The sequence below is a fragment of the Megalobrama amblycephala genome, linkage group LG3 (assembly GCF_018812025.1).
Source record: "Megalobrama amblycephala isolate DHTTF-2021 linkage group LG3, ASM1881202v1, whole genome shotgun sequence".
NCBI classification, from domain to species: domain Eukaryota; kingdom Metazoa; phylum Chordata; class Actinopteri; order Cypriniformes; family Xenocyprididae; genus Megalobrama; species Megalobrama amblycephala.
In genome coordinates, this window is record NC_063046.1 from 55,582,606 (window position 1) to 55,646,403 (window position 63,798).

At 38.7% G+C, this 63,798-nt stretch overlaps 2 long non-coding RNA genes across 2 annotated transcripts; one reads left to right on the forward strand and one right to left on the reverse strand.

Moving 5' to 3' along the window:
• Positions 1–1,321: 1,321 nt before the first annotated feature.
• Positions 1,322–3,275, reverse strand: LOC125265731. The gene is made up of 2 exons (XR_007184342.1): positions 1,918–3,275; positions 1,322–1,720 (listed from the first exon to the last, which is right to left on the reverse strand). It is a non-coding gene; the product is annotated as an uncharacterized LOC125265731 (long non-coding RNA).
• A 12,395-nt stretch (positions 3,276–15,670) lies between these two features.
• On the forward strand, positions 15,671–46,491 carry LOC125265732. The gene is made up of 3 exons (XR_007184343.1): positions 15,671–16,487; positions 38,064–38,466; positions 46,306–46,491. It is a non-coding gene; the product is annotated as an uncharacterized LOC125265732 (long non-coding RNA).
• Positions 46,492–63,798: the final 17,307 nt, after the last annotated feature.

Below are 63,798 nucleotides of genomic sequence, written 5' to 3' on the forward strand. Positions count from 1 at the left end.
ATGTAGAATACTGATAACTCTATAAAGAATTTTTTTTTTTTTTAATTTCCAATGAAACAGACAGCAGAAAAACTATAATTTACAATTACAAATATACTTTGTTTTAAAGAGCACAAACCCCTGTTTAAGTGTCAAACATTTACCTCTCATTGTTTAGATACTCCCCATTAAAAACAATGAAAAAGAAAACTATACTACCAAATTACTCACAAAAAACGTCCTAATAAAATGATATTCATGTTATTCACTTGCCATAAACAACCAAGTGTTCATACCAGAGTAATAGGGTACAAGAGCTACAAAACATAACTTTTTATAGCTGAAAAGTGAGATCTAGTAGACCATTATCACGACTAACAGCTATAAATAGACACCTATAGTCTCGTTGTGAAATAAACACATCGTCAGTAATATTACATTATAATAATAACCTGAATTTTTTTTTTTTTTTTGAAAAATCAAATTGCATCATTTCAGGTTTTTCTATGAGAAAGGCCGTTACTGCATAAGTGAACTCTGATAGCTACAAGGGCACTGCTAACTACAAAAAACAGTGCAAAATAACTTTTGCTGTGCTATTTGACATTAGCTGACTGAGTGACCAGTGCAGTAGGTGACAGTCTGACTTTATAATAACGACGACGATTATGTTGTCTTATAATATTCATTCATTTAAGCATCATCGTCGTCGTCGTCGCATCATGAGTCCCTCGCTGTTAATCATGTAACTACCCTGCTTACCGCTTCTATTATACTCTCCTGCTTACTCTGTCCCTCATTGGCTTCACTGTCAGACACCTGCTGCTCCTCTGCCTTACAGGTGTCTCCTCCATGTTCTTCTATGTTCACCTGTTTTTGCACGTCAGGTACTGTAGGTTTGGAAACTGAAGCTACAGTAACCGCACTAAACATGCCAGTAATTTTTGCACGTTGAGGCATCAACCTCTAAATTTTTTGATTTTTTTGCCCGCAACTTCTCCGCACCCCCCTTGCACTTGCGCTTTTGTTTCTCCATCCTCCTAATCCAAAGATGTTCTGGCGAAACAGAGGGGACGGACTGGAGTCTGTTAAGAGATGTGATTGGGCCAGCCCAGTGTCAGTATGGAAAATGAACCAATGGGCCGCTGTCCCTGCTTTATGGGCCGGTCGTTGGCCAATTTTTATGTTTATTAAAAAAAATCATATCATATAGCGGCCCCGCCCTCAAGTGCGTCGGCCCACCGGGCATTTGCCCGGTATGCCAGATTACCAGTCCAGGCCTGCCTGTAAGTACTCTGGGGGTATGCATGAGTTACTTTTAGTATGATATGTAGAAAGCATAATAGGTGATCCAGACAGTATTTTGATTAGAATTTTGATTAGCATTTGCATTGAAATTATAATACTTTGATGGATAATTCTTAGATCTCTACCCTCAACACATGGTCTACCACCCTGTCTATTTTTTCAGTTTATCTACTACAATATAAGACCCATATGTATTATTCCCTTTTTTTTACACATTTATACACATTTTTTTTTTAACTTTTTCCATTTCAGAATGCCAAGATGTCATCGGACCACCCCGTCTGGATGTACACAAAGACATGACTGCACATTTACCAGTAAAAACGAAGAGAGGATGCTGCAGACACTGCAATAATGGATACACAAATACACTGTATCAAGTGCATGTTCGCCTGTGCTTCTCAAATGAAAAGAACTGTCTTAGGGACTATCACTGCAAAACACAGACTTCATTCAAACCACATTCACATTCAAAGTGATAGAAGGAAAAGTTTTATACATTTTTTTTTTTTTCACTTTTTATTAATAAATGCTTTATTCATAAAAAATATGTTGTGTGATTATTACTCATGATATATACTGTTATGGGGTCCAAAAAAAATAAAATAAATAAAATTTAAATTTTCCTACCAGTTGATGATTTCAAAGCAGTTCAAAGTGGAACCAGGTCCATGGGTAGCTCACCATTGTGCACATTTAATTGCGTCTGATACACAGACAATTCTTCTCCAAAAGGATTAATTGTGCGTCCAAGTCCTCCTGGGAAGTTCGTATTTACGAGGTGGGAAGTCGTGTGTACGACTGTACGTTCAAGTCACTTTTGTCTGAGTATGATGGCGGTGTGCCTTCTCTAAATTAATTACACAAAATAACAACACTTCTGCTTCTAAAAAATGTAGAGCAAAGAATGTGCATTAGTTGTATGTTGCTTTTTTTTTTTTATTATTAATTTATGAAGCCATTGTAAACTTTATTGTTACATATTACATTTTTATATTGTGATGCATTCGTATTTTTTTTTTTACTGGTAATCAGCTTACTTCATTGCAAACAGAAAAGCCTGACAATGTCACTGCTAAATACCTGTAAGTATTGTGGTATTTCACTATGTTTCTGACTGACACGCCCCCAACTCGTACAGATCGGAGCTTAAAGAAAATTACGAGCTTCCCACTGGTATTTACGACATTGTGGTCTCGTTCATGTCGGTTCTGCTCGTAAATACGATCTTTCCGACATGACTTGAACGCACCATAAATATGGCACAAAACAGTAAACTCTCGCAGGAGATCACGTAGAAATAAACATAGGAAAAAAACCTAGCCTTGCATAAACAAAGCAAAACAATTAATATCAAATTCAAACATCAACAGCAAATATCTTGTATACACTTCAAATAATACATTAACTCATCATTTCAACACTTTTTGAACTTATTGACACTTAATCGTCACATTTCATGACATCTCATTAGCTCGTTAGCACTCGAGTAGCCCTTGTGCTATTACTACAGCGCATATAAATCGGCATATATATAAGTCACTTCTCATATCAATTTACTTATTGAGTTAGTGACTCTTTTCTCACATAATATGATATGACTTAGAATGAGACTCACCAAGGCAATAACTTCACATATATTCAAAGAAACAAGCTCATTTGCAACACTCCGATTCTCCGTTGGTGCCTCGTCGACTTCTCACCCCGATGACAGCTTCATGTGGCCACATCCGTTCAGAAATATGATCTATTTATTGCATTTAATCTCTTTTCTCTCTATATTAAAAGCTTTTACGGAGGGTCTCTACTTCGTCAGACTCGTTCTCTCTCTCTCTGCCTCTCACGCAGTGCAACAGCGCCGGCGCAGCCTGTGGGCGGGCCTTATGAGAGTGCTGCTAACATTGGCTCTTAGGACAGTCAGTCACTGAAATGAGAGCCGTGATTGGACAAAACAGTTTTCCTTCTGGAACTTTTCTCTCTTTTTTTTCTTTTCTTTAGCTTTCTTTATATCAACCTGATTACCCGGGTTACAAGTGTCATAGTTCAATTTCAAATGAGTGTGAAGTTATCATTTGCAGTGTGTTTTTATATTTTAATGAACCTAATTATCAAACTAATAATGTAATACTATGTTGTCAGTGGCCTACAAATAAAAGAGTTAAATAACTGATCAAGGGTGTAAAACACTCTCTCTCTCTCTCTCTCTCTCTCTCTCAAAATTCAAATTCAATTTGCTTTATTGGCATGACATATTTAGGTACATATTGCCAAAGCATTGCATAAAGCAAAACAAAAACAAATATACGAACAAGAACATATATAAAATGCATTCATATATATATGTATACACATATCAATAGTAATATAATATGGATGTGTTCACTCAGTACCTCTTAGTTTGTGGCAATTATAAATATATTGTGCTATTAAAGTGGAAGAAGGTCCTTCACCAAGTAATATTTTCAGTTTGTCAGTTTCATGGAGTGACTGGAACTCCGGGATGATATGCTGTATTTGACAGTACAGTGACTCTCTTAAGGTTGTGAATTTATCACAGTGGAGGAGGAAGTGTGCCTCCGTCTCAACTGCCCCTGATCTGCATTCATTACAGACTCGCTCTTCTTTGGGTAACCATGTCTTCTTGTGTCGCCCTCTTTCTATGGCCAGCTGGTGGTCACTAAGTCTGTACTTGGTTAACAAATTCCTGTGTGTTGTATTTCTGACAGAGGTGAGATATTCAGCCAGACTGTACTCTATGTTTAAACTGAGATAACACTGGAGATGACTTTGCTCTTTCGTTTGCTCTTTCCAGTGCTGCATGTATGCTCTTTTCTCTTTACTCATAATTTCTTTAATTCTTACAGGGCTTTCTGGGGCAGTGATTTTGAACGCTTTGTTTGTCAGTTCTGACACCATTGCAGAAAGATGACTTTTCTGAGCACTCAGTTCTTGTGTTTTTAGTGCTTTAAAATGAAGAGTGTCTTCAGGACTAGATTTTAAGTGTATCCAGAACTTTAAAGCTCTTTTTTTAATCATTAAATTGAGGGGAAGACGGCCTAGTTCTGCCCTACAGGCGTTATTAGGCGTGTTTCTGTGGACATGAAGGATGCTTCTACAGAACTCTACATGCAGACCTTCTAAAGGATGTTTGTCCCAAGCCTTATGGCTGTAGTTACTCGCTGGACCCCAGACCTCACTTCCATATGAGGCAAAGGGCAGTATCACACTATCAAATATCTTTGTCCAAATTCTGATTGGAATGTTTATTTTGAATAATTTAGTTCGTATGGCATGCATTGCTCTGCGGGCTTTTATAAGTAAAGTTTTAATAACCAAATTGAAATTTCCAGTGGGTGTTAAAACCAAACCAAGATAATTATATTGTAAAGAGTGCTGAAGAGTGGTGTTGTTTACAGTAAATGCATGTTTATATTCCAGATTTCTGGGTTTTTTCTGAAATATAATAATCTTAGTTTTCTGGATGTTGACTTCTAAGGCCCAGTCATGGCAGTATTTAGCTAAAATGTCTAGGTGGTTCTGGAGACCTTCCGCCGTTTTAGATAGAATTAGTAAGTCGTCTGCATACAGTAAATATTTGACTTCTGTGTCAAATAGTTGTAGTCCTGGACTTTCTGACTGGTCCAGTAGATCTGCCAATTCATTAATATAAATGTTAAATAAAGTTGGGCTGAGGCAGCAGCCTTGTCTGACCCCTCGCTCTTGGGAAAAATATTCTGTTCTCTGATGACCAATTTTTACTGCACATTTATTTTGGTTATACATGTTTTTAATTAAGTCATATATTTTGCCCCCAATACCACTTTGAATGATCTTATAAAACAATCCTTTATGCCAAATGGAGTCAAAAGCTTTCTTGAAATCTACGAAGCATGCAAATATTTTTCCATCTTTCTTTTGGTGTACGTGTTTGTTTATTAATGTGTGTAGTGTGTGAATATGATCAGTGGTTCGATGTTTGGGGAGGAAGCCATTTTGAGATTTGCTGATGACATTGTGCTGCTTTAAGAAAAATGAAATCCGAAAGTTAAAGGCAGGGTAGGCAAAAAAATGTATAAAAAACTTTTTTTCAAAATTTGTTTAAACTTTATTTATATATCAATACATAATTAAAATGTAAGTACTCTGAAAAAGAAAGTATAAAAATCGAGTGTCTGTAGACCTCTCACGACTGTTTTAAAGACAGCTCATTATTTCCATTCACTCCACCCCCTCCCTTCTGGGCTCCTTCCAAAGCCACGCCCCCAAAACGCATGAACGTGTGACTCCGACCACTGAGCTGGAAGACGCATTATTTACCTGAGACGAGCGGAGAGGAAGGAGCACAGTGCATGTAGTGACATCATGTCAGAATCACATGTAATAAAAATAACTTTATAATTATGAAGATAAACAAGATGTATTTTAGTACTCACTATCAAGCTAGCATATTGATATTGGTAAAGTTTAAAATATATATTTTTTGAATCGCTAACGAGCTAGTTATCTATAAGGCAAAGCTAAAAACAGGTTGCATGATACACGTTTTTCCATTACCATCATTTACACTGTGATGAAGATGAATTTCGTGTAAGATTCATAACATATACGTTGTTCTACAGATCAACAGAGTAACATACACTCAAATATCAACTCACAACTGCATTGCAGACACAAAATAATAACACACACATACAACAAAGTGTGTACGACACACACAGATACAAGATAAAGACATCAGTAAACATAGGTAGAGAATATAAAAACAAAACAAAGGCGAAAAAAACGTGCAGGTAAACTTACAGGTGAACATGGTAAAAGACTTAGACAGAGGGTAAAATTATGCACAATTCAACACTATAGCTATCATTATTTATCGTCTCTACTACGGCTCGCTAAGTAATGTTATGTTAGCTATATTACGCAGCTACGTGTGCTAATGACACATGCTTCATGAAAAAATAAACAAAAAAATATGTATGATCAAAATACAAAAAGAAAGATTTACCTGTCCAGCAGAAATAAAGCCATCAAGGAGTCACTTTTCAGCCCCTTGAGTTCCCTCAGTTCTCGCCATCGCTGGAAAGCCACGCCGATATTAACTCGCGTTTTATTTCTTTGTTTATCCAAAGACTTTTTGTTCATTGCCTTTTCTTGTACTGTTACTGTCTTCCTTTTTTTGCCTGGTTTGCCTTCACTAACTGCATAGGCCGGTACTGTGAATTTAGCTTGCTGTTTCTCTGCCATTGTTTTGGTATTCCTAGGATCCATGCCTCTTGGATTCCCCAAATCAAACGTGTGCGCGCAAGTGGGCAGGTCATGTGTGGCAAAAGGGTGGTTGCCATGGTTGCGAGAGAGTGACAGCCGCCTAAGCCAATCCTATGTTTCGTCCCGGATGGAAATAATGAGCTGTGTTTAATACAGATTAAACGGTCTAGAGTCACTCGATTTTTATACTCTTTTTATCAGAGTTCTTACATTTTAATTATGCATGTATATATATAGAAAGTTTAAACAAATTTGGAACAAAATTTCTTACCTACCCTGCCTTTAATTATAGAACAAAATACTTTTCCCAAATTACTGGTTACACAGATTCCTCTGTAGTTATTAGGGTCTGTTTTGTCTCCACTTTTAAAGATGGGAGAAATGAGCCCTGTATTCCAGACCTCTGGAAAAACACCTGAACTCAGAATCAAGTTAAAGAGTTTGAGCAATGCATTCTGAAGTTCAGGAGAGCTGTTTTTTAGCATCTCATTTTTTATTTTGTCAGGGCCACAGGATTTATTAGATTTGAGAGATTTCAGCTTTCCACTAAGTTCTTGTTGGGTTATTGGATAATCTAGTGGATTTTGGTTGTTTTTGATGCATGACTCAAGAGCGTGATTTGACGTGTTTTAATTGGTTGGGATTATTTAAAGGGTCAGTTTGATGGCTATAGAGGTTCTCGAAATAATCTTTCCAAATTTGACCATCTTGTATGGCTGGTTCTTGTGGCTTTGTGGTGTTCAAACTGTTCCACATGCTCCAGAACTGGCCCTGATCAATTGTGTTTTCAATCTTTTGAAGCGTGTTGTTATAATGATTCAGTTTCTTCTGTCTCAGTGTGTTTTTGTATTGTTTCAGAAGTTCTGAGTGTTTTAAGCGCAACTCGGTGTTAACTGGATCTTTGTGTTTTTGATTTGAAATGAATCGTAGCTCTTGTCTTATGGTTTTACAGTCATGGTCAAACCATTTTTCAGAAGGTTTTTGTTTAGTGCTTTTTTTGTGTTTATATGGTGTCATTTTATTTAAATTAGCTTTTTTTGCTATATTTTCAAAAATGTTATTAATATGTTTAATTGCCAAGTCAATTCCCTTCCGATTAATATCAAATGTTGAATTGTTAAACAATGTTATGGAATTGACTATTTCATTTGAGTTTATCACGTTGATATATGTTTCAGCAGTGCTTTGAGTCCATCTATATGATGTGTTAAGTTTATATAGATGAATTGGCTTTTTATGTATTTCTCTTGGTTTGATGTTTTCACCCTTAATGGAAACAATGATCTGGCTGTGATCAGACAAGGGTGACTGAGCTTTGATGGTAAACGCACTGAAATAGGAGGGGATTATATTTGATATGGCATAATCTACAACACTGTTCCCAAGATTTGAGCCATAGGTAAAGGTGAGCTATCTCCTTCCCATGTCTATTAACTCCAGTATCCTGGTTATTTCTTCTAGGTAGGGTATTAAAGAGGTCTTGGGGTATTTGTGTGAACAGATGTTTATTTCCTGAATTATCAATGTAATCTGGTTCTAAACCAGTTCAAGCATTTAAATCTCCACATAGTAAAATTTTCCCCTGAGTTTGATATTGATCAATTTCTCCCTGTAAAGTGTGAAATATTTCATCGTCGTAGTATGGAGATTCTGATGGAGGAATATAAATTCCACAGATAAAAAGGTCTTTATCCAGAATTCCAAAGTTTTTATCCAATTTTAACCATATGTGATTTTTGCCTTGCTGTACTGGTGATGTAAAAGGGGCAAGATAATTTTTTATCCATATGACTATACCTCCAGAATCTCTGCCACGATGTATTGAGTTGAGTTTCCATGAGGGCACTATGATTTCAGAGTAACCTGCAGGACACTGAGTGGACACATATGATCTACACCATGTTTCAATTAGAACTAATATGTCAACGTTTCTGATGCTATTCAAGAAATCTGTGTTTGTGCTTTTTAATCCAAATGTTTTAGAGCACAAACCCTGAATATTCCAAAAGCTAAGGGTTAACATTTTATATGATCAGAGATTAAAATACTGATGTTTATCTGAAGGCAAAACCAAGAACCTATAAAATAAAATAAAATAAAACAAAATAAAATAAGTGAGTAAAGTAAGTAAGTAATAGTAACAGTAGAGCAGGTATAACAGTAATAAAACTGATTCAGTTGAAAATAAATCTTAAATATGAATAAGGAATAAAATAGACAAATAATAATAAATCACTTTTTTTTTAACCATTATGTTGTGAGTGTTAATTAATGAGTAAAATTAAATATTCAAAAAGAAAATAAGTAATATTAAAGTATGTATAACAGTAGTAAAACCGGTTAAGTTGAAAATAAATCTTTGTGAATAATTATTTAAATATATAAACAAATAGAATAATGATAATAATCATTGTGTTGTGAATGTTAATTAAACAATTCATCAGCTGTGGTTTAAATAGATCTTGTGCGTTTCAGTTTAACATTTTGTTGCACAGGAGACTTAGCAGTCGTTTAATTTCCCCCACATCACTGGAGGAGAGGTCATGAGCGGAGGATGAGGGCGGCTGATGTCGTGACACTACCTGGGCGTAGGTCCGTGTCTGCTGGGGCGGCCCAGGTGGATGGCGCTGGGGTGGGGCTTCAGCATAGGGTCGTCTCTCTTGTTGTCTGTGAGACCATCTTGAAGTCGTGGGTTGTCTCTGGAGGTCTTGTGGTGGTCTTGAGTGAGGTGAAGGTCCAGATGGATCAAACGGCTGCATTCTCATCTGATTTCTTTTTGTTCCTCTATAGCCAGTTGGGAAGCGTCCAAGGGCAACATCCTTGATAGCTTTGGCAAAAATCCTGACTCCATCCTGATTCAGGTGGAGACCGTCATGCAGGTGCCATGGTCTTATAGAACTATGATGGACTAAGTGCACGTTGGGCAGGCAGGAACAGGTGTGACGGACCTCTTCATTGATCTGATCAATCACAGAGGGAGGGACGTCGAGCCGTGGGAGCAGAGTGGAGACCAGCACACGTGTAGCGGGGAATGTCTGTAAGGCTTTCTTTGCCATCTCATACATAGCATTGGCTGTGCCTTCATTTAGACTGTGGAGGTCATTCGTGCCTGAATGGATGCATTGCGGACTGCCGAGTTCCTCTTTAGTGAGCAGTTCATGAGCACGTTCTGTGTTTCTGCAGTGGAGCGCTAGAACTCGCTGTCTGGGGAACAGTTTCTCTGGTTCTAAGTTTTTCCCAATCGAGTCCATCAGAAGAACCACTGGTGTTCTGTGGGATAGTGGCTGTGTGTGAGTGAGGTCCTTCACATGGACATTCACTGTGTCTGGAGGTGAAGAGCCGTGTGACGTCACTTCTTGATGGGGTTGTGAATCACTTTCAGTGCTGACGTTGTTGTTGTTGGCATTTAAAACGGTTACACATTTACTGCAGTGGCTGATGCTTTTATGATAACAAACCACAAAAGCCACATCCATGATCATTTAAATTGAAATGCCTCTCTCTCTCTCTCTCACTCACTTACTCACTCACTCACTCACTCTCTCTCACACACACACACACACACACACACACAGAGGGAGTGGGTAGGGGGACTGAGACCCTACGTCTAAGAGAGCTTAAGTGTGTGCATAAGAATGTTTGAAAAATCCACATTTAAACCAAAATATCTGACTTCTGAACTCACTCTACCTGCAAACTTCGCATCAAGCTCATCTCCTTTTTTTTTTTTAAAAATGACTGGATTTGTCAAGATTCAAGTAAGTAAAATTCCTTATATTTTTTTTTGTGTGTTTATTACAATGTCTAGAACACAGGTATATTTAGTTATTTTGGAAAACATTTGATTTAGAGATTGTTATACCATGTCGTAATTCTACAACGTTGGGCTAGAGTGGTAGTCAAAATAGCCGGTGCTCCTACACATCACATAAGGACACTGCACTTCTCACATGGTCACAAATTGAAATTTAAACTCATAGATTCATTGTTACTAAGTTCTAAATGTGCTTTTCTGTTAAATTTGTACTTAGTTTAGTTTAGACAATAATTAAACACAGGAATAAATTGTATGTGGAATTTGAAACTCCATCATCCAGAGCAGTATCTGAAACTCCCTGTATCCTTGTAGTTTATTTGTTTTTTAACTTCTAAATGTTCCTGAGATTTTTTTATGAGTGTTGCCCAGGTAGCAGTTTATAGCATTAGGATATAAAAAACAGGCAGTGTTTTTATATTTTAATGAACCTAATTATCAAACTAATAATGTAATACTATGTTGTCAGTGGCCTACAAATAAAAGAGTTAAATAACTGATCAAGGGTGTAAAACACTCTCTCTCTCTCTCTCTCTCTCTCTCTCTCTCTCTCTCACTCACTCACTCACTCACTCACTCACTCTCTCTCTCACACACACACACACACACACACACACACACACACACACACACACACACACACACAGAGGGAGTGGGTAGGGGGACTGAGACCCTACGTCTAAGAGAGCTTAAGTGTGTGCGTAAGAATGTTTGAAAAATCCACATTTAAACCAAAATATCTGACTTCCTGTTGGTCAGAGCTAATGACTGTAAATGAGAAAGTTGTCCAGTTTAATGAGAACAATAAGTGTACAGAGTTTGGTGACTGTAGGTTAAACTAAACCCCCCACTTTTGTCAAAAGGTGGGGCTGCAGAGCCCCTGCTCCCCGCCCGTTTCTAAGGCTTTGTCCATATCTACTGTATGACAATAATGATATGTGTGTCGAGTTTCATCCAATTTGAAGCATGTTAACGGCTTCAAAAACACCCAAGAATATTATAAAAGTTTGACGTGTTGCCAAGGCAACTATGTTTGAGATATCACAATTCTTTTCAAAAGTCTACATCTGCCATGTTTTGACATTATTGTGGTGAAGTTTGAAGCAAATCGGATAAAAATAAGATGGTGATCTCAAAGCATTTTGAAAGTGACACACTTCCTGCTGCCAGTTGGTGGCAGTATAACTTTGACTCACAATAGTCACATCCATGTGATCAGACTCCTACAACGAACACACAGCTGAAGTTTCATAAACATCAATCAATGTATGCAGAAGTTATAGCACACTTCCTGTTTCCCTTTTCTCGCCATAAATTCGTTGCCTCGCCACGGCCAAACTGTTCGAGATATCAAAAATCTGCTGGCAATTTTTCATCATCAATGTCTTGACTTCATGCTGACCGAGTTTGGTGGTGATCGGATTAATCTCCTAGGAGGAGTATATCAAATTCCAGAGCATGCGTTTTTCAAACAACCCGTAATAGCTGACTTCCTGTTGAGATGACGTATAACTTAGAGTACGAAAGTTGTTTGGCCCGATGAGGTCTATATTGCCTCGTTTCCACTGAGCGGTACGGTACGGTACGGTTCGGTACGGTACGCATTTTTTTCCTTTTCCATTGTCAAAAGTTGTGAATGGTACCCTAATTCCGAACCGTACCGTACCACTTTTTTGGGACCCTTTCGTTGGGGTACCAAGCATAACAGTACCGTACCAAAAGGGTGGAGCTACACTCTGCAGAACGTTGATTGGTTGACAGAGAATCGTCACTTGCGCATGCTACAAGGGGAATGACAACACAAGAGGCGCCACACAAATGTTGTTCAGGCAACGCGTGCATTAATTATCTTCACTTCATGTAGGCTATATAACAAAACAAAATATAAAACACAACCCTGCCTCTTTTTGTTTTTATTTAAAAAAATATGAAACCTATTAATGTGTGGTTCAGGCAATATGTGCATATGTACTCTGATTATCTTCACTGTATGTAGCCTATAATAAAATGAAATAAGACAAAACAACCTTCTCTTTTTGTTAAACGTCAGTTTTAATTATCAATAATAACCATTATAAATAAAATATGAGAAGCTATACAATAAGAAATAAAGACAAGCAAACAATTCAGTCAAACGTACAGTGCACTACAACGGTAAAGTTAAATAAATATATAAAGTTATAAAACTTCACTTTCCCCTCAGCCAAAATGATTTGCCCGGGAACAAATTATAAATTCATGAGACCAAAGAATGCCCGTTATACACAAGATGAATGATATCTTGTTTTTAACCATTACAGAGACATCAGAGCCAGCGGCGAATGTCAGAAGGACTAGCCGAGGTACAGCTGCTCTCGGCTGGGTACATGAGCACCGAGCGCCCGGTGATCGCCTGGATCTCACAACTCCGACAACGTCAGATCAAATTTTCAAATAGGCGCTATCTTTATAAATTAACCACTGATTTGAGATTTAAACAACTATATTCTCGCCTGAAAAACTTTTAAAACATTTCATGACACAGTAAAATAGTTTTTAAATTACGCGGGTTTTCTCCTCCGCTTGCTGGTAGGTGCTGCTGCATGGACGTCTGAACTTTGCGATCTTGGTATTCTGAAACGCCGAATGCAAAGCTCGTCTTCTTTTTGTGACAGACAGCCTCAAGCCAAGAAGCAAGAACAAGATCTGCTGTAGTATGTCCTCCATTGTTGTTTACTATATCGTTTTCTTCTTCGCGCGAGAATGACGTCGATCACTATTTTCCGGCTACACCACATTCAAGGGGGCGCTGTCGAGCCCCCCTGCCACGCCCGGGTACCAGCTTCTGTCCGGCTGTAATGGCTGCTGATTCTGACATGTGTGCAAAATTTCAAGAGTTTTTGAGCATGTTAAGGGCCCCAAAAACCCCAAAAACTTAGAAAAAAATAATAATAAATATAGCTGCGAGCAGCGATGACGGGCCAAAGCCCGGTGGCACTGCCACCCCGGTGGCTTCAGGTCAACTGTGCACAGCGGGCAATGGGCATTTAAAACGGTTAAACATAAAAGTACTATGTCAATATCACACCACATTTACTGCAGCAGCTTTTATGTCAAACTTCAGCCATGTTTTTAGTGTTTTTGGTCCTAACAGCATTTTATTAACTTTTAACCATTTCAACTACCAGAAGACTGCTATTACACTACAATTGTCCACTATAGATCAAGTTTTAGAATAACAAATATTTTCTTACATATATTTCCCTGTCAGCTTGCCTCCTTTAAGATGACAAATACATGATTTTTTTTTTACTCCTACTGCTACTACCTTATTAAATTTATACACATATTTCTTTCAAACCATATTAAAGGTGCCCAAGAATGCTTTTTCACAAGATGTAATATAAATCTAAGGTGTCTCATGAATGTGTCTGTGAAGTTTCAGCTCAAAATACCCCATAGATTTTTTTAAATTAATTTTTTTAACTGCCTATTTTGGGGCATCATTAACTATGCACTGATTTACACTCGACGCCGCCCCTTTAAATGCTCACGCTCCCTGCCAAACGAGCTCTCGACTATATTACAGTGAATTTACAAAGTTCACACAGCTAATATAACCCTCAAATGGATCTTTACAAGATGTTCGTCATGCATGCTGTATGCATGCTTCGAATTATGTGAGTAAAGTATTTATTTGGATGTTAACGTTTTATTCTGAGTGAATTTGAGGCTATATGCTCTGTGGCTAACGGCTAATGCTACATTGTTGGAGAGATTTATAAAGAATGAAGTTGTGTTTATGCATTATACAGACTGCAAGTGTTTAAAAATGAAAATAGCGACGCTCTTGTCTCCGTGAATACAGTAATAAACGATGGTGACTTTAACCACATTTAACAGTACATTAGCAACATGCTAACGAAACATTTAGAAAGACAATTTACAAATATCACTAAAAATATCATGTTATCATGGATCATGTCAGTTATTATTGCTCCATCTGCCATTTTTCTCTATTGTTCTTGCTTGCTTACCTAGTCTGATGCTTCATCTGTGCACAGATCCAGACGTTACTGGCTTGTGTAATCCCTTAAACATGGGCTGGCACTATGCAAATATTGGGGCGTACACCCCGACTGTTACGTAACAGTCGGTGTTATGTTGAGATTCGCCTGTTTTTCGGAGGTCTTTTAAACAAATGAGATTTATATAAGAAGGAGGAAACAATGGAGTTTGAGACTCACTGTATGTCATTTCCATGTACTGAACTCTTGTTATTTAACTATGCCGAGGTAAATTCAATTTTTGAATCTAGGGCACCTTTAAGGCTGTGCGCTATAAGTAAATGTTGTGTTATACCAAACTATTATTTTAACATTGATTATATCATAATATTTACAAATAAATAACTACACACAAAATATTGCATTGTACCCTAAACAATGCAGTTTTATTTTCCAAGTTTTAAAGTTCATTAAAACTCATACAATGAAAACATAGAATCAATCCACTTTAATCAGTGCCTAACACAGCTATTTTGTCATTCGAACTTAAAAAAAAAAAAGGACTAACAGTTTTCTTATCTTTTTACTGATCTGAAGTATAGTACCTTCATTTTGAATTCATCCAGGTTCAATTACTAAACATACAATCGTAATTTAATTTAAATCAAACAATGAGTGCAAAATATCATCCTAATCTGCCATGTCTGTGTTTTTTCTCAGACAAACCCTAAAAAAAATTCTAGAGCAAATTACATACTGTTATTTGTGCAAATTCCACCGTGCTCTGAGAAATCTAATTTAGCCTTAATGCGAATGTCTGTGATTGCTGATGTTGTATCCACCTTATTCCAACGCCCCACGACGCTTTGCACGAATTATGGGAGTAATTTCCGTTAAACTGTAAACAGTCAGTGATAGACACTATGATCTTTTTAAACTTGGTACAATAAGATGACAGTATTCTACTCACCCTTCAACCAATGAACAATAAATGGATATTTAAAAGTGTGAAAGCATCAACAACGTAATTTCAACAAGCCATGTAAAGGTGTGATTTTTTCCACAGCAATAACGGATGGGTTGAACATATGCTATAGTGATATATATATGCATTATGTAATACATTGCCTTAATAAAAAAGGTCATGAACTTCAGCATTGTGTGATACTATTTCAAAGTGATTTCCATTTTAATAAATTGTATTTACCTGTGAAACAAACCTGGAAAGAGACGTGAGGCTTTGAGGAGATTCTTTGTGCATTCCAGTGAATTATTAATGGGATGTATTGTAAATTATATAGAGAGAACAGACCACAAATGTACAGTATATGCTGTCCTTTTTCATACTATTACAGCAGTATGCAAAGAGACAAAATAAAATATTCTGGAGGATAAAAAGCAGCTGCTGAAAAGAGCTCTTGCCATAGATATTTTTGTTATAACATATTACAATACCAAGCGTTATGTCATTCTCATGATGTCTGAAAATAAAACATGAAAGAAATTGACAGCTGATTCAGTCAAGCTGACAGATAAGCTTTAATTGTAGGGCAACCATATGATTTGAAACGATAAGTTTCAGTTTTTTTGAATGGAAGTTCACCAAACCGGAAGTGGAACCCGTAATTTGAAACGCAGTAGGCTAGTCAGGAATAAGGCTAGTCAATAATCCTCACACTTTATGTTTTTGACCTCCCTGAGCTGTTGTTTGTGCCCCAATCTTATGCAACAAAAGCATGCTTTTGCAGTGTGTTTTTATATTTGAATTAACCCTAATTATCAAACTAATAATGTAATAATATGTTGTCAGTGGCCTACAAATGAACTGGCCTGATTAGCTGCTTCAGATGTATTTGAGTAAGGGTTGGGAATAAACTCTTAAGCACAGTGAGTCTGCAATAAAAGGGTTAAATAACTGATCAAGGCTGTAAAACTCTCTCTGTCTCTCACTTTCACTCACACACACACACACACACACACACACACACACACACACACACACACACACACACACACACACACACACACACACACACACACACACACACACACACACACACACACACACACAGACACACACACACACACACACACACACACACACACACACACACACACACACACAGAGGGAGGGGGTAGGGGGACTGCCACAGCCAAACCGTTCGAGATATCAAAAATCCGCTGGCAATTTTTCATCATCAATGTCTTGACTTCATGCTGACCAAGTTTGTTGGTGATCGGATTAATCGCCTAGGAGGAGTATATCAAATTCCAGAGCATGTGTTTTTCAAACAACCCATAATAGCTTACTTCCTGTTTAGGTGACGTATAACTTAGAGTACGAAAGTTGTTTGGACCGAAGATGTCTATATGTGTACTGAGTTTTATACTTATATGTGCAAGCGTGTTTGATATATAGACCAAAATTTCAGACCCTGTTCAAGGGGGCGCTGTCGAGCCCTCCTGCCACGCCCAGGTACCAGCTTCAGCCCGGCCCTGGTGGCCGCGGGTTCCAATGTATGTGCAAAGTTTCATGAGTTTTCGAGCATGGTAAGGGCCCCAAAAATGCCCGAATAGTCGGAAAAAAAATAATAATAAATATAGCTGCGAGCAGCGATGACGGGCCAAAGCCCGGTGGCACCGCCACCCCTGTGGCTTCAGGGCAACTGTGCATGGTGGGCAATGGGCATTTAAAACAGTTAAGCATAAAAGGACTGTCAAATTCACTCCACATTTACTGCACTGCAAGGTAGCGCTATAGAGCCCCTCCTCCCTGCCCGTTTCTAAGGCTTTGCCCATGTCTACTGGCTAACAATCCTGATGTGTGTGTAGAGTTTCAAACAATTTGAAGCATGCTAAGAGTCTCAAAAGCATTCAAAACCAATATAAAAGTTTGATGCGTTGCCAAGGCAACTGTGTTTGCGATATCACAATTCTTTTCAAAGGTCTACATCTGACATGTTTTGACATTATTTAAATGAAGTTTGAAGCAAATAGGGTAAACATAAGATGGTGATCTCAAAGCATGCTGAAAGTAACACATTTCCTGCTGCCAGTTGGTGGCGCTATAACTTTGACTCACAATAGTCACATCTATGTGATCAGCCTTGTAGAACGAAGACACAGCCGAAGATTCATCAAAATCAATTAATGTATGCAGAAGTTATAACACTTTGTTTCCCTTTTCTTGCTATTAATTTGTTGCCTCGCCACGGCCAAACCATTTGAGATATCCAAAATCCGTTTGCAATTAAACAACTTCAATGTATTAGCACCAAGTAAAAAAAGTTTGGTGTAAATTGTATAAACCCTGTTGGAGTAGTAGTATTAAATTCAAAGCCTGTTTTTTCAAAAAATTAACATTCAAACCAAAATAGCTGACTTCCTGTTGGTTGGAGCTAATGAATGTAAATTAGAAAATTGTCCGGCTTGATGAGAACAATATGTGTACCGAGTTTGGTGACTGTAGGAAAAACTAACCCCCCCACTTTTGTCAAAAGGTGGCGCTACTGAGCCCCTCCACCACGCCCATTTCTATGGCTTTGTCCATGTATACTGGTTGACAATATTGATGTGTGTATCGAGTTTCATGCAATTTGAAGGATGTTAAGAGCCTCAAAAACACTAAAGAATATTATTAAAGTTTGATGTGTTGCCATGGCAACAATATTTAAAATATCAAGAATCCTGTCACATTTCTACATCTGCTGTGTATTGACATTACACTGATGAAGTTTGAAGCAAATCAGGTAAACATAACAGAGTGAACTCAATGCATTTTGAAAGTGACACACTTCTTGCTGCCAGTTGGTGGCGCTATAATTTTGACTCACAATAGTCACATCCATGTGATCAGATTCCTATAACGAACACACCGCTGAAGTTTCATAAACATCAGTCAATGTATGCAGAAGTTATAACACACTTCCTGTTTCCCTTTTCTCGCCATAAATTCGTTGCCTCGCCACGGCCAAACCATTCGAGATATCAAAAATCCGCTGGCAATTTTTCATCATCAATGTCTTGACTTCATGCTGACCGAGTTTGGTGGTGATCGGATTAATCGCCTAGGAGGAGTATATCAAATTCTAGAGCATGTGTTTTTCAAACAACCCGTAATAGCTTACTTCCTGTTGAGGTGACGTATAACTTAGAGTACGAAAGTTGTTTGGCCCGATGATGTCTATATGTGTACTGAGTTTTATACTTATATGTGCAAGCGTGTTTGATATATAGACCAAAATTTCGGAACCTGTTCAAGGGGGCGCTGTCGAGCCCTCCTGCCACGCCCGGGTACCAGCTTCTGCCCGGCCCTGATGGCCGCGGGTTCCAATGTATGTGCAAAGTTTCATGAGTTTTCGGGCATGGTAAGGGCCACAAAAATGGCTGAATAGTCGGGAAAAAAAAAAATAAATAAATATAGCTGCGAGCAGCGATGACGGGCCAAAGCCCGGTGGCACCGCCACCCCGGTGTCTTCAGGGCAACTGTGCACGGCGGGCAATGGGCATTTAAAACGGTTAAACATTAACGGACCATGTCAATTTTACACCACATTTACTGCAGCAGCTTTTACTTCAGCCAAGTTTTTAGTGTTTTTGGTCCAAACAGCATATTATTAACTTTGAACAATTTCAACTGCCAGAAGACTGCTATTACACTACAATTTTCCACTTTAGATCAAGTTTTAGAATAACAAATATTTTCTTACATATATTTCCCTGTCAGTTTGCCTCCTTTAAGATGAAAAATACATGATTTTTTATTTTTTTTACTCCTACTGCCAATACCTTATTAAATTCATACACATATTTCTTTCAAACCATATTAAGGCTGTGCACTATAAGTAAATGTGTTATACCAAACTATTATTTTGAAATTGATTATATCATAATATTTACAAATAAATAACTACACACAAAATATTGCATTGTACCCTAAACAATGCAATTTTATTTTCCAAGTTTTACAGTACATTAAAACTCATGCAATGAAAACATAGAATCAATCCGCTTTATTCAGTGCCTAACACAGCTATTTTGTCATTCAAACTTAGAAAAAGACAAAGACTGACAGTTTTTTTTATCTTTTTACTGATCTGAAATATAGTACCTTCATTTTGAATTAATTCAGGTTCAATTACTAAACATTCAATAGTAATTTAATTTAAATCAAACAATGAGTGCAAAATATCATCCTACTCTGCCATGTCTGTTTTTTCTCAGACAAACCCTAAAAAATTCTAGAGTAAATTACATACTATTATTTGTGCAAACTTCACCGTGCTCTGAGAAATCTAATTTAGCCTTAATGTGAATGTCTGTGATTGCTGATGTTGTATCCACCTTATTCCAACGCCCATGACGCTTTGCATGAATTATGGCAGTAATTTACGTTAAGCTGTAAACAGTCAGTGATAGACACTATGAACACAGTAATGCGTTTTATTTTTAAACTGGGTACAATGAGATGACATTATTCTACTCACCCTTCAACCAACAAACAATAAATGGACATTTAAAAGTGTGAAAGCATCAACAAGGTAATTTCAACAGGCCATGAAAAGGTGTGATTCTTTCCACAGCAATAATGGATGGGTTGAACATATGCTATAGTGATATATATGCATTATGTAATACGTTGCCTTAATAAAAATGTTCATGAACTTCAGCATTGTGTGATACTATTTCAAAGTGATTTCCATTTTAATAAATTGTATTTACCCACCTGGAAAGAGACGTGAGGCTTTGAGGAGATTCTTTGTGCATTCCAGTGAATTATTAATGGGATGTATTGTAAATTATATAGAGAGAACAGACCACAAATGTGCAGTATATGCTGTCCTTTTTCATACTATTACAGCAGTATGCAAAGAGACAAAATAAAATATTCTGGAGGATAGAACACAGCTGCTGAAAAGAGCTCTTGCCATAGATATTTTTGTTATAACATGTTATATTACAATACCAAGCGTTATGTAATTCTCATGATGTCTGAAAATAAAACATGAAAGAAAAAGTGACAGTTTATGTTTTTGACCTCCCTGAGCTGTTGTTTGTGCCCCAATCTTATGCACCAAAAGCATGCTTTTGCAGTGTGTTTTTATATTTGAATTAACCCTAATTATCAAACTAATAATGTAATAATATGTTGTCAGTGGCCTACAGATAAACTGGCCTGATTAGCTGCATCAGATGTGTTTGAGTAAGGGTTGAGAATAAACTCTTAAGCACAGTGAGGCTGTAAAACTCTCTCTCTCACTTTCACTCAAACACACACACACACACACACACACACACAGAGAGAGGGGGGTAGGGGGACTGAGACCCTACGTCTAAGAGAGCTTATGTGTGTGCGTAAGAATGTTTGAAAATCCACATTTAAACCAAAATATCTGACTTCCTGTTGGTCAGAGCTAATGACTGTAAATGAGAAAGTTGTCCAGTTTAATGAGAACAATAAGTGTAATGAGTTTGGTGACTGTAGGTTAAACAAAACCCCCCACTTTTGTCAAAAGGTGGCGCTGCAGAGCCCCTGCTCCCCGCCCATTTCTAAGGCTTTGTCCATATCTACTGTATGACAATAATGATATGTGTGTCGAGTTTCATCCAATTTGAAGCATGTTAACGGCTTCAAAAACACCCAAGAATATTATAAAAGTTTGACGTGTTGCCAAGGCAACTATGTTTGAGATATAACAATTCTTTTCAAAGGTCTACATCTGCCATGTTTTGACATTATTGTGGTGAAGTTTGAAGCACATGGGATAAAAATAAGATGGTGATCTCAAAGAATTTTGAAAGTGACATGCTTCCTGCTGCCAGTTGGTGGCAGTATAACTTTGACTCACAATAGTCACATCCATGTGATCGGAATATTACAACCAACACACTCGTGAAGTTTCATAAAGATCAATCAATGTATGCAGAAGTTATAACACATTTCCTGTTTCCCTTTTCTCGCCATAAATTCGTTGCCTCGCCACGGCCAAACCGTTCGAGATATCAAAAATCCGCTGGCAATTTTTCATCATCAATGTCTTTACTTCATGCTGACCAAGTTTGGTGGTGATCGGATTAATCGCCTAGGAGGAGTATATCAAATTCCAGAGCATGTGTTTTTCAAACAACCCGTAATAGCTGACTTCCTGTTGAGGTGACGTATAACTTAGAGTACGAAAGTTGTTTGGCCCGATGATGTCTATATGTGTACTGAGTTTTATACTTATATGTGCAAGCGTGTTTGATATATAGACCAAAATTTCGGAACCTGTTCAAGGGGGCGCTGTCGAGCCCTCCTGCCACGCCCGGGTACCAGCTTCTGCCCGGCCCTGATGGCCGCGGGTTCCAATGTATGTGCAAAGTTTCATGAGTTTTCGAGCATGGTAAGGGCCCCAAAAATGCCCGAATAGTCGGAAAAAAATAAATAAATAAATATAGCTGCGAGCAGCGATGACGGGCCAAAGCCCGGTGGCACCGCCACCCCGGTAGCTTCAGGTCAACTGTGCACAGCGGGCAATGGGCATTTAAAATGGTTAAACATAAAAGTACTATGTCAATATCACACCACATTTACTGCAGCAGCTTTTACTTCAAACTTCAGCCATGTTTTTAGTGCTTTTGGTCCAAACAGCATATTATTAACTTTTAACCATTTCAACTACCAGAAGACAGCTATTACACAACAATTGTCCACTATAGATCAAGTTTTAGAATAACAAATATTTTCGTACATATATTTCCCTGTCAGCTTGCCTCCTTTAAGATGACAAATACATGATTTTTTTTTTTTTTACTCCTACTGCTACTACCTTATTAAATTTATACACATATTTCTTTCAAACCATATTAAGGCTGTGCACTATAAGTAAATGTTGTGTTATACCAAACTATTATTTTAACATTGATTATATCATAATATTTACAAATAAATAACTACACACAAAATATTGCATTGTACCCTAAACAATGCAGTTTTATTTTCCAAGTTTTAAAGTTCATTAAAACTCATACAATGAAAACATAGAATCAATCCACTTTAATCAGTGCCTAACACAGCTATTTTGTCATTTGAACTTAAAAAAAAACAAAGACTAACAGTTTTCTTATCTTTTTACTGATCTGAAGTATAGTACCTTCATTTTGAATTCATCCAGGTTCAATTACTAAACATACAATCGTAATTTAATTTAAATCAAACAATGAGTGCAAAATATCATCCTAATCTGCCATGTCTGTGTTTTTTCTCAGACAAACCCTAAAAAAATTCTAGAGCAAATTACATACTGTTATTTGTGCAAACTTCACCGTGGTCTGAGAAATCTAATTTAGCCTTAATGCGAATGTCTGTGATTGCTGATGTTGTATCCACCTTATTCCAACGCCCCACTATGCTTTGCACGAATTATGGAAGTAATTTCCGTTAAACTGTAAACAGTCAGTGATAGACACTATGATCTTTTTAAACTGGGTACAATAAGATGACATTATTCTACTCACCCTTCAACCAATGAACAATAAATGGACATTTAAAAGTGTGAAAGCATCAACAACGTAATTTCAACAAGCCATGTAAAGGTGTGATTTTTTTCCACAGCAATAACGGATGGGTTGAACATATGCTATAGTGATATATATATGCATTATGTAATACATTGCCTTAATAAAAAAGGTCATGAACTTCAGCATTGTGTGATACCTGTGAAACAAACCTGGAAAGAGACGTGAGGCTTTGAGGAGATTCTTTGTGCATTCCAGTGAATTATTAATGGGATGTATTGTAAATTATATAGAGAGAACAGACCACAAATGTACAGTATATGCTGTCCTTTTTCATACTATTACAGCAGTATGCAAAGAGACAAAATAAAATATTCTGGAGGATAGAAAGCAGCTGCTGAAAAGAGCTCTTGCCATAGATATTTTTGTTATAACATATTACAATACCAAGCGTTATGTCATTCTCATGATGTCTGAAAATAAAACATGAAAGAAATTGACAGCTGATTCAGTCAAGCTGACAGATAAGCTTTAATTGTAGGGCAACCATATGATTTGAAACGATAAGTTTCAGTTTTTTTGAAAGGAAGTTCACCAAACCGGAAGTGGAACCCGTAATTTGAAACGCAGTAGGATAGTCAGGAATAAGGCTAGTCAATAATCCTCACACTTCATATTTTTGACCTCCCTGAGCTGTTGTTTGTGCCCAAATCTTATGCACCAAAAGCATGCTTTTGCAGTGTGTTTTTATATTTGAATTAACCCTAATTATCAAACTAATAATATAATAATATGTTGTCAGTGGCCTACAAATGAACTGGCCTGATTAGCTGCTTCAGATGTGTTTGAGTAAGGGTTGGAAATAAACTCTTAAGCACAGTGAGTCTGCAATAAAAGGCTGTAAAACTCTCTCTGTCTCTCTGTCTCTCACTTTCACTCACTCACACACACACACACACACACACACACACACACACACACACACACACACACACACACACACACACAGAGGGTGGGGGTAGGGGGACTGAGACCCTACGTCTAAGAGAGCTTAAGTATGTGCGTAAGAATGTTTGAAAAATCCACATTTAAACCAAAATATCTGACTTCCTGTTGGTCAGAGCTAATGACTGTAAATGAGAAAGCTGTCCAGTTTAATGAGAACAATAAGTGCACCGAGTTTGGTGACTGTAGGTTAAACTAAACCCCCCACTTTTGTCAAAAGGTGGCGCTGCAGAGCCCCTGCTCCCCGCCCGTTTCTAAGGCTTTGTCCATATCTACTGTATGACAATAATGATATGTGTGTCGAGTTTCATCCAATTTGAAGCATGTTAACGGCTTCAAAAACGCCAAAGAATATTATAAAAGTTTGACGTGTTGCCAAGGCAACTATGTTTGAGATATCACAATTCTTTTCAAAGGTCTACATCTGCCATGTTTTGACATTATTGTGGTGAAGTTTGAAGCAAATCGGATAAAAATAAAATGGTGATCTCAAAGCATTTTGAAAGTGACACGCTTCCTGCTGCCAGTTGGTGGCAGTATAACTTTGACTCACAATAGTCACATCCATGTGATCAGACTCCTATAACGAACACACCGCTGAAGTTTCATAAACATCAATCAATGTATGCAGAAGTTATAACACACTTCCTGTTTCCCTTTTCTCGCCATAAATTTGTTGCCTCGCCACGGCCAAACCGTTCGAGATATCAAAAATCAATGTCTTGACTTCATGCTGACCAAGTTTGGTAGTGATCGGAATAATCTCCTAGGAGGAGTATATCAAATTCCAGAGCATGCGTTTTTCAAGCAACCCGTAATAACTGACTTCCTGTTCAGGTGGCGTTTAACTTAGAGTACGAAAGTTGTTTGGCCCGATGAGGTCTATATGTGTACCGAGTTTTATACTTGTATGTGCAAGCGTGTTTGATATATAGACCATGTTTTCAGACCCCATTCAAGGGGGCGCTCTCGAGCCCCCCTGCCACGCCCGGGTACCAGCTTCTGCCCGGCCCTGTTGGCCGCGGATTCCAATGTGTGTGCAAATTTTCAAGAGTTTTCGAGCATGGTAAGGGCCCCAAAAATGCCCGAATAGTCGAAAAAAAAAAAAAAATAATAATAATAATAATAATCCTAAAGAAAACAAAAGGGCCTTCATCCCCTTACAGGGCTTTGGCCCTAATAATCCTAAAGAAAACAATAGGGCCTTCAGCCCCTTGGGCTTTGGCCCTAAATATAGCTGCGAGCAGCGATGACGGGCCAAAGCCCGGTGGCACCGCCACCCCGGTGGCTTCAGGTCAACTGTGTACGGCGGGCAATGTGCATTTAAAACGGTTAAACATAAAAGGACTATGTCAATTTCAAACCACATTTACTGCAGAGGCTGATGCTCCTATGATGACAAACCACAAAAGCCACATGCATGAGATCACTTTCATGTCACAGAATGTTATAAGTCTATTTCAAATTAGTGCAGAATATCATCATAATCTTAAATGTCTGGGTTTTTTCTCATTGCGAGTTCAGGCTGCATGATTTTAGCCCCGATTTTAGCTCGCAGACAGGTTTTGTGAAATTGCAGACAAATGCCCGAAATCACAGGCAAATCGGTGCTCTGTTACGCGAGTGATCTGTTACAGTCTCCCCAACCATTTCCTCCTCCATATTCTTCTTTTCTTTTTCTTGTTTTCGCTGAAAATCAGCACACAGGCCATTCATATTGCTAGCTTCTTGCGGGTTACCGTTTTTAATACTAAACCCAGTGTCACTTGAGAACTCCGGTCTTGCATGCGTGATATTGCGTTGTTTCCTTGTCACATCTCCCGTGGGTTTGGTTGTGAAACGTAGTTTAAGTGCCAGACAGTTGTCTGCGATTCTTCCTATTCTAAATTCATACAGTGTGAAACCTTCTGTCGCCGATCCATCATGCATTTTGAACACAACAGCGACTGAATGCTGGCCAAGATAGTCATGCAGTGTGAAAAGAACAGTGACCCGACTACTTTGAAAATCGTGCAGTCTGAACTCAGCTTCAGACAACCCCTATAAAAATTATAGACCAAATTATATACTGTTATTTGTGCAAACTCCACAGTGCTCTGAAATAACTAATCCAGCCAAAATGTGAATCTGTGATTGCTGATGTTGTATAATCCTCATACTTCTATTCATGTGTTTTTTTGACCTCCCTGAGCTGTTGCTTGTGCACCAATCTTATGCACCAAAAGCATGCATTCATTTAATTTTAATATGTGTGGTATAAGAAAAAAAAATAAAATGAATAAAAAAAAAAAAAATAAATAAAGCCAAATCACAGAACCTGCAAAGACAATTTTAATTTCAAGTCTCAGGTAATAATAAGGTTCATGTCTAGATTTTTCTGCTCACTTATGCAAGTTTATTTTAAACAGCCACTTATATAATCATGTGAAATTTTACTGAAACAGGGGTTTTTAATAAATTTGAATTATATCAATAAATAAATAATTCAAAAATTCTAATTGTAATTGTTAAAAATAATTAACTCAAACAATATTTCGAAAAAATTAAGATTGTAATGTACACATACGCATGCACAGAGAGAGAAAAAGATATACATAGACAGTGACACAGACATAGACCCACACACAGACACCCCCCCTCCCCCCAACCACACACACACCCGAATGAACCTGAGGTAGCATGGGGGAGGAGAGAGAGAGAGGGAGAGAGACTGAGACAGACTGAGAAGATCATTTTAAACAAACAAACAAACAAAAAAATCTTAATTGTGACAAAGTAGTCTTTGATAATTTTTTAAATATACCTGCACAAACAGTATATAAAAACAAAATCTATGTTCTATATATATATATAATCAACTTGATTATATGTGTTTGACTTATCCAACCCTGTTTAAAAATAGGTAGATGCTGCCCTCTAGTTGTTACTCTATGTATGACATTAATTATATTTGATTGAAAAAATTGATTAATCTGCCTACTGCCTAAGTTTTTTTAATTGGAAAAAAATAATAAATTGTGTTTATTTCAAACATCTGTATTATTCTATATATAAATTAATTGTGTATAATGTTTTTTTTATAGAAAATATGAGTCATTCCATTTCCCTTTTTTGATATTACTTCAAAATATTACCATGGCAAGACGGTTCAAGATCCATTATCCGTTCTCAATTTAACATCTTCAATGTCTTAGCAACATGGTAAAAAATGTTTGGTCTGGATTGAATAAACCCCCCTAGAAGTAGTAGTTTAAAATTCAGAGCCTGTTTAGTCAAAAAATCCACATTCAAACCAATATAGCAGATTTCCTGTTGGTCGGAGCTAATGACTGTAAATTAGAAAATTGTCCAGGTTAATGAGAAGAATAAGTGTACCGAGTTTGGTGACTGTAGGTTAACCTAATCCCCCCACTTTTGTCAAAAGGTGGCGCTATAGAGGCCCTTCTCCCCGCCCGTTTCTATGGTTTTGCCCATGTCTACTGGTTGATATTTCTGATGTGTGCATTGAGTTTCATGCAATTTGAAGCATGTTAAGAGTTTCAAAAGCTTCCAAAACAAATATTAAAGTTTGATGTGTTGCCATGGCAACAGTGTTTGTGACATCACTATTCTTTTCAAAGGTCTACATTCACCATGTCTTAACATTATTCTGGTGAAGTTTGAAGCAAATCGGATAAAAATAAGATGGTGATCTCAAAGCATTTTGAAAGTGACACACTTCCTGCTGCCAGTTGGTGGCGCTATGACTTTGACTCACAATAGACACATCCATGTGATCGGACTACTACAACCAACACACTTGTGAAGTTTCATAAAGATCAATCAATGTATGCAGAAGTTATAACACACTTCCTGTTTCCCTTTTCTCACCATAAATTTGTTGCCTCGCGACGGCCAAACCGTTCGAGATATCAAAAATCCGCTGGCAATTTTTCATCATCGATGTCTTGACTTCATGCTGACCGAGTTTGATGGCGATCGGATTAATCGTCTAGGAGGAGTATATCAAATTCCAGATCATGCGTTTTTCAAACAACCCATAATAGCTGACTTCCTGTTGAGGTGACGTATAACTTAGAGCACGAAAGTTGTTCGGCCCGATGAGGTCTATATGTGTACCGAGTTTTATACTTGTATGTGCAAGCGTGTTTGATATATGGACCATGTTTTCGGACCCCATTCAAGGGGGCGCTGTCGAGCCCCCCTGCCACGCCCAGGTACCAGCTTCTGTCCGGCTGTAATGGCCGCAGGTTCTGACCCGTGTGCAAAATTTCAAGAGTTTTTGAGCATGTTAAGGGCCCCAAAAAACCCCAAAACCTAAAAAAAAAAATAAAAAAAAAAAATAATAATAATAAATATAGCTGCGAGCAGCGATGGCGGGCCCAAGCCCGGTGGCACCGCCACCCCGGTGGCTTCAGGGCAACTGTGCACAGCGGGCAATAGGCACTTAAAACTGTTAAACATCAAAGGACTATGTCAAATTCACTCCACATTTACTGCACTACATTGTCCCACTATAGAGCCCCTCCTCCCTGCCCATTTTCAAAGGATTACATGTGCCTGTTACAACAGAGACACGGAGGCAGAGGTATAAAAGAATCCAGGTAAGTTTATTCACATAAAGCAGAGCACAGGGTGATGGTAAGCAGATAATGGATTCTTGAGAGATGAAGAGAATGTAATACTGTCCTGATTTTGTCTTGCAGATACGGATGAAGAGATGTGATGGAAGGAATCGGCGGAGACACTCACACACACAGGCAGGTAGGCACACAAGGGGAACTGGAGACGACGGAGATGGAGGAGACGACTGGAGCAGGTAAGTATGGTGTTTGGAGTCCTTAAGGTAAGCATACATATGTTGTAGTGCAAACGAGACCGGACAGTGAGTGTGTGTGAGTGTGGTGGCTTTGTAGTGGTGGTGATTGCAGTGCTGATGAGTCACAGGTGGCGGTGATCAGTATGCTGGTGATTGAGTGCGTGGGTAAGGGAGTGAGGTGGAACCTGACGTGTCTGTGACAGTGCCAAGTTTTAACATTATTCTGATGAATTTTGAAGCAAATCAGGTAAAAATAAGAGGGTGATCTCAATGTATGCTGAAAGTGACACATTTTCTGCTTCCAGTTGGTAGCGCTATGACTTTGAATCACAATAGTCACATCCATGTGATCAGCCTTGTACAACGAAGACTAAGCCGAAGTTTCATCAAAATCAATTAATGTATGCAGAAGTTATAACACTTTGTTCCCCTTTTCTTGCCATAAATTCGTTGCCTCGCCACGGCCAAACCGTTTGAGATATCCAAAATCCGTTTGCAATTAAACAACTTCAATGTGTTAGCAACAAGTTAAAAAAAGCTTGGTGTAAATTGGATAAACCCTGTAGGAGTAGTATTATAAAATTCATAGCCTGTTTTTTCAAAAAATTAACATTCAAACCAAAATAGCCGACTTCCTGTTGGTCGGAGCTAATGAATGTAAATTAGAAAATTGTCCGGCTTGATGAGAACAATATGTGTACCGAGTTTGGTGACTGTAGGAAAAACTAACCCCCCCACTTTTGTCAAAAGGTGGCGCTACTGAGCCCCTCCACCACGCCCATTTCTATGGCTTTGTCCATGTCTACTGGTTGACAATATTGATGTGTGTGTCGATTTTCATGCAATTTGAAGCATGTTAAGAGCCTCAAAAACACTCAAGAATATTATTAAAGTTTGATGTGTTGCCATGGCAACAATATTTCAAATATCAAAAATCCTGTCATAGGTCTACATCTGCTGTGTATTGACATTACACTGATGAAGTTTGAAGCAAATCAGGTAAAAATAAGAGGGTGATCTCAAAGCATTTCAAAAAGTGATACACTTCCTGCTGCCAGTTGGTGGCGCTATAACTTTGACTCACAATACTCACATCCATGTGATCAGACTACTACAACCAACACACTCGTGAAGTTTCATAAAGATCAATATATGTATGCAGACGTTATAACACATTTCCTGTTTCCTTTTTCTCGCCATAAATTCGTTGCCTCGCCACGGCCAAACCGTTCGAGATATCAAAAATCCGCTGGCAATTTTTAATCATCAGTGTCTTGACTTCATGCTGACCGAGTTTGGTGGCGATCGGATTAATCGCCTAGGAGGAGTATATCAAATTCCAGAGCATGCGTTTTTCAAACAACCCTTAATAGCTGACTTCCTGTTGGCGTGGCATTTAACTTAGAGCACGAAAGTTGTTCAGCCCGATGAGGTCTATATGTGTACCGAGTTTCATACTAATACGTGCAAGCGTGTTTAATATATGGACCAAATTTTCAGACTTTTTTCAAGGGGGCGCTGTCGAGCCCCCCTGCCACGCCCGGGTACCAGCCTCTGCGGCATCCTAATGGCCGCGGATTCCAATGTGTGTGCCAATTTTCAAGAGTTTTTGAGCATGTTAAGGCCCCCAAAAAGCCCCGGAAGACGGAAAAAAAAAAATAAATAAATAAATATAGCTGCGAGCAGCGATGGCGGGCCCAAGCCCGGTGGCACCGCCACCCCCGGTGGCTTCAGGGCAACTGTGCACAGCGGGCAATAGGCACTTAAAACGGTTAAACATCAAAGGACTATGTCAAATTCACTCCACATTTACTGCACTACAAGGTGCCACTATAGAGCCCCTCCTCCCTGCCCATTTTCAAAGGATTACATGTGCCAAGTTTTAACGTTATTCTGATGAATTTTGAAGCAAATCAGGTAAAAATAAGAGGGTGATCTCAATGTATGCTGAAAGTGACACATTTTCTGCTTCCAGTTGGTAGCGCTATGACTTTGAATCACAATAGTCACATCCATGTGATCAGCCTTGTACAACGAAGACTAAGCCGAAGTTTCATTAAAATCAATTAATGTATGCAGAAGTTATAACACTTTGTTTCCCTTTTCTTGCCATAAATTCGTTGCCTCACCACGGCCAAACCGTTTGAGATATCCAAAATCCGTTTGCAATTAAACAACTTCAATGTGTTAGCAACAAGTTAAAAAAAGCTTGGTGTAAATTGGATAAACCCTGTAGGAGTAGTAGTATAAAATTCATAGCCTGTTTTTTCAAAAAATTAACATTCAAACCAAAATAGCTGACTTCCTGTTGGTCGGAGCTAATGAATGTAAATTAGAAAATTGTCCGGCTTGATGAGAACAATATGTGTACCGAGTTTGGTGACTGTAGGAAAAACTAACCCCCCCACTTTTGTCAAAAGGTGGCGCTACTGAGCCCCTCCACCACGCCCATTTCTATGGCTTTGTCCATGTCTACTGGTTGACAATACTGATGTGTGTGTCGAGTTTCATGCAATTTGAAGCATGTTAAGAGCCTCAAAAACACTCAAGAATATTATTAAAGTTTGATGTGTTGCCATGGCAACAATATTTCAAATATCAAAAATCCTGTCATAGGTCTACATCTGCTGTGTATTGACATTACACTGATGAAGTTTGAAGCAAATCAGGTAAAAATAAGAGGGTGATCTCAAAGCATTTCAAAAAGTGATACACTTCCTGCTGCCAGTTGGTGGCGCTATAACTTTGACTCACAATACTCACATCCATGTGATCAGACTACTACAACCAACACACTCGTGAAGTTTCATAAAGATCAATATATGTATGCAGACGTTATAACACATTTCCTGTTTCCTTTTTCTCGCCATAAATTCGTTGCCTCGCCACGGCCAAACCGTTCGAGATATCAAAAATCCGCTGGCAATTTTTAATCATCAGTGTCTTGACTTCATGCTGACCGAGTTTGGTGGCGATCGGATTAATCGTCTAGGAGGAGTATATCAAATTCCAGAGCATGCGTTTTTCAAACAACCCTTAATAGCTGACTTCCTGTTGGCGTGGCATTTAACTTAGAGCACGAAAGTTGTTCAGCCCGATGAGGTCTATATGTGTACCGAGTTTCATACTAATACGTGCAAGCGTGTTTAATATATGGACCAAATTTTCAGACTTTTTTCAAGGGGGCGCTGTCGAGCCCCCCTGCCACGCCCGGGTACCAGCCTCTGCGGCGTCCTAATGGCCGCGGATTCCAATGTGTGTGCCAATTTTCAAGAGTTTTTGAGCATGTTAAGGCCCCCAAAAAGCCCCGGAAGACGGAAAAAAAAAAAAAAAAAATAATAAATATAGCTGCGAGCAGCGATGGCGGGCCCAAGCCCGGTGGCACCGCCACCCCGGTGGCTTCAGGGCAACTGTGCACAGCGGGCAATAGGCATTTAAAACGGTTAAACATCAAAGGACTATGTCAAATTCGCTCCACATTTACTGCACTACAAGGTGCTGCTATAGAGCCCCTCCTCCCTGCCCATTTTCAAAGTATTACATGTGCCAAGTTTTAACATTATTCTGATGAATTTTGAAGCAAATCAGGTAAAAATAAGAGGGTGATCTCAATGTATGCTAAAAGTGACACATTTTCTGCTTCCAGTTGGTGGCGCTATTACTTTGAATCACAATAGTCACATCCATGTGATCAGCCTTGTACAACGAAGACTAAGCCGAAGTTTCATCAAAATCAATTAATGTATGCAGAAGTTATAACACTTTGTTTCCCTTTTCTTGCCATAAATTCGTTGCCTCGCCACGGCCAAACCGTTTGAGATATCCAAAATCCGTTTGCAATTAAACAACTTCAATGTGTTAGCAACAAGTTAAAAAAAGTTTGGTGTAAATTGGATAAACCCTGTAGGAGCAGTAGTATAAAATTCATAGCCTGTTTTTTCAAAAAATTAACATTCAAACCAAAATAGCTGACTTCCTGTTGGTCGGAGCTAATGAATGTAAATTAGAAAATTGTCCGGCTTGATGAGAACAATATGTGTACCGAGTTTGGTGATTGTAGGAAAAACTAACCCCCCCACTTTTGTCAAAAGGTGGCGCTACTGAGCCCCTCCACCACGCCCATTTCTATGGCTTTGTCCATGTCTACTGGTTGACAATATTGATGTGTGTGTCGAGTTTCATGCAATTTGAAGCATGTTAAGAGCCTCAAAAACACTCAAGAATATTATTACAGTTTGACCTGTTGCCATGGCAACAATATTTCAAATATCAAAAATCCTGTCATAGGTCTACATCTGCTGTGTATTGACATTACACTGATGAAGTTTGAAGCAAATCAGGTAAAAATAAGAGGGTGATCTCAAAACATTTCAAAAAGTGATACACTTCCTGCTGCCAGTTGGTGGCGCTATAACTTTGACTCACAATAGTCACATCCATGTGATCAGACTCCTATAACGAACACACTCGTGAAGTTTCATAAAGATCAATATATGTATGCAGACGTTATAACACATTTCCTGTTTCCTTTTTCTCGCCATAAATTCGTTGCCTCGCCACGGCCAAACCGTTCGAGATATCAAAAATCCCCTGGCAATTTTTAATCATCAGTGTCTTGACTTCATGCTGACCGAGTTTGGTGGCGATCGGATTAATCGTCTAGGAGGAGTATATCAAATTCCAGAGCATGCGTTTTTCAAACAACCCTTAATAGCTGACTTCCTGTTGGCGTGGTGTTTAACTTAGAGCACGAAAGTTGTTCGGCCCGATGAGGTCTATATGTGTACTGAGTTTCATACTAATACGTGCAAGCGTGTTTAATATATGGACCAAATTTTCAGACTTTTTTCAAGGGGGCGCTGTCGAGCCCCCTGCCACGCCCGGGTACCAGCTCTCCGGCGTCCTAATGGCCGCGGATTCCAATGTGTGTGCCAATTTTCAAGAGTTTTTGAGCATGTTAAGGCCCCCAAAAAGCCCCGGAAGACGGAAAAAAAAAAAAAAAAAAAAAAATAAAAAAAAAAAATAATAAATATAGCTGCGAGCAGCGATGGCGGGCCCAAGCCCGGTGGCACCGCCACCCGGTGGCTTCAGGGCAACTGTGCACAGCGGGCAATAGGCATTTAAAACGGTTAAACATCAAAGGACTATGTCAAATTCGCTCCACATTTACTGCACTACAAGGTGCCACTATAGAGCCCCTCCTCCCTGCCCATTTTCAAAGTATTACATGTGCCAAGTTTTAACATTATTCTGATGAATTTTGAAGCAAATCAGGTAAAAATAAGAGGGTGATCTCAATGTATGCTAAAAGTGACACATTTTCTGCTTCCAGTTGGTGGCGCTATGACTTTGAATCACAATAGTCACATCCATGTGATCAGCCTTGTACAACGAAGACTAAGCCGAAGTTTCATCAAAATCAATTAATGTATGCAGAAGTTATAACACTTTGTTTCCCTTTTCTTGCCATAAATTCGTTGCCTCGCCACGGCCAAACCGTTTGAGATATCCAAAATCCGTTTGCAATTAAACAACTTCAATGTGTTAGCAACAAGTTAAAAAAAGCTTGGTGTAAATTGGATAAACCCTGTAGGAGTAGTAGTATAAAATTCATAGCCTGTTTTTTTCAAAAAATTAACATTCAAACCAAAATAGCTGACTTCCTGTTGGTCGGAGCTAATGAATGTAAATTAGAAAATTGTCCGGCTTGATGAGAACAATATGTGTACCAAGTTTGGTGACTGTAGGAAAAACAAACCCCCCCACTTTTGTCAAAAGGTGGCGCTACTGAGCCCCTCCACCACGCCCATTTCTATGGCTTTGTCCATGTCTACTGGTTGACAATATTGATGTGTGTGTCGAGTTTCATGCAATTTGAAGCATGTTAAGAGCCTCAAAAACACTCAAGAATATTATTACAGTTTGACCTGTTGCCATGGCAACAATATTTCAAATATCAAAAATCCTGTCATAGGTCTACATCTGCTGTGTATTGACATTACACTGATGAAGTTTGAAGCAAATCAGGTAAAAATAAGAGGGTGATCTCAAAACATTTCAAAAAGTGATACACTTCCTGCTGCCAGTTGGTGGCGCTATAACTTTGACTCACAATAGTCACATACATGTGATCAGACTCCTATAACGAACACACTTGTGAAGTTTCATAAAGATCAATATATGTATGCAGACGTTATAACACATTTCCTGTTTCCTTTTTCTCGCCATAAATTCGTTGCCTCGCCACGGACAAACCGTTCGAGATATCAAAAATCCCCTGGCAATTTTTAATCATCAGTGTCTTGACTTCATGCTGACCGAGTTTGGTGGCGATCGGATTAATCGTCTAGGAGGAGTATATCAAATTCCAGAGCATGCGTTTTTCAAACAACCCTTAATAGCTGACTTCCTGTTGGCGTGACGTTTAACTTAGAGCACGAAAGTTGTTCGGCCCGATGAGGTCTATATGTGTACCGAGTTTCAGACTAATACGTGCAAGCGTGTTTAATATATGGACCAAATTTTCAGACCTTTTTTCAAGGGGGCGCTGTTGAGCCCCCCTGCCACGCCCGGGTACCAGCTTCTGCCCGGCCCTGTTGGCCGCGGATTCCAATGTGTGTGCCAATTTTCAAGAGTTTTTGAGCATGTTAAGGCCCCCAAAAAGCCCCGGAAGACGGAAAAAAAAAAAAAAAAAAAAAAAAAAAAAAAAATAATAATCCTTAGAAAAACAAGAGGGCCCTGCGCGAATTTTCGCTTGGGCCCTAATAATCCTTAGAAGAACAAGAGGGCCCTGCGCGAATTTTCGCTTGGGCCCTAATAATCCTTAGAAGAACAAGAGGGCCCTGCGCGAATTTTCGCTTGGGCCCTAAAAATAAATAAAAAATAATAATCCTTAGAAGAACAAGAGGGCCCTGCGCGAATTTTCGCTTGGGCCCTAATAATAATAATCCTTAGAAGAACAAGAGGGCCCTGCGCGCTTAATTCGCTTGGGCCCTAATAATCCTTAGAAGAACAAGAGGGCCCTGCGCGCTTAATTCGCTTGGGCCCTAATAATAATAATAATCCTTAGAAGAACAAGAGGGCCCTGCACGCTAATTCGCTTGGGCCCTAATAATCCTAAAGAAAACAATAGGGCCTTCAGCCCCTTACAGGGCTTTGGCCCTAAGAATAATAATAATAATAATCCTAAAGAAAACAATAGGGCCTTCAGCCCCTTACAGGGCTTTGGCCCTAATAATCCTAAAGAAAACAATAGGGCCTTCAGCCCCTTGGGCTTTGGCCCTAAATATAGCTGCGAGCAGCGATGACGGGCCAAAGCCCGGTGGCACCGCCACCCCGGTGGCTTCAGGTCAACTGTGCACAGCGGGCAATGGGCATTTAAAACGGTTAAACATAAAAGTACTATGTCAATATCACACCACATTTACTGCAGCAGCTTTTACTTCAAACTTCAGCCATGTTTTTAGTGTTCTCCAAACAGCATATTATTAACTTTTAACCATTTCAACTACCAGAAGACTGCTATTACATTACAATTGTCCACTATAGATCAAGTTTTAGAATAACAAATATTTTCGTACATATATTTCCCTGTCAGCTTCCCTCTTTTAAGATGACAAATACATGATTTTTTTTTTTACTCCTACTGCTACTACCTTATTAAATTTATACACATATTTCTTTCAAACCATATTAAGGCTGTGCACTATAAGTAAATGTTGTGTTATACCAAACTATTATTTTAACATTGATTATATCATAATATTTACAAATAAATAACTACACACAAAATATTGCATTGTACCCTAAACAATGCAGTTTTATTTTCCAAGTTTTAAAGTTCATTAAAACTCATACAATGAAAACATAGAATCAATCCACTTTAATCAGTGCCTAACACAGCTATTTTGTCATTCGAACTTAAAAAAACCCCAAAGACTAACAGTTTTCTTATCTTTTTACTGATCTGAAGTATAGTACCTTCATTTTGAGTTCATCCAGGTTCAATTACTAAACATACAATCGTAATTTAATTTAAATCAAACAATGAGTGCAAAATATCATCCTAATCTGCCATGTCTGTGTTTTTTCTCAGACAAACCCTAAAAAAAATTCTAGAGCAAATTACATACTGTTATTTGTGCAAACTCCACCGTGCTCTGAGAAATCTAATTTAGCCTTAATGCGAATGTCTGTGATTGCTGATGTTGTATCCACCTTATTCCAACGCCCCACGACGCTTTGCACGAATTATGGGAGTAATTTCCGTTAAACTGTAAACAGTCAGTGATAGACACTATGATCTTTTTAAACTGGGTACAATAAGATGACATTATTCTACTCACCCTTCAACCAATGAACAATAAATGGACATTTAAAAGTGTGAAAGCATCAACAACGTAATTTCAACAAGCCATGTAAAGGTGTGATTTTTTCCACAGCAATAACGGATGGGTTGAACATATGATATAGTGATATATATATGCATTATGTAATACATTGCCTTAATAAAAAAGGTCATGAACTTCAGCATTGTGTGATACTATTTCAAAGTGATTTCCATTTTAATAAATTGTATTTACCTGTGAAACAAACCTGGAAAGAGACGTGAGGCTTTGAGGAGATTCTTTGTGCATTCCAGTGAATTATTAATGGGATGTATTGTAAATTATATAGAGAGAACAGACCACAAATGTACAGTATATGCTGTCCTTTTTCATACTATTACAGCAGTATGCAAAGAGACAAAATAAAATATTCTGGAGGATAAAAAGCAGCTGCTGAAAAGAGCTCTTGCCATAGATATTTTTGTTATAACATATTACGATACCAAGCGTTATGTCATTCTCATGATGTCTGAAAATAAAACATGAAAGAAATTGACAGCTGATTCAGTCAAGCTGACAGATAAGCTTTAATTGTAGGGCAACCATATGATTTGAAACGATAAGTTTCAGTTTTTTTGAATGGAAGTTCACCAAACCGGAAGTGGAACCCGTAATTTGAAACACAGTAGGCTAGTCAGGAATAAGGCTAGTCAATAATCCTCACACTTCATGTTTTTGACCTCCCTAAGCTGTTGTTTGTGCCCCAATCTTATGCACCAAAAGCATGCTTTTGCAGTGTGTTTTTATATTTGAATTAACCCTAATTATCAAACTAATAATGTAATAATATGTTGTCAGTGGCCTACAAATGAACTGGCCTGATTAGCTGCTTCAGATGTGTTTGAGTAAGGGTTGGGAATAAACTCTTAAGCACAGTGAGTCTGCAATAAAAGGGTTAAATAACTGATTAAGGCTGTAAAAGTCTCTCTGTCTCTCACTTTCACTCACTCACACACACACACACACACACACACACACACACACACACACACACACACACAGAGGGAGGGGGACTGAGACCCTACGTCTAAGAGAGCTTAAGTGTGTGCGTAAGAATGTTTGAAAAATCCACATTTAAACCAAAATATCTGACTTCCTGTTGGTCAGAGCTAATGACTGTAAATGAGAAAGTTGTCCAGTTTAATGAGAACAATAAGTGTACCGAGTTTGGTGACTGTAGGTTAAACAAAACCCCCCACTTTTGTCAAAAGGTGGCGCTGCAGAGCCCCTGCTCCCCGCCCGTTTCTAAGGCTTTGTCCATATCTACTGTATGACAATAATGATATGTGTATCGAGTTTCATCCAATTTGAAGCATGTTAACGGCTTCAAAAACGCCCAAGAATATTATAAAAGTTTGACGTGTTGCCAAGGCAACTATGTTTGAGATATCACAATTCTTTTCAAAAGTCTACATCTGCTGTGTATTGACATTACACTGATGAAGTTTGAAGCAAATCAGGTAAAAATAAGAGGGTGATCTCAAAGCATTTCAAAAAGTGATACACTTCCTGCTGCCAGTTGGTGGCGCTATAACTTTGACTCACAATAGTCACATCCATGTGATCAGACTACTACAACCAACACACTCGTGAAGTTTCATAAAGATCAATATATGTATGCAGACGTTATAACACATTTCCTGTTTCCTTTTTCTCGCCATAAATTCGTTGCCTCGCCACGGCCAAACCGTTCGAGATATCAAAAATCCGCTGGCAATTTTTCATCATCAATGTCTTGAGTTCATGCTGACCGAGTTTGGTGGTGATCAGATTAATCGTCTAGGAGGAGTATATCAAATTCCAGAGCATGCATTTTTCAAACAACCCATAATAGCTGACTTCCTGTTGAGGTGACGTATAACTTAGAGTACGAAAGTTGTTCGGCCCGATAAAGTCTATATGTGTACCGAGTTTTATACTTGTATGTGCAAGCGTGTTTGATATATAGACCATGTTTTCTGACCCAATTCAAGGGGGCGCTGTCGAGCCCCTCTGCCACGCCCGGGTACCAGCTTTTCTCCGGCTGTAATTGCCGTGGGTTCTGACCCGTGTGCAAAATTTCAAGAGTTTTTGAGTATGTTAAGGGCCCAAAAACCCCAAAAACTTAGAAAAAAATAATAATAAATATAGCTGCGAGCAGCGATGACGGGCCAAAGCCCGGTGGCACCGCCACCCCTGTGGCTTCAGGGCAACTGTGCATGGCGGGCAAATGGCATTTAAAACAGTTACGCATAAAAGGACTGTCAAATTCACTCCACATTTACTGCACTACAAGGTAGCGCTATAGAGCCCCTCCTCCCTACCCGTTTCTAAGGCTTTGCCCATGTCTACTGGCTAACAATCCTGATGTGTGTGTGGAGTTTTAAACAATTTGAAGCATGCTAAGAGTCTCAAAAGCATTCAAAACCAATATAAAAGTTTGATACGTTGCCAAGGCAACTGTGTTTGAGATATCACAATTCTTTTCAAAGGTCTACATCTGACATGTTTTGACATTATTTAAATGAAGTTTGAAGCAAATAGGGTAAACATAAGATGGTGATCTCAAAGCATGCTGAAAGTAACACATTTCCTGCTGCCAGTTGGTGGCACTATAACTTTGACTCACAATAGTCACATCTATGTGATCAGCCTTATAGAACGAAGAAGAGGGAGGGGGACTGAGACCCTACGTCTAAGAGAGCTTAAGTGTGTGCGTAAGAATGTTTGAAAAATCCACATTTAAACCAAAATATCTGACTTCCTGTTGGTCAGAGCTAATGACTGTAAATGAGAAAGTTGTCCAGTTTAATGAGAACAATAAGTGTACCGAGTTTGGTGACTGTAGGTTAAACAAAACCCCCCACTTTTGTCAAAAGGTGGCGCTGCAGAGCCCCTGCTCCCCGCCCGTTTCTAAGGCTTTGTCCATATCTACTGTATGACAATAATGATATGTGTATCGAGTTTCATCCAATTTGAAGCATGTTAACGGCTTCAAAAACGCCCAAGAATATTATAAAAGTTTGACGTGTTGCCAAGGCAACTATGTTTGAGATATCACAATTCTTTTCAAAAGTCTACATCTGCTGTGTATTGACATTACACTGATGAAGTTTGAAGCAAATCAGGTAAAAATAAGAGGGTGATCTCAAAGCATTTCAAAAAGTGATACACTTCCTGCTGCCAGTTGGTGGCGCTATAACTTTGACTCACAATAGTCACATCCATGTGATCAGACTACTACAACCAACACACTCGTGAAGTTTCATAAAGATCAATATATGTATGCAGACGTTATAACACATTTCCTGTTTCCTTTTTCTCGCCATAAATTCGTTGCCTCGCCACGGCCAAACCGTTCGAGATATCAAAAATCCGCTGGCAATTTTTCATCATCAATGTCTTGAGTTCATGCTGACCGAGTTTGGTGGTGATCAGATTAATCGTCTAGGAGGAGTATATCAAATTCCAGAGCATGCATTTTTCAAACAACCCATAATAGCTGACTTCCTGTTGAGGTGACGTATAACTTAGAGTACGAAAGTTGTTCGGCCCGATAAAGTCTATATGTGTACCGAGTTTTATACTTGTATGTGCAAGCGTGTTTGATATATAGACCATGTTTTCTGACCCAATTCAAGGGGGCGCTGTCGAGCCCCTCTGCCACGCCCGGGTACCAGCTTTTCTCCGGCTGTAATTGCCGTGGGTTCTGACCCGTGTGCAAAATTTCAAGAGTTTTTGAGTATGTTAAGGGCCCCAAAAACCCCAAAAACTTAGAAAAAAAATAATAATAAATATAGCTGCGAGCAGCGATGACGGGCCAAAGCCCGGTGGCACCGCCACCCCTGTGGCTTCAGGGCAACTGTGCATGGCGGGCAAATGGCATTTAAAACAGTTACGCATAAAAGGACTGTCAAATTCACTCCACATTTACTGCACTACAAGGTAGCGCTATAGAGCCCCTCCTCCCTACCCGTTTCTAAGGCTTTGCCCATGTCTACTGGCTAACAATCCTGATGTGTGTGTGGAGTTTTAAACAATTTGAAGCATGCTAAGAGTCTCAAAAGCATTCAAAACCAATATAAAAGTTTGATACGTTGCCAAGGCAACTGTGTTTGAGATATCACAATTCTTTTCAAAGGTCTACATCTGACATGTTTTGACATTATTTAAATGAAGTTTGAAGCAAATAGGGTAAACATAAGATGGTGATCTCAAAGCATGCTGAAAGTAACACATTTCCTGCTGCCAGTTGGTGGCACTATAACTTTGACTCACAATAGTCACATCTATGTGATCAGCCTTATAGAACGAAGACACAGTCGAAGATTCATCAAAATCATTTAATGTATGCAGAAGTTATAACACTTTGTTTCCCTTTTCTTGCTATTAATTTGTTGCCTCGCCACGGCCAAACCATTTGAGATATCCAAAATCCGTTTGCAATTAAACAACTTCAATGTATTAGCACCAAGTAAAAAAAGTTTGGTGTAAATTGTATAAACCCTGTTGGAGTAGTAGTATTAAATTCAAAGCCTGTTTTTTCAAAAAATTAACATTCAAACCAAAATAGCTGACTTCCTGTTGGTTGGAGCTAATGAATGTAAAATAGAAAATTGTCCGGCTTGAGGAGAAAAATATGTGTACCGAGTTTGGTGACTGTAGGAAAAACTAACCCCCCCACTTTTGTCAAAAGGTGGCGCTACTGAGCCCCTCCACCACGCCCATTTCTATGGCTTTGTCCATGTCTACTGGTTGACAATATTGATGTGTGTATCGAGTTTCATGCAATTTGAAGGATGTTAAGAGCCTCAAAAACACTCAAGAATATTATAAAAGTTTGACGTGTTGCCATGGCAACAATATTTCAAATATCAAGAATCCTGTCACAGGTCTACATCTGCTGTGTATTGACATTACACTGATGAAGTTTGAAGCAAATCAGGTAAACATAACAGAGTGAACTCAATGCATTTTGAAAGTGACACACTTCTTGCTGGTGGCGCTATAACTTGGACTCACAATAGTCACATCCATGTGATCAGACTCCTATAACGAACACACCGCTGAAGTTTCATAAACATCAATCAATGTGTGCAGAAGTTATAACACACTTCCTGTTTCCCTTTTCTTGCCATAAATTCGTTGCCTCGCCACGGCCAAACCGTTCGAGATATCAAAAATCCGCTGGCAATTTTTCATCATCAATGTCTTGACTTCATGCTGACCGAGTTTGGTGGTGATCGGATTAATCGCCTAGGAGGAGTATATCAAATTCCAGAGCATGTGTTTTTCAAACAACCCGTAATAGCTTACTTCCTGTTGAGGTGACGTATAACTTAGATTACGAAGGTTGTTTGGCCCGATGATGTCTATATGTGTACTGAGTTTTATACTTATATGTGCAAGCGTGTTTGATATATAGACCAAAATTTCGGACCCTGTTCAAGGGGGCGCTGTCGAGCCCTCCTGCCACGCCCGGGTACCAGCTTCTGCCCGGCCCTGATGGCCGCGGGCTCCAATGTATGTGCAAAGTTTCATGAGTTTTCGAGCATGGTAAGGGCCCCAAAAATGCCTGAATAGTCGGAAAAAAAATAATAATAAATATAGCTGCGAGCAGCGATGACGGGCCAAAGCCCGGTGGCACCGCCACCCCTGTGGCTTCAGGGCAACTGTGCATGGCGGGCAATGGGCATTTAAAACAGTTAAGCATAAAAGGACTGTCAAATTCACTCCACATTTACTGCACTACAAGGTAGCGCTATAGAGCCCCTCCTCCCTGCCCATTTCTAAGGCTTTGCCCATGTCTACTGGCTAACAATCCTGATGTGTGTGGAGTTTCAAACAATTTGAAGCATGCTAAGAGTCTCAAAAGCATTCAAAACCAATATAAAAGTTTGATGCGTTGCCAAGGCAACTGTGTTTGAGATATCACAATTCTTTTCAAAGGTCTACATCTGACATGTTTTGACATTATTTAAATGAAGTTTGAAGCAAAAAGGTTAAACGTAAGATGGTGATCTCAAACCATGATGAAAGTAACACATTTCCTGCTGCCAGTTGGTGGCGCTATAACTTTGACTCACAATAGTCACATCTAAGTGATCAGCCTTGTAGAACGAAGACACAGCCGAAGATTCATCAAAATCAATTAATGTATGCAGAAGTTATAACACTTTGTTTCCCTTTTCTTGCTATCAATTCGTTGCCTCGCCACGGCCAAACCATTTGAGATATCCAAAATCCGTTTGCAATTAAACAACTTCAATGTATTAGCACCAAGTAAAAAAAGTTTGGTGTAAATTGTATAAACCCTGTTGGAGTAGTAGTATTAAATTCAAAGCCTGTTTTTTCAAAAAAATTAACATTCAAACCAAAATAGCTGACTTCCTGTTGGTCGGAGCTAATGAATGTAAATTAGAAAATTGTCCGGCTTTATGAGAACAATATGTGTACCGAGTTTGGTGACTGTAGGAAAAACTAACCCCCCCACTTTTGTCAAAAGGTGGCGCTACTGAGCCATTTCACCACGCCCATTTCTATGGCTTTGTCCATGTCTACTGGTTGACAATATTGATGTGTGTGACAGGTTTCATCCAATTTCAAGCATGTTAAGGGCCTCAAAAACATGCAAGAATATTATTAAAGTTTGATGTGTTGCCATGGCAACAACAAAAAAAAAATCAAGAATCCCTTCACAGGTCTACATCTGCTGTGTATTGACATTACACTGATGAAGTTTGAAGCAAATCAGGTAAACATAACAGAGTGAACTCAAAGCATTTTTAAAAGTGATACACTTCCTGCTGCCAGTTGGTGGCGCTATAACTTTGACTCACAATAGTCACATCCATGTGATCGGACTCCTATAACGAACACACTCGTGAAGTTTCATAAACATCAATCAATGTATGCAGAAGTTATAGCACACTTCCTGTTTCCCTTTTCTCGCCATAAATTCGTTGCCTCGCCACGGCCAAACCATTCGAGATATCAAAACTCCGCTGGCAATTTTTCATCATCAATGTCTTGACTTCATGCTGACCGAGTTTGGTGGTGATCAGATTAATCGTCTAGGAGGAGTATATCAAATTCCAGAGCATGCATTTTTCAAACAACCCATAATAGCTGACTTTCTGTTGAGGTGACGTATAACCTGTCAACCTGTCCGGTTGTAATGGCCGCGGATTCTTACCCGTGTGCAAAATTTCAAGAGTTTTTGAGCATGTTAAGGGCCCCAAAAATCCCAAAAACATAGAAAAAAAAATATATATATAGCTGCGAGCAGCGATGACGGGCCAAAGCCCGGTGGCACCGCCACCCCGGTGGTTTCAGGGCAACTGTGCACGGCGGGCAATGGGCATTTAAAACGGTTAAACATAAAAGGACTATGTCAATTTCACACCACATTTACTGCAGCAGCTTTTACTTCAGCCAAGTTTTTAGTGTTTTTGGTCCAAACAGCATATTATTAACTTTGAACAATTTCAACTGCCAGAAGACTGCTATTACACTACAATTTTCCACTTTAGATCAAGTTTTAGAATAACAAATATTTTCTTACATATATTTCCCTGTCAGCTTGCCTCCTTTAAGATGAAAAATACATGATTTTTAATTTTTTTTACTCCTATTGCCAATACCTTATTAAATTCATACACATATTTCTTTCAAACCATATTAAGGCTGTGCACTATAAGTAAATGCTGTGTTATACCAAACTATTATTTTAAAATTGATTATATCATAATATTTACAAATAAATAACTATACACAAAATACTACATTGTACCCTAAATAATGCAATTTTATTTTCCAAGTTTTACAGTACATTAAAACTCATGCAATGAAAACATAGAATCAATCCGCTTTATTCATTGCCTAACACAGCTATTTTGTCATTCAAACTTAGAAAAAGACAAAGACTGACAGTTTTTTATTTTTATCTTTTTACTGATCTGAAATATAGTACCTTCATTTTGAATTAATTCAGGTTCAATTACTAAACATTCAATAGTAATTTAATTTAAATCAAACAATGAGTGCAAAATATCATCCTACTCTGCCATGTCTGTTTTTTCTCAGACAAACCCTAAAAAATTCTAGAATAAATTACATACTGTTATTTGTGCAAACTTCACCGTGCTCTGAGAAATCTAATTTAGCCTTAATGCGAATGTCTGTGATTGCTGATGTTGTATCCACCTTATTCCAACGCCCCATGACGCTTTGCACGAATTATGGGAGTAATTTACGTTAAGCTGTAAACAGTCAGTGATAGACACTATGAACGCAGTAATGCGTTTTATTTTTAAACTGGGTACAATGAGATGACATTATTCTACTCACCCTTCAACCAACGAACAATAAATGGACATTTAAAAGTGTGAAAGCATCAACAAGGTAATTTCAACAGGCCATGAAAAGGTGTGATTCTTTCCACAGCAATAACAGATGAGTTGAACATTTGCTATAGTGATATATATGCATTATGTAATACGTTGCCTTAATAAAAATGTTCATGAACTTCAGCATTGTGTGATACTATTTCAAAGTGATTTCCATTTTAATAAATTGTATTTACCTGTGAAACAAACCTGGAAAGAGACGTGAGGCTTTGAGAAGATTCTTTGTGCATTCCAGTGAATTATTAATGGGATGTATTGTAAATTATATAGAAAGAACAGACCACAAATGTGCAGTATATGCTGTCCTTTTTCATACTATTACAGCAGTATGCAAAGAGACAAAATAAAATATTCTGGAGGATAGAAAGCAGCTGCTGAAAAGAGCTCTTGCCATAGATATTTTGTTATAACATGTTATATTACAATACCAAGCGTTATGTAATTCTCATGATGTCTGAAAATAAAACATGAAAGAAAAATTGACAGTTTATGTTTTTGACCTCCCAGAGCTGTTGTTTGTGCCCCAATCTTATGCACCAAAAGCATGCTTTTGCAGTGTGTTTTTATATTTGAATTAACCCTAATTATCAAACTAATAATGTAATAATATGTTGTCAGTGGCCTACAGATGAACTGGCCTGATTAGCTGCTTCAGATGTGTTTGAGTAAGGGTTGAGAATAAACTCTTAAGCACAGTGAGGCTTTAAAACTCTCTCTCTCACTTTCACTCAAACACACACACACAGAGGGAGGGGGGTAGGGGGACTGAGACCCTACGTCTAAGAGAGCTTATGTGTGTGCGTAAGAATGTTTGAAAATACAAAATACAATGTTTGAGATATTACAATTCTTTTCAAAGGTCTACATCTGCCATGTTTTGACATTATTGTGGTGAAATTTGAAGCAAATCGGATAAAAATAAGATGGTGATCTCAAAGCATTTTGAAAGTGACACGCTTCCTGCTGCCAGTTGGTGGCAGTATAACTTTGACTCACAATAGTCACATCCATGTGATCGGACTATTACAACCAACACACTCGTGAAGTTTCATAAAGATCAATCAATGTATGCAGAAGTTATAACACATTTCCTGTTTCCCTTTTCTCGCCATAAATTCGTTGCCTCACCACGGCCAAACCGTTCGAGATATCAAAAATCCGCTGGCAATTTTTCATCATCAATGTCTTGACTTCATGCTGACCGAGTTTGGTGGTGATCGGATTAATTGCCTAGGAGGAGTATATCAAATTCCAGAGCATGCGTTTTTCAAACAACCCATAATAGCTGACTTCCTGTTGAGGTGACGTATAACTTTGAGTACGAAAGTTGTTCGGCCCGATGAGGTCTATATGTGTACCGAGTTTTAGACTTATATGTGCAAGCGTGTTTGATATATAGACCAAAATTTCGGACCCTGTTCAAGGGGGCGCTGTCGAGCCCTCCTGCCACGCCTGGGTACCAGCTTCTGCCCGGCCCTGATGGCCGCGGGTTCCAATGTATGTGCAAAGTTTCATGAGTTTTCGAGCATGGTAAGGGCCCCAAAAATGCCCGAATAGTCGGAAAAAAAAAATAATAAATATAGCTGCGAGCAGCGATGCGGGCCCAAGCCCGGTGGCACCGCCACCCCGGTGGCTTCAGGGCAACTGTGCACAGCGGGCAATAGGCACTTAAAACGGTTAAACATCAAAGGACTATGTCAAATTCACTCCACATTTACTGCACTACAAGGTGCCACTATAGAGCCCCTCCTCCCTGCCCATTTTCAAAGGATTACATGTGCCAAGTTTTAACATTATTCTGATGAATTTTGAAGCAAATCAGGTAAAAATAAGAGGGTGATCTCAATGTATGCTGAAAGTGACACATTTTCTGCTTCCAGTTGGTGGCGCTATTACTTTGAATCACAATAGTCACATCCATGTGATCAGCCTTGTACAACGAAGACTAAGCCGAAGTTTCATCAAAATCAATTAATGTATGCAGAAGTTATAACACTTTGTTTCCCTTTTCTTGCCATAAATTCGTTGCCTCGCCACGGCCAAACCGTTTGAGATATCCAAAATCCGTTTGCAATTAAACAACTTCAATGTGTTAGCAACAAGTTAAAAAAGTTTGGTGTAAATTGGATAACCCTGTAGGAGCAGTAGTATAAAATTCATAGCCTGTTTTTTCAAAAAATTAACATTCAAACCAAAATAGCTGACTTCCTGTTGGTCGGAGCTAATGAATGTAAATTAGAAAATTGTCCGGCTTGATGAGAACAATATGTGTACCGAGTTTGGTGATTGTAGGAAAAACTAACCCCCCACTTTTGTCAAAAGGTGGCGCTACTGAGCCCCTCCACCACGCCCATTTCTATGGCTTTGTCCATGTCTACTGGTTGACAATATTGATGTGTGTGTCGAGTTTCATGCAATTTGAAGCATGTTAAGAGCCTCAAAAACACTCAAGAATATTATTACAGTTTGACCTGTTGCCATGGCAACAATATTTCAAATATCAAAAATCCTGTCATAGGTCTACATCTGCTGTGTATTGACATTACACTGATGAAGTTTGAAGCAAATCAGGTAAAAATAAGAGGGTGATCTCAAAACATTTCAAAAAGTGATACACTTCCTGCTGCCAGTTGGTGGCGCTATAACTTTGACTCACAATAGTCACATCCATGTGATCAGACTCCTATAACGAACACACTCGTGAAGTTTCATAAAGATCAATATATGTATGCAGACGTTATAACACATTTCCTGTTTCCTTTTTCTCGCCATAAATTCGTTGCCTCGCCACGGACAAACCGTTCGAGATATCAAAAATCCCCTGGCAATTTTTAATCATCAGTGTCTTGACTTCATGCTGACCGAGTTTGGTGGCGATCGGATTAATCGTCTAGGAGGAGTATATCAAATTCCAGAGCATGCGTTTTTCAAACAACCCTTAATAGCTGACTTCCTGTTGGCGTGGTGTTTAACTTAGAGCACGAAAGTTGTTCGGCCCGATGAGGTCTATATGTGTACTGAGTTTCATACTAATACGTGCAAGCGTGTTTAATATATGGACCAAATTTTCAGACTTTTTTCAAGGGGGCGCTGTCGAGCCCCCCTGCCACGCCCGGGTACCAGCCTCTCCGGCGTCCTAATGGCCGCGGATTCCAATGTGTGTGCCAATTTTCAAGAGTTTTTGAGCATGTTAAGGCCCCCAAAAAGCCCCGGAAGACGGAAAAAAAATAAAAAAAAAAAATAAAAAAAAAATAATAATAATCCTTAGAAGAACAAGAGGGCCCTGCGCGAATTTTCGCTTGGGCCCTAATAATAATCCTAAAGAAAACAATAGGGCCTTCAGCCCCTTACAGGGCTTTGGCCCTAATAATAATCCTAAAGAAAACAATAGGGCCTTCAGCCCCTTACAGGGCTTTGGCCCTAATAATAAAAATCCTAAAGAAAACAATAGGGCCTTCAGCCCCTTACAGGGCTTTGGCCCTAATAATAATCCTAAAGAAAACAATAGGGCCTTCAGCCCCTTACAGGGCTTTGGCCCCAATAATAATACTAAAGAAAACAATAGGGCCTTCAGCCCCTTACAGGGCTTTGGCCCTAATAATCCTAAAGAAAACAATAGGGCCTTCAGCCCCTTACAGGGCTTTGGCCCTAATAATCCTAAAGAAAACAATAGGGCCTTCAGCCGATGGCTTTGGCCCTAATAATAAGAATCCTAAAGAAAACAATAGGGCCTTCAGCCCCTTGGGCTTTGGCCCTAATAATAATCCTAAAGAAAACAATAGGGCCTTCAGCCCCTTACAGGGCTTTGGCCCTAATAATCCTAAAGAAAACAATAGGGCCTTCAGCCCCTTACAGGGCTTTGGCCCTAATAATCCTAAAGAAAACAATAGGGCCTTCAGCCATTCATCTTTGGCCCTAATAATAATCCTTAAGAAAACAAAAGGGCCTTCTTTGGCCCTAATAATCCTAAAGAAAACAAAAGGGCCTTCAGCCCTTTACAGGGCTTTGGCCCTAATAATAATCCTTAGAAGAACAAGAGCGTCCTTCGCCATTTCATTGGCTTGGGCCCTAATAATAATAATAATCCTAAAGAAAACAAAAGGGCCTTCAGCCCTTAGGGCTTTGGCCCTAATAATAATCCTAAAGAAAACAATAGGGCCTTCAGCCATAGAAAACAAAAGGGCCTTCAGCCCTTAGGGCTTTGACCCTAATAATAATCCTAAAGAAAACAATAGGGCCTTCAGCCCTTTGGGCTTTGGCCCTAATAATAATAATAAATATAGCTGCAAGCAGCGATGGCGGGCCCAAGCCCGGTGGCACCGCCACCCCGGTGGCTTCAGGGCAACAGTGCATGGTGGGCAATATGTATTTAAACTGGGTGAATGTAAAAGGAATATGTCAAAGTCATTTGAATATGCCGCATATACTGGAGTCAGCTGGTGCACCTATAACTGTGAACCACAACAGCTAGATCGATGAGATCATTTAAATTTAGATGAATTTCATGTCAGAGGAGGTCACTGTGAAATGAGTGCAGTTATCTTTTGCCGCTCAAAATTTTGTAAGTCTAAATGCAGTGGAAATCTCAGTCCAGAATTTATTTTAAGTTTTATTTATATATTTTCTTCTAAACCATTTTATAAAAAATATGAGTCATTCCGTTTCCCTTTTTTGACATTATTTCAGTCTATCACCATGGCAACACCGTTCAAGATATCCATTATCTGTTCGCAATTTAACATCTTCAATATATTAGCACTATGGTAAAAAATTTTGGTCTGAATCGAATAAACCCCCTAGAAGTAGTAGTTTAAAATTCATAGCCTGTTTATTCAAAAAATTAACATTAAAACCAAAATAGCTGACTTCCTGTTGGTCGGAGCTAATGAATGTAAATTAGAAAATTGTCCGGCTTGATGAGAACAATATGGGTACCAAGTTTGGTGACTGTAGGAAAAGCTAACCCCCCCACTTTTGTCAAAAAGTGGCGTTACTGAGCCCCTCCACCACGCCCATTTCTAAGGCTTTGTCCATGTCTACTGGTTGACAATATTGATGTGTGTGTCGAGTTTCATGCAATTTGAAGCATGTTAAGAGCCTCAAAAACACTCAAGAATATTATTAAAGTTTGATGAGCTCTATGTGTGTACCGAGTTTTAGACTTATATGTGCAAGCGTGTTTGATATATGGACCAAGTTTTTGGGCCCAATTCAAGGGGGCACTGTCGAGCCCCCCTGCCACGCCCGGGTACCAGCTTCTGCCCGGCTGTAATGGCCGTGGATTCTGACCTGTGTGCAAATTTTCAAGAGTTTTTGAGCATGTTAAGGGCCCCAAAAAACCCCAAAACTTAGAAAAAATATAATAATAAATATAGCTGCGAGCAGCGATGACGGGCCAAAGCCCGGTGGCACCGCCACCCCGGTGGCTTCAGGGCAACTGTGCACGGCGGGCAATGGGCATTTAAAACAGTTAAGCTTAAAAGGACTATGTCAAATTCACACCACATTTACTGCACTATAAGGTGGCGCTATAGAGCCCCTCCTCCCTGCCCGTTTCTAAGGCTTTGCCCATGTCTACTGGTTAACAATCCTGATGTGTGTGTGGAGTTTCAATCAATTTGAAGCATGCTAAGAGTCTCAAAAACATTCAAAACCAATATTAAAGTTTGATGCGTTGCCAAGGCAACTGTGTTTGAGATATCACGATTCTTTTCAAAGGTCTACATCTGCCATGTTTTGACATTATTTAAAGGAAGTTTGAAGCAAATTGGGTAAAAATAAGATGGTGATCTCAAAGCATGCTGAAAGTAACACATTTTCTGCTGCCAGTTGGTGGCGCTATAACTTTGACTCACAATAGTCACATCTTTGTGATCAGCCTTGCACAACGAACACACAGCCGAAGATTCATCAAAATCATTTAATGTATGCAGAAGTTATAACACTTTGTTTCCCTTTTCTTGCTATAAATTCATTGCCTCACCCCGGCCAAACCATATGAGATATCCAAAATCTGTTTGCAATTAAACAACTTCAGTGTATTAGCACCAAGTTAAAAAAGTTTGGTGTAAATTGTATAAACCCTGTTGGAGTAGTAGTATTAAATTCAAAGCCCGGTTTTTCAAAAAATTAACATTCAAACCAAAATAGCTGACTTACTGTTGGTCGGAGCTAATGAATGTAAATTAGAAAACTGTCCGGCTTGATGAGAGCAATATGTGTATCAAGTTTGGTGACTGTAGGAAAAACTAACCCCCCCACTTTTGTCAAAAGGTGGTGCTACTGAGACCCTCCATCACGCCAATTTCTATGGCTTTGTCCATGTCTACTGGTTGACAAGATTGATGTGTGTCGAGTTTCATGCCTGTAAAACTTGACGTTCATTCGCATCACGTTACACTCACTCACAGGACACTGCACTTATCGCAATCACAAAAGTTCATTATTTGCATGTGCTTTAATGCATTGCCGGTTAAACATTTCATTCGCATGCTGTTCTTAACCAGAAGCACACTAAAAGCCTGTCAAACAATCCGATTAGTGGACTTTATCTTTTGCATCTGCACTAATACTGTCAAATACACACAAAGTTTAAATAAACAGAGTTGATTATGTCTAAAGTGAAAGTAATCAGTTGAGATAAAATCGGATGCGTGTCTGTATTTTAGTTGCGTGCCGGTCTTAAAGAAACAGAAGCCTAAAGCCCCGGGTATACTTCTCTTTCCGCGCTCGGACGCAGAAATACCCACACTTGCGGTCTTGGTCACTTGAGAGCTCGCGCACGCGACAGGTAGTAAGTGTGCAAGACTGCCCCATGTCTTACGCCCTGTCCCAAATGGCACTCCGGACTTGTGGACTTCCTCAGAGTCCACACTTTGGTGACGTCATGTAGTGCAGACCTATAGGGCCCTTGGCGCGAGTCCACGAGGGCGCATTAAGAGGTATTTTTGGGACAGACTCGATCGACACACCGGAAATAATGGTCTGGTTGTTTTTTGACAGGAGCTGCAGGTTCGGGGATAATATTTAGCATCGAGAACAGGTTTCTTTTCTTTTGCAAAATATTATCTCCATGTCAACTACACAGCCTGCTTTTGCTTATGCTTATGCCACCTGGGCATTAGACATGCTTATTTAAATAATGTACAGGGAGTGCAGAATTATTAGGCAAGTTGATTTTCCGATCATATTTTTTTCCCAAGCACATTTTACCAATTCCAATCCACATCAATCTTAATAACTACTATTAATATTGTTTTTAATCATTTATAAGTGATATATAATTGTTCATGAAGGCTGGAAATGAAAAATGCCTTATATTCAGGTGTGCAGAATTATTAGGCAAGTTTTCTTTTACAGGCAAAATGAGCCAAAAAAGAGATTTAACTCAGACTGAAAAGTCAAAAATTATTAAATACTCATGAGAAGGATGCAATACTAATGCAATACTAGAAATTGCAAAGTTAAAGCATGACCAAGGGACAGCAAAATGCTCATTGGGTCAGCGGGGTCAGACAAAAACAGGTGGAAAATAAAAGACACGTTAACTGCAAAATAATTAAGAATTATGTGTGAAACCATCAGGAACCCTTTAGTCTCCAGCGCCACCATTTTCCAGAACTGCAACCTACCTGGAGTCTCCAGAAGTGCAAGGTCTCAGGATCTCAGAGACTTAGGTTAGCTAAAGAATCCTAAAAAATGACCCGCACTTGATAAGAATCACAAGCTGAAGTGTTATAAAATACATGAAGACTGGGTTTTTATAGGCCTTATAAACCGACAGCTTGAGAGTGACTCCTGAAGGACCAGCACCACATCCTCTTGTACCACTGTTTGAAGAATTTATCTTCCAGAATCTGGCAGTAATTTTTGGAAGATCATTTTTAGTCCATCTCTGCAAGACAGACATTTCAGGATAAGAGATGGACTAAAAGTGAACTCAAACACCTTACTGCCAGATTCTGGATAAATTCTTCAAACAGTGGTACAAGAGGATGTGGTGCTGGTCCATCAGGAGTCATTCTCAAGCTGTCTGTCTATAAGCCCTATTAAAACCCAGTCTTCATGTATTTTATAACACTTCAGCTTGTGATTCTTATCAAGTGCAGGTCATTTTTTAGGATTCTTTAGCTAACCTAAGTCTCTGAGATCCTAACACCTTGCACTTCTGGAGACTCCAGGTAGGTTGCAGCTCTGGAAAATGGTGGCGCTGGAGACTAAAGGGTTCCTGATGGTTTCACACTTAATTCTTCACCTTAATTCTTAATTATTTTGCAGTTAACATGTGTCTTTTCTTTTCCACCTGTTTTTGTCTGACCCCGCTGACCCAATGAGCATTTTGCTGTCCCTTGGTCATGCTTTAACTTTGCAATTTCTAGTATTGCATTAGTATTGCGTCCTTCTCATGAGTATTTAATAATTTTTGACTTTTCAGTCTGAGTTAAATCTCTTTTTTGGCTCATTTTGCCTGTAAAAGAAAACTTGCCTAATAATTCTGCACACCTGAATATAAGGCATTTTTCATTTCCAGCCTTCATGAACAATTATATATCACTTATAAATGATTAAAAACAATATTAATAGTAGTTATTAAGATTGATGTGGATTGGAATTGGTAAAATGTGCTTGGGAAAAAAATATGATCAGAAAATCAACTTGCCTAATAATTCTGCACTCCCTGTATACAGTTGTAATAATACATAATGTTTCATTTGAACTAAGATTACAATTTTAACACATAATAAACATGTGCGTGAGTTTCAGATGAATTTACAGGTTTAAATATAAATACTAGGTTTACATATGACTCAGTAAAGCCCTGACATTCGGTTCTATTTATTTAATGAATCATAATGCGATCGTATTATTCAACGCGCTATTATTATGTTTGAGATATCAACCACTGGTCGATGACCATAATGTTTGTATAGGTAACAACTGGTAAAATGTACACCGTAATGATACCTACACTTAAATATTTTCTTCTCAGCCATGTCATTAATTGCTCTTGAGCGAAGTCTCCTCCCATCCGTTGTCTGATTGGCATTTCGCAAGGATTCCTGGGTAGTTAAAGTGTGCGGAGCCTGCATCTATGCGGGCTTCGTGGAAGACCACTTCAAGGGTACAAAGGGGGCGCTTCTGAGCACACTTCAGAGTGTTAAAATGCTGAATGGGACGGCCTACGGACTCGTAGACTCGGCGAGCATGCGCAAATTAAGTCCACGAGACCGAAAGTCCACATGAAGTGCGCCATTTGGGACAGGGCCTTAAAGGGATAGTTCATTTAGTTGTTTATCTGCTTACCCCCAGTGCATCCAAGATGTAGGTGTCTTTGTTTCTTCAGTAGAACACAATTGATGATTTTTAACTCCAACCGCTGCCGTCTGTCAGTGGTATAATGCAAACGATCGGTTTGTGCGAGAAACCGAACAGTATTTATATCATTTTTTACCTCTAATACACCACTATGTCCAACTGCATTCATCACTCGATTCGTGAGGTCTGATCGCTGTTAGGGACCCTTGTTACCAGATATGTTGAATAAAGACCCGGAGTCAAAGTTTAAAAAAAAAATAATAAATTGAAGAAAAATTTAATGAAGAATAGTTTGTAGTTTCATCAGCAGAAGCCAGCTTCATGTCTCACAAGGAGTTCGTAGGCCGCTCTGCGTACATTCACATTTCCACAACAATTATACTCTAACAGAATCAACTAACTACGTCATTACTTCAGGTTGAATGATTCTGATTGGCTAAGAAAAATAGACAAGATTAGAAATTTTCCACACATGGACAGATAGTAAGAAGCATATCTCCCTTCGTCGCGGTGATGACGAGGGGGACCCTGGATTTAGGTACCGGATGTCCTTTTGGGGTCATGATGTGGCGTCTGCTGGTCTCAAGCAGAATGCCAGTTGTCCAGTACAAAGGGACCTGCACAAAACTCTTAGCACACATACACAGATACACATGATTCACAGCTTCTTCAAGGCTGAAGTTGATCTGAGCTCTGCTCTGAGCAGGAAACTTTCCCCAAAACATACTGATAACATGTTCTTTTCTCTTAGTGAGAGGTACAGAGGAAAATAGACGCTTTAACATACATTGAAGAAGTCATTCAAATATTTTAACAGAAATATAAATGTTGATTAATAACTTAAAAGATATATATTGAAGCGGCAGTGGATTCCAGAATCCACCCCTTCAGTCCCCCCTTTAAAGGCCGATGTGAAGTCTTAAACACCACATCTGGTCTTAACAATTTAGGCCGCTTCAAAATGTAACATTGCTCACCCATGCTCCCCTGGCATGTTACAATTGTATAAAATAGACAATAGGTTTTCCCTTGAAGGACTTAACTAGAACAGAATATTCTACAGAGCACATAGTGCATTATTGATCTTCAGTACTTACACATAGTCGTCTTTATCAATCTTTGTTATTCGGTTTTATCATCAAATTTCTTGACTACAAAGCAAATACATATTTATTCTCTGGAAGCCGGGCTAAATGAGCAAGCACTGTTACTGCATTCCTGGCATGGGCCAGACCCTCAGTCACTCCTCAGATACTAAATACAGACATTGCCTGTAATCATAAACACCAGGATCTATACACTGGTTTTTAGAAAAATATAATTTCCAATTCATTATATATTACAAGGTGATGGATCGCAAATCCACTCCTTTCACTATACCTTTATAGATAATTTTTAATATTAAAAACAAAATTGTGGTCTAATTCAAAATAAACAACAAAAAATAAATAAATAACTAAGACCATCATAATCCATCTAAGTATTGTAAGTTTCTTAAATCATTGTTCAGTTTACAGACATAGCATGTACCACCTTAATTGAAGAACATCTTTTAAATCTCTTTTTTTAAACACCTTTAAAAATAGAAATAAAAGAAAACAAATTTACATGACCGTTTCAATTATCATTTTCAATAAAACATAGAATTGTTACTTTTACTTAATAATCCTTTTGTTAAGATTTCTTTTCACAACAGATCCATTATAGCCCACAACAAAAAAAAGTAAACAATATAAATAAAAATAAACCTAAACCTAAACCTTTGAATTTCAAAACATTTCGTTAAAAACCTTTCATCAGAATGAAATAATCATCAAAACATATAAATTTAGTTAGAGTAACAATTTCTTTGTCTTGACTGATATCTTTATCATGACATTCACTGTTAATAATACTCAATACCTAATTATTATTAATCTGAAACTCAATTTTCACAACATTTCACAGTATTGAGACTGTCAAAAGTACAGCATTCAAAATAATTTAATAATAATTAAGATTTCCTTTAAAGTCAGTTTTAAACTCAAGTTTCTTGTCAATTATAACTGCATAGGCTGACCAAAATCTTAATGACCAAAATCTTAACCCTCTTCTTTGGCAGGGATCTTTTTCATTATTACTCACTACCCCAAAATTGTCAAACAAAAACACAAATGGACAGATTTTCTTCCATAACACTTATAAATTATACAAAATTGTACTATAAGACATTATCAATTTCTTTAAAGCTGATTTTGAAACAGTTTCTCCTTTTTTTTTTTTTATCATCATAATTTCAACTGCTTATAATTTTGTCACTCTATCCCATTGAATTGTTAGTCTGCAGATCTAAAAATATATTATCGTTACTGTCTCCAGTCCCACTTATCTCTATTTTTTTTTTTTTGCAGAAACCAAATTATTGTTTTTCTCAAATCCCTAGGTTGCACAAACAGCCTGATAGCTTCTTTCACCTTCAACCCTTATTACATAAATTATATTTCTCTAGGCATCTAATGTCATGCATCCATTTAATGGATGAAAAATAAAACTTTTATCAGTTATATTCACTCCTCCTTTGTTTGCCCACCGGCCTGACATAAATTTGAGGGGTTTCTCTGGATAATTTACTAGTGACTTAGCCAATGTGTCACTTTGTCTCTACCGTCAAATCTTATAACATTTACGTTTATCATTCTGATCAAACAAATAAGACAGTGTTTAAATTTAGACCCTCAGTTGAATTTAGACAAGGGTTTTTAACCCATGGACGGCAATCTTCAATTACACAATTCCAATTTATATAAATGTTCTTAAAAATACTAATCCAGAGAATAATTAAAATCAACATCATAAATGACAAAAGTCATAATTACCATTAGCAGACAGAGCTGGATATCCAATCCACTTAAAGCTCGTCCCATGTTCTGTATCGTCTTTTCATAAGATTCAATCCGAAATATCGGCTTGTCAAAATTTGTAATTTCACTTAACCCATCTGTAATGATAAAACACTCATTCCAGAGGTTAATGACATACACACACTGAGGACAGATTATTTCCCCAAACTAACACATACAAAACATAAAGTTCAGTCAGCCTCACACACACTAGACACATGAATATGAACCGCTCATTGTCAATGTTAGCTTTTTGTTTTAATTCTGAAAACATATTTGAACTTACCAGTTTTCCTGTAGGTTTTACTCTTATTCAGTCTCAAATTATGTCTCTTCACTATAATTTGTTTTCAGAAAGGTCAGCTGGGTTGTTTTGGTTCTAATCTCATTGTTTTGTTTAAGCTTTAGCAGACTGATAACAGACAGACAGAGCTCCATCCTTTTCCTCCACTCAAGCAGTCTCTCTCTCTTACTGCACTAATAATCTTTTCAACAGAATCAAAAGTCTGTAACTTAGAATTTAATATTAAATTATTATATGGAAACCTTGGTCATTCACAAAGGTTAAAATGTACTTTTTTTTTAAACTTCCAAATAAAAGCCATTACCACCATCTAAGATGTTATGCTAGTAGCCATTTTTGAGGTTATCTTTAGTTTAAATGCTGAATGCACTTATCTGTCTCTTGACTCTTCAAAATCAGTCTTTATCTTTAACCACGACCATTGCCTTGGAATTATCCTCTGCCATGTCTAATGACCTGCAGGAGTAAAAACTATGATAGAGACACATTAGTTCAAAATCACACAGCCTCATGAATTCAGGGATTCATCATCCTGCTGAATCCTAAACTTCTATACAGTTCTTGCCAACAGGGCAACCAACATCATGTTACTAAATTTTACTCTGGTCTCCCCAGAAATTACGGACAATCACCTCATGGTCTCAGTCGGCTCTTGAAAGCTCATTCCCATCAGCTCTATATCAATACTCTTTTTCCTCAGGGTCTTGTCCCCTGGCATAGTTGCTTGTCACAATGAAAAACAAGCCATCTTAGGAACGCGGTTTCTGGTGAGTGGTATAGAGGAGCATTTTTGGGTCAGACTGCTGTTCTTCTCACAGGTCATCCCCCCTTCATGATGCTGCTGGCCTCACAGACATCCTGCTCAACTCTCATACCCATCTCACATAACCACCTCCCATCAGGGTAGGTGCCCAGTGGCGGCGTGACCCCCTGCCTTAGGTTGTCCTCGTCTGGCCAAAGAGGATCTTACCCGTCTTTGAGAAATCACCTCGTGCACACTGGTACCCGCTCTTTCCCATTCCAGATCTTTGACAGTTTTCTTCACCAAAATCAGGTGTTTTCTGGAGCTTAGGGAAGTTGCATTCAAGAGCCACCAGAGCCATTGGATTGCCTAATAGTGTTAAAACATGGAGACAGGTTAATGACAGCAGTATTTAATCACTAAAATCATTAGACTGTGCATTCTCTCAGCAGCAACATATCAGTGCTGAGAATATACTCAGTGAATTTAATTCTCACAGCTGTCCATTCAGTGTAGTGTTCTGCTACATCTGTAACTGGAGCCATCGGCCCTGCACATGGTGGTGACAAAGATTAGACAAAAAATTACTGGTCATAGAATAAATTCATCAAAATAGTCACTTCTATCATTCAAGGTCTGTATTACCATTTTAGAGACCTCTTTATACTCATTGAGTTTTCCTTTGACAAATTTAACAACAAATTTAACTAATTTAACAACTTAACCTCTTTATGGCAATCATTTCTTTCAGCATCTCTGTGTCCATGATTTTCAACTTAGACACTGTGCTTTTATAAATAGCTTGTTATCACTTATGACACAAGCTCAGATAGCAGCCTTTAGCTGACTTTGAATGAGACAGAGACTCTGAGGATTTCAGGACTAGTACACTGTCTTTTTATAACTTTTAACATCAAACTTTACCTATTTCTTGTAACTCTGGCCCAACTTAAGACTTTGCCAGAATTGACATTTGTTTTCAAATAAACATTATTTTTATATTTGTCTTTCACCCATATATTAGGAAACATTAGACATTACAAACTTCTGATCAGGTTGAGTCTCTGTGACACTGGCAGTCTAATTTTTGCCATTTAAACCCTCTATGTCACTTTGACCATCATAAATCAAATATTTAGAACTTAGAGGTCCTACATCATTTAGTTATTCACATTCACAGTAGTGATGTGCTCATCACAAGAAAACATACTTGAGACTGTTCAAATATTTTTCCATAAATTGAAACTTTCAGAACATACAATCATCCCTATTTTCATTCTCTACTTACTTTTTATATATTTTTGTAAATCACGTTTTAGATTTATTTTCAGTAATTTTATATTAACCTGTTTTTGTCCAAACTTATTATTATAGATTTCCCTTCAAAAGGAGTTCCTTAAGACTACAATCTTTTGACCTTATTGTTATCTCTTGTTCTTTCTCAGTTTCACAAGCTCTCAGACAGAGTGGAAGTCTCTTTTTTGTTTCTTTCCTTCTTTTGTTTACAAAATTTGTGGCTATGGCCAAGTTTCCCACACTTGTGGCATTTTAACGGATGTTTACGGCATGAACGAGCCAAATGCCCTTTCCTACCACACTGGTAACATTCTATGTTATTTTGTAGATTTGTTTTAGCTTCAACCACAGCAGCAGATACTTCGCCTATATTTTGATCCTTATTAGCTTGTAAACGGCTCCAGCATACAGCACACCATTGAAGCAGGCATTCCCAGTTTGGAATGTGAACAGAGCCACTGATAAGCAGTTCTCTGTATACTTTGGACAATCCTCCTGTGGCAGATTCAATCACAATAGCTGAATCATAATCTTCATCATTATCATTGGCAGCACAGTAATTTTCATAAGCTGCTCGGAAACGCTCAACATATTCTAAAGGGCTTTCACCAGGTTTTTGTTTGACTTGCGTTACACTTGTCCAGGGAAAGGATCCCCGGCCCAAAATTTCTTTTACTTGTACTGGTACACTGTCTTTTATAGTCACTGTAAGCCATGCAATATTGTCCCCAAGTTACTGGGGCCCTAGGGCCAAACTCAATTCCCTGAATTCTACGTAATTTACTTGAGGGAACCAGACTTTCTACCAGAACCTGTACATCCGCTATGCCCAAATTTTGTTGCCTAGCAACTGCTTCTATTTTATCCCACAAGACTTTGTTTGGGTTAAACAATTTAAAAGGTTCCAATCCTGCAAGCAAACTGTTTTTCTCAGAGGCTGAGAGTCTAGTCCACTCTCCGAGCTCAAAAGCGGCTCCCACCTCTATGTTTCTCTCAACATTGTCAGAACGTCTGACTGGAGCAGCTGAGACAGTCCCCCTGGAAGTGACCACATTCAGTTCCATGGGGGTCAGATGGAGATTTCTGACTTCGGGACCTGTGTTAGGCTTTACTTGCATGGTAGGAAGCTTTGGGGTTTCTGCATAAGTGTGAAGGGTATTTGCAGCAGCAACATTCAATAAACTGCACATCTCAGTGTAAGGGCTATCAGTCTGGTTCTCAGTCTGTGGGGTGGTGCCTGAAGTGGCAGCTGCCTGAACAGTCTGAGAAGAGAGCTCGGAAGCGGAGAGAGCAGACACACTCTGCAATAATTTACAGCTCATGGCTCTATCTGCTTTTTCACAAACTACTTCAAGTCCTTTACTCCAACTACTCAGATCAAACCCTGCGTCAATTCCTGTGATTTCACATATTTTATCACGTTGGGCAGTCAGACTGTACCATCCCTCAGTTACGTCTGGGATTTTCTTTTCAAGAGTTAAAGGTACACCACCCATTTTACAAATCCAAGAATAAGCACAAACAGCAAGAAATTTAAATCTTTCAGGCTCTTTCTTGGTCTGTAGCCAGTCAAGTTGTTGAACAACATTCCAATCAGAATCAAAGCCCTGACTAACCATTTTCTTGATTAGCTCTGCATATTTTTTTGAAGTGAGAGCCTCAGAGCAAAGCTGCTTACAGCGTTTACTCCCTTCTGTGTCATCTGTATCAGGACTGATCAAGTTACTCCATTTGTCAGCCATATCTTAGTAAAAGTTAATACTCACCTGAACAGATGGAGGCGGCGATCTTTAAACAACACAGCTTTGGCTTCTGCTTGATGAAACTGCAAAGTATACTCCAAAATCAGTTACATATACTGGTCCAATCCAATTAGTGTCATAATTTTATTGTTGTCGGGATCGTTCCTGATGCATCCGTGACCAACCAACCCTATCCCTATCTTTATTTTATCGTATTTAACTAAAAGCTTCTATTCCTGACTACCTGAATCTCTAAGCTCGGGGCGCCCCTGTCTGGAATTGGAGTCAGAGAGCTTTGGTTCGTGAGACACACTAGTAGTAACTTCTTTACAACCCCTTAATGGAGTGTAGTATCCCCACACTGTCTGCCTCTTATGGCTTTCAGTGCTTTCCAACTCCTTAATGGAGTGTAGTTATCACCAACCGTCTGCCTCTTATGGCTTTCGGTAATACACCAGCCTGTATTCAAGGACCTGGTGTCCTACACTCACGTCTGAGTGCGTAAACCCACCGTCTCACTTCCCAATCCTCTCAACTCTTTCAACCAGACAGCCCTAACCAATAAATAAATAAATCTTCCTACCTTGTTTGTTGGTTAGTCAGGGATGTCACCAAAGAATGATTGCTCGCAATTCCTCCACCATAAACTGTTAGGGACCCTTGTTACCAGATATGTTGAATAAAGACCCGGAGTCAAAGTTTAAAAAAAAAATAATAAATTGAAGAAAAATTTAATGAAGAATAGTTTGTAGTTTCATCAGCAGAAGCCAGCTTCATGTCTCACAAGGAGTTCGTAGGCCGCTCTGCGTACATTCACATTTCCACAACAATTATACTCTAACAGAATCAACTAACTACGTCATTACTTCAGGTTGAATGATTCTGATTGGCTAAGAAAAATAGACAAGATTAGAAATTTTCCACACATGGACAGATAGTAAGAAGCATATCTCCCTTCGTCGCGGTGATGACGAGGGGGACCCTGGATTTAGGTACCGGATGTCCTTTTGGGGTCATGATGTGGTGTCTGCTGGTCTCAAGCAGAATGCCAGTTTTCCAGTACAAAGGGACCTGCACAAAACTCTTAGCACACATACACAGATACACATGATTCACAGCTTCTTCAAGGCTGAAGTTGATCTGAGCTCTGCTCTGAGCAGGAAACTTTCCCCAAAACATACTGATAACATGTTCTTTTCTCTTAGTGAGAGGTACAGAGGAAAATAGACGCTTTAACATACATTGAAGAAGTCATTCAAATATTTTAACAGAAATATAAATGTTGATTAATAACTTAAAAGATATATATTGAAGCGGCAGTGGATTCCAGAATCCACCCCTTCATCGCGCTCTGACAGCGGCAGTGATGTCTCGTGCATATACTTCAATGAGCGCCAGACATCACTGCCGCTGTCAGAGCGCGAACCGATCGTTTCGTGTCTTAAGACATCAATGTGTCGTCACGAGCCGCAGGATTTAATTTGGATTTGTCTGTCGTGTTTTATTTACTCTTATAGTCCAAGTTCCCGCTGACTTGCATTATACCACTGACAGACGGCAGTGGTTGCAGTTAAAAATCATCATTTGTGTTCTACTGAAGAAACAAAGACACCTACATCTTGGATGCTCTGGGGGTAAGCAGATAAACATAAAATTTTCATTTTTGGGTGAACTATCCCTTTAAAGTGCAGTGCCCTTAGTGCACACTAAACCCACACTACCTTGAATACCATTCATTATGTTTGCATTATGCATTATGTTTGGAACCTCACATGCCCCGAAATCGCGAGATGTCAGGGAAAACATACGACTGCAAGTTAAATTAATTATATAATACATATAATCTGGTAGTAAAATATAAAGTGTTGCGCATTTTATTGATGCAAAGATGAATGGGATATGTGTATTTTGTACATCATTTGCAACTGCTTTTTATTCACTAAGCAGGATCGGAGAAGAAAAATAGTGCATCCACCATTGCAACATAGTTCAGAAGATACACCAAGAGAACAAGAAACAAAAACGATGGAGAAGGCATGCTTCTGAGTAATAGTTAACATGCTGCCCTTGTCCT